The following is a 72,089-nucleotide window of genomic DNA, read 5'->3' on the forward strand; positions in this document are numbered from 1 at the left end:
GTAGTGTAGATCCAAGTGACTATACTATTTAAAATGGAGTATGATTATTCTTTTGAACTATGATTATTTGTGTAGATAATAGAATTTGATGTATCATTTCCAATCAAGGTGACGATTATTAGAGTTGATTTAAAATATACATGTTGAAAAAGTATCACATCAAATAGTATTAAAAGGGAATGTGAGTCCAATGTTATATTATGGACTTTAGTTATTCATTATAAAATACACTAGTAAAAAATATTTTAATCTTGTATTTTGTATATTTTTTTCTATTTTTTATTATATCCTTTGTTCGGTTGTTGTGAGAAATAGTTAAAAATTTATTTTGAAGAATATGAACGTAATGAGGTCTTGGAGTAGTTAAGTATAGTCTATGTGATTAATTTTTATATAGTATTTTTTTTTGTTATTAGACACTCCACGTAGTTTTTCTTCAATATAAAATTTCCACATTATATTTTATTATTATTGTTGTGCTCCTTTAATTATTATACAACCACAAGTCCACCATGTGAGAACAGCTTCAACTTGCTAGTGAGGGACCATGCCCTATAATAAGCAAGGAAGTCTTACAATTCAATCACTAAGGAAAAAAGGTGAGATTCACATCGACCACTAAGATAATTGAGATCTATGGCTAATGTATGAAAACTTATCAAGAATTGGACAAGAGCCACAAAACAATTGAATGAGTGGAATTAATCAATTAGAATTATTCACAAAAATAAGTCAAAGTGTGATTAGAATTCAATTCAAAAGAAGTATTGTGAAAATGAAGTTTGAAAATCAGAGGCTTAAGGCCTAGGTTTCTAGTTTGAAAAGAAATGAAAATGTTTGCACAATAGTTTTCTGGTTTTGGGTTACAAATGCAAGTGGAGGTTGAAGGTTAAGCACAAAAAGGTGAGGGTTAGGGAACAAAGCCACAAGAATAGGAGTTGCTTTCTCAAGACCATAGAAATGATCCAAGGAAGTTCCTTTGGAATATGGCAACACAAAGCAGTAAGCAAGTAAAACATGGATCAGAGATAGCCAAAACAAAATGGAAACCAGATGCCAATCAATGGACTTATACCAGACTCACAAAACAAAAATGGATACCAGATGCCAATCAATGGACTTATACTAGTCTCACAAAACAAAGAAAACAAATGCAATAAGCAAGACGAAACAAGTTGCCAATAAATGGTCTTACACTCGACTCCTACCATATCACAGGAAACAACTGCCAATCAATGGACTTACAATTGACTCCTCAATGGACAAAACAAAATGTCACAAAGCATGAACAATGATCATGAAATGATATACAATTAATGAAAGCAAATGCACAAAGGCACACACAAACAATTATGCACAGATGAACAAACAAGCAACAAGCAGTCAATTATCACACACTATACACAACCAATAGGCTCAAGCAAGGTTGGGCTTTAGTCAAGGGGTCACATCAACCTCGACAAACAAGCCAACTGGAAATGGGTGTTTGAGCTCTTAACCCTAACATTGATTGTTAGGGTGAAGCAGATGAAATGGGAATGAGGGGTGTGCCTCGTAGCTCTTAACCCGGGCCTGGGTGAGCTTGAATCAATAGAATGTGTGGGAGTCCAGAATGAGGAACTCTATTCCACAATGACTGACTCTATGTACAAGATTTTTGGGTTTTTATTCAAAGTGCATCAACACATGGTGTGAGCAAAATGAATGACACAACTGAATAGCAGGGGATGGATTACACATCCCTTCTATCTGCCAATTTCCTCTTAAGAGGACTTAACCTGCTTGGCACAAAATTAAACAAACAAAAACATGGCCTCTTAAGGAGGGCTTCAGACAGGTGCCTGCCAATAACAGCAGGTCTTCCAGACTACATGAAGAGTAAGAATTTACCTAAGTGGTATGCCAACCACAAGCAAAGCAAAGTTCAAATGAACTTAAAGCAACTTAGGTACCTGTGTAAACAACTAAACAAATCAGTACAGGGTTCAGACAAACAGACAACAGTTAACAACAAACAGACAATCCCAATATACAACATGTAAGCCAAACAACTCAAGTGAGCTATCATCAAACTACAAAACAAACAAATGTTAGTAATCAACAGCAAATATCAACATTCAAATGATGAAGCAACATCAACCATGGAGATTAGGTGCTTGGTCTTGAAATTCAAAGCTCACATGTAAGTACAAACCACTAGGTCAAAGCCTAGGGTCAAAGGTGAAGAAAAAAATCAAAACAGGAGTTAATATTCAACAAAATGCAACTTCAAACACATATTAACATGTCCTAAAAAGGACCAAAACAAAATCACCAAGAAAAGGCATTTCATGTGCAAGGGAAGTCAAAGACAAGTTCAAAGCACATATTTGGACATTGAGAATGAAAATTCCAAATCAAAATAGAAATGATTCAAATAATTCTGGAAAAAATTATGAGCATACAAAACATCCAATACAATCATCATACCAAAAATCATAAACAGGGAAGCTCATTTGGTATGGAAATAAAATTGCACAAGTTGATCATCCAAATGTGTGACACCAATTGTCACACCTAAAGCACATGTGTCAAAAACAGTGAAGCCAACAGCAAAAAATGCCAAATAAAATCACATAAATCCACAAACATGTCAAGAAACATCATGCAAAATTTCAGAGCATTTGGATCAATGTTGAGCATTTCATGATAAGATGAATGGAGCAAGGTCACCAATGTACACATGTTCACATATTCTAACACAATTCAAAATCCAGCCATGCACAACTTCAGAATTTAACATCATAAAATAGAGGACATCTCAATGAACAAGTAGTAAAAAACCAGGGATTATTTGGAGCATTTTTCAATTTATTATGAATTTTTGAAGTTGAGAAAAAAATGTGAAATCAAATGAAGCATAGCATATGAAATTTGGAGGGAATGCATAATTGATGTATTAATTTGAAAATAGCTTGCGCCAGGAATCGAATTGTGTTATGTGCTGGAAATAGAAAAGGAATTCCAAAATGTCACCAACTGGAATCGAAGCGAGGGAGACCTAAAACCCAGAGTTCCAACTAAACACGCTGGCATGGCATGTGGCGGTCAAAGGCTATGTGGCAAGGGTCAGCGAATTGTGGACCAATCGTTCTGCTTGCAAGGCGCTTGCATGGATAAGTGGATAAGACAAAACCCTAGCCAACTGTGCAAGAACCAGGAGTGGACGCAAAATGGACGCTAGGCCGTCGCTAATGGCGGAAACAGCCATGGACGGAGGAAAACACCGTCTTCCTCACGAAGACGGTGATGAACAGTATGATGTTCAAATAAATTTTTGCAGAATTCAATAAAACCTATACCAAACGAACCGTTATTCCATGGAGATTACAGATCAAGCATTATCTAACATCAATTCATCATGAACAGAGAGAATCGATGGAAAACATTTTTGATGTCACAAACTTTAATCATATGTATCTCACTCAATAATGCACCAAATCATGTGAAATTTAGCTCAGATTCATCAGCACTCAAAGATCTATACTAACGTACACATAAAACAGCGAATTAAAAGGATCGAAAATGTGACCTCTTGAAGATCAACTTCTGGAAATGCACGATCCAAGGCCTTGTAAGCTGCAGCTCTACTCCAGAATACTTGCTATGATGTTTGATGAGGAAATTGAGGCTTGAAACTGTGTGGATCTAGCTCAATTCTGAATTTCCATCTTCACCTTCATGAACTTGCTACACTTGATTTCCACATGAATTCAACAATTCAAAGCTTGATCTGCACCAAATCAACACCAGAGAACAAGAATGTGGAAGAATATTGCAATGTTATGTGAAGAAAATTTGAATTATGCTTGAGAGAAAATTTTGGAGGGAGAGAGAATTTTGAGATCTAGATCTAGAATTGATGAAGCTGAAGTGAAATTCTGTTATGATTATGAATATATATGCTTCACTAATCACATACTAATTAAAATTAGGCATGGTTTAGTTGTGATTAATCAAGATAAGGTGTTATGACCAAAACTTGAAAATTGGAGGGTGCATGGCTATTTCCAACGTGAACAGTACCATGTGGCTGATTAATTTCACTCAAAATCATCTTCCAAACACAATGGCAATGGTAAAAAGTTCCCATGATGCACCATTTTTAAATTGACCATTTTCCCTCCAAAATTGACTTGAAATAGCAAATGATCATATGATGGAAATTCATGCAATGTGATGAATGGTTTGAAAATTTCATGTCATGAGAAGTATTTTGGAAAAAGAGGCACCAAATTTGGAGTTATGAATCAAAAGTTATGGCCATTTGAAGTTCCATGCACACTTGGCAATGATTTGACCATATCTCCTCAACCATTCATCAGATGCTCATGATCTTGGACTTTTTGGAAATGGGAGAAAGAGATCTTCAACTTTCATGTTGGAAAAAAATTCATTTGAAGCTTCTTTGATGTTGGAAAGTTGAGTTGAAGTTGGACCAAAAACTTTCCATTTTTGGAAAGTTGAAATTATGGGTCACTTTCCATTTTTGGAAACTTTTACTTTGACTTCAAATTCTTCAACATTGACATTTGATATGATGAATAAGCCTTGTTTGGACATGAATAAGATGAAGAAACTCAATTTCACACTTCAAAGTCCTCAGTTGACTTTTCAGTTGACTGCATTGGCCCTTAGATGACCTGAACATGTTCTTATGAACTTGGGCTTCAACCACTTGGGTAATTTGCTCCAAAATGAACCTATAGCTCACATAAGCTCCACATAATGATTACATGATCCATATCTCAATGGAAACTCATCTCTTGCACCAAAGGATTCATTTGAATTGCCTTGACCTGTTGACTGCTTAAGCTGCAAGTAACAAAGGTTAATGACATATTTTTGTACATTTTTGGTTAGTGATTAAAAGAAAAGCAATGATATACAAATGCAAGCAATGCTTGGTGATCAAGAACCACTCTCAAAAAGATATCCCACCCACAAAGGGAGCAAGGTGTCCAATGATCCTTGAGGCAATGCAATGAAATGATATGATGCCATGAGAGATTTTAGGGACAAAATTGGGGTCTTACAGTTATGCTAGTCACCGTAATTCTTACTTCATCCCAACTATTTACCTTATTTGTATTTTTTTTGTTAAGTAGACTAGTGATTATAATTCACCTTTTAAAGGTAAACAAGTGGGATGTCGCAGGTTTAAACCCTTTAATCCACATAAGATGTCCTTGCACAACTATCAACTGAGCTAGTTTAATATGACACGTTATTTGTACATATTAGTTGTTCATATATGTAACATTAGTTATATTTGTTTGTTGTCATTGGATACAACAATCACGACTAAAGTTTTTGACTCTCTCTCTCTCTAAGTGGTTCAAGGACCCAGTTGTTATTGGACTCTCTCTCTCTCTCTCTCTCTCTCTCTCTCTCTCTCTCTCTCTCTCTCTATATATATATATATATATATATATATATATATATATATATATATATATATATATATATATATATATATATATATATATATATATATATATATATAAGTGGTTCAAGGACGTTGTTTTGAAACCCATTAGGGTTTTATGGATTAACTCAATAATTAGTCCAGTGTGTATTCTATCATTTCCTAGAGCATTGTTTCTTCTTCTCTCTGAAACCATTACCATTAGGCATGGCAACAGGGCGGGGCGGGGACGGTTTTTGTATTCCCCAGACCCGATTCCCAGATAAATCCCCATCTGACGCCCCGATCCCCGATGGGGATGAATAATTGAATCCAAAATCCGTCCCAAATGGGTTCGGGGATCCCTGCCCCGCCCCCAAACCCAAAATTTGCCTCAAACCCAAAAATTTCCCCAAACCCAAAATTTGCCCCGAACCCAAAACCCGTCCCAATCCGAACAAATCTTAACTTATATTAGAAAAATAAAATACAATTTCAAAGAATTTTAAACATATATTTCGAATAATAAAATACAAACAAAAGTATTAATTCATTAGCCATACAATTAATATTTTAAATTAACAAACCCAAATAATCCAAAATATAAAAACTAAATAATAAAATACAAATTGATATTGCAAACTACCATCCAAACAAACACATAGTAAAAAATATTCTACATTCCAAAATACCAACAAAACAACCGCATAACTAAAAATACTCAACATCATTATCTATGAAAATTGCTAACAAAAATAGATAAGTGACCAACACCAATATTGTCTTCTTTCTTTCTCTAAATGTTATTCTCCATCTTCAAAGAGGGAATTTATACCACTAGTTAATATTTCACCTATACAAAAAATACAAATTAAAATACAAACATTAATAATAAATAATAATACAAGTCAAAACTTAGTTAGTCTTGTATTCTAATAACAAATTCGTTACTAACAAGTCAATTGGTTCGATGGATACTTCGCACTCCATACAAGAAATTAGTAATAAATAAATCGTTTCACACTTCATAATAAAAATTAAGAAATAGATGCAAGAAAAAACTCGTAATACATAAGTCACTTCACACTCCATATTAGAAATTAATAATAAATAAATCAAAGGAAATTGTTACCTTCTTCATCAGACTCTATTTCATCGAGTAAAGTAGTGTAGTCATTGCTTAACTTAGAACTCATATCACCTAAAAATATGAAACACAATACAATATAAATAGTATTAGTTAACAAATACAAAATTATACCGTTAAAGTCTAAACTTGACAAAATTAACATTGATATATATCATTTACAAGTCTTCTATTTAGAAGCAGTATCCAAGTCATACATTAGTTACCCATTGTCGTGCCGTGAAAAATACAGAGTCGCCACCGGATTTTACTTATTCCAAGGGAAAGGGAAAATAGCGATAAAAATCCAAATGAAATAATGGTCTCGCAACCAAGAGCGGATTCAGAAGTCGGTTATGCAAGGGGAAGGTATTAGCACCCCTCACATCCATGGTACTCCATGGGAACCACTTGCTCGTATCAATGCGTATGGATGTTGTTTATCTGTATGTTTCTTGCTATCGGGAATGAGACGAAAGAATGAGATGGGAGAGAAAATAATTTTTAAGTTAGTGTGCTCGCCAAGGATTTGAGCCCTTGTGCCTACGTATCCTCATACGTGCAATAAGGAAGTCAGAGCTTCGTAGTTCGGCTCACAAGCGGAACATTGGTTTAGTTATTTTTACTGAACAGTGTTGACATTCGCGTGCTACTGTTCACTTGCTTGAATACTTTGTCATGGGAGCGGGAAGTATTTGATTGAATCCTCTTAACTTGCTCAAAAGATTCTTGTTCATACAATTTTAAATAATAGTATTCAAGTAACTCCATTTTGTATCTAGGATCCAAAACACTAGCAATTCTCATTATATCACGGGTGACACTCCAATATTTATCAACTTTTTGCAACATCTTGTTATCCATTTCTTTGATCGATAAATTGGAAGAGTTAATCCAATCAGATATTGCCAATTTAATCTTACAAATCTCAGGAAAAAACATGTTGGCAGTGGGATACTTAGTGCCATAACTAACTTCAGTGATTTTGTTGAATAACTTCAATCTTTCACAAACATCTTTTGCAAATTTCCATTGTGAACTAGTTGGAACACAAGTGTATCGAGTGTCACGTAGCCTTAACCGACTAAATACATCCTCATACAAAATAGCAATGTAAAGCATTTTATAACTGGAATTCCATCTAGTTGAACAATCTAAACGTAAAGTTTTAGTGCGAGAAATTCTCAATTGTTTAGATCTCTCCTCAATTTTTTCTTTTCTTTTAAGAGTTAAAGTCCAATAAGCTACAATGCCCCGAATCTTTTCTATTCCACCTTTCACTACTTCTAAATCATCCTTTACTATCAAATTTAATATGTGTACGCAACAACGCATATGGAGTAAAGATACATCCCTCAACAAAGTACTTAAATGCAACTTCTCCTCAATTTTGTCCATCACATCATCATTTGTACTACAATTATCTAAAGTGATAATTGACAATTTTGTATCGATATTCTAGTCCATTAAACACTTAACTAAAGCAGGACAAAGTCTATCACTTGAATGAGGATCAGGAATATAAATGAACCTAACACATAATAAAATTCAAAATATGAAATAAATGAAGCTAACATATTATATTTATTTTTAAAGTAGACATAAAAAGTTGTAATTACCTCAAGATGCAACTCTGCAAATTCCAAGCTCCATCAATATAATATGCAGTAACAGTCATATACCCTTTTTTTATTACTTGAAGTCCACATATGTGAAGTAATCACCACTCTTGTTTGAAGACTATTTAATAACTTTGAAGTTATTATCTTCTCAAACTCGTACACTTTAAATATCTCCTTCCTAATAGTATTTCTACAAGGAACATGAAACAATGGTTGTAGAGAAGCAACAAATCATCGAAAACCAATATGATCTACAATTGAAAGTGGATACTCATGCATAATTATTGCACATGCAAGCTTTTTCCTTGATTTTTCAGCATTATAAGTACCAACTCCTAATTCTTGCTTTCCTTGCAAGCTCTTTGACATGATAAATTTGTGTCCCTTTGTAGTCTTGTTCTCATGAATTTTACTATGAATGCATGTCTCTATATGTTGAAGCAAGTGTTTTGTTCCATTGCTCGATTTTCCACCAAGGAGTTTCTTGCAATATTTACATTGAGCCTTATCCTCGCCATTAACTTTCACCTTAATAAAATGGTCCCAAGCCTTACTCCTAAGTTTTCCTTTCTTTGTTTCTGCCAATGCCTCTACATTATCACATGTATCCATTTTATCAGTTGTCTCATCATTAGGTATTCCAATTGTTTCCTTCGATGGTGTCAGGCCATTAAGCGAAGAGTTGAAACTTTCTTTCATACCGGGAGCTAGTTGGTGTGCACTATCTTGTTAAATAAGTGGATCAACATTACCAACACTTTCCATGTTTATCTCCTGTTGAGTTGTTCAAATTACAAAACCAATTAAATATAATGTATATCAACACTAACTCATTAAACAAACAATCTACTATATTAAACTACAACTTAAGCTTTTAGCTAAATAAAACCAATAATTAAACAAACAATCTACAGTAGAAAATGTCATATGATATTACTTTTGTGGTATAAAGCTAAATAAAAGTAATTACATAAAATCATTTGATATGTGGCTTGTGTCTGGTGTAGGGACTTCTGGTTATGGGGAGATGATTATATCATACACATATAGAAAGTAATGATATCCCAAATCTCAATAGTTATATACACTTACGACCTTGCATTACAGTATGAATAATTTTGCTGAACTACACTTCATATTGAAAATTCATACATATATTTCTAATCCATATTTAAGCTTTTAAACACTATATTAAAAAAATCAAGGAGAATATATTGCTTACAACAATCAAATTCTTCTACAACCACAATAAAGATTTAAGATTTAAAATTAAAAATAAGAAAATAAGAAGAATAAAACTTACAGCAAAAATAATATTGATGAGGATTTCAAGATGGTGAATTGGTGATGTCGATAATGGGTTCTAATTGAAACGTGAAAAGAAAAATTCAATGACACTGATAGTGAGATTTTTGGAATAGTGGAAGAGACATAACATAACTGAATTATTAAAGTTGTTTTTGGAATGTTAAAAGTCTTTTCTTTGATATAACTAACCATAAATGTAATGAGAAAGTGGAAAGGGTAAAAATATAATGTATGTGTTTTTAAAAATAAATATGATTTTCTTAAATAATAATAATATTAACAATAATAATAATAAACGGGGAGGCTTCGGGTGGGTACTACACTCCCCATTACCCGCACCGTCCCCATATGTTAAAATCGGGGAAAACTCAAATCCAGTCAAAGCGGATTTTCCCCGTCAAATTCAGGGTGGGTACCCGCGGCTATGGATTATATTGTCATGTCTAATTACCATAATCTCCTTTCAATATGTATTCACTTCCATATTGTTCACTTTTATCTTCTTCGCTAGATCAATGACATTGCTACTGCATGTGCTTTCTTCAAAGGGAAATAACATTCTCATAGGTGTGCCATTTCAAGTGGATCTCAAATATGTTTCCAAGCTGCATCTCCAAGTCATTATAAATGTGTTATTTGTCAATTTTTGTGATAAATGACGTGTGTGTGTGAAGTGCAAGTGCTCGGTTGTGTCAAGTAGTACAAAAAGATCAAACACACAGAGAGATGTATGATTATCAAATTTTTACTCTAACTTTGTATATCTAAAGCGATCACAAAAGTATTTGTTTGGTGCAGATTGAAATTGAAATTACCAAATAATAAAGATATGACATGAGTTTTATGGTTGTATATCTCGGCTCACCCACAATGATCATCCAATGTTTGATTACGAGATTATTTAAGACTTTTTTTATAGAGAAGTAGATAAAAGTGTGTGTCACCCACTTTCATGGCGTGCGCAATATATACATGGTTCTTGGTATGACTAAACAACTTTCTTAGTAGAAAGTGAATCGTCTTGTCACGGAGAGCGCCACACTAATCTAATGTGTAGAAAGATGCTATCAGACATCGATACATATCCTTTCGGACTATGAGCGTGTCTATGTTGTCTTTGCTTTCGCAACCGAGATATATATGTGAATTGGAACTCAAATTCTAAAATAAAAAGAGACTCAAGTTTCTCATAATACAATATGGATGAGACAAACAACAATCAAGAAATTATAAGACATTGCAAGTACATTGAAATGAAAATAAAGTAAAGCAATCAAAAGTTAATTGAATCACAACTTACAAATAAAGAAGGAAAAATTAATATAACAAAGTGCAGAATATTTACAAGAGCAAACTTAGACTAAGGCTTCAAAGTGGAAGCAAATAACTTAAAGAAAAGTAGCAATTATAATGGATGGTAAGTGATAAGTGATGCTTTTGCTTGAAGCTCAAAGTTCTATTTATGCTAAAAAAACAACCTTATTTGTCCAAGTTTATTAAGTGTTTTAAGAACAAAATAAAAGAATGAATGGTTATCCCAAGATACGTGGCTCGGGATCGATTATTCGAGGGTTTCCACCAGAATGCTAGATTCCAATGATCCTCTTCTTTTTGTTATTTGAAAAAAAAATATTGTGTTGATTTGGTTTTGAAAATGGTTTGAAATTAATGGGATTTCGAAAAATAATTTGATTTTGATCAAAAGTTCATTGTAAGAATGCCCAAAAGTAAGCCATGTGAATCGAGGATAGTAACATGATATCATATGTACAAACACACATTCTTAGTAATTAAATCGAAATAAATAAAATTGAAGCATGCACGACTTAAAATCGTGATACGATGATGCGAATCAAAGTCACATAACGCAAGGACATGCAAGACAAATATTGAAGTGGAAGAAAAACCATAGGTAATGTGCTCAAAGTCGGCTTGTGCATATTGACAACGACAGAAACGTCGTTTTCAAATGGTCAAAACACGGTGAAATACAACCAATGTATCAATAAAATAATTGGTGGAATAACGACATGGGAAATTTCGAATCCATATATTAAAATCCAATTTTTAGAAATGAAAAAATTCAAAGGAAACGGGATAAAAATCCACAAGTATCCCATTGTTTTGAACATTAAAATGGCGTATTTACAATTGCCGTAATCGGAATAAAATAAATGGAAAAAATAAAAATAAAAATAAAATTGCAAATGTGATGTCACAAATGATAAATATGTGTCACAAAAATTAGAAAGAAAAATAATTTGGATGGTTAAAAAAATGCAAAAAGAAATAAAAAAACAAAGGTTAAAAATGAAAAAAATAGAAAAAGTGGTAGTAAGGGTTTAAACCCAGGACATGGGGGCAAGAGGCAAGAAGCTTCAACCACTCCTCCATGTACCTTACGTTTTCAAGTAAATGCAAACATGAATATATATATATATATATATATATATATATATATATAAAATAAAACTTGAATAATGGAAAAGAATGTAATATAAATGAAATAAACAAGAAATGGGGGACCGAGGTCTCAACCACTCCAACATGACCCTATTTTTGTCCTAATATGTGAAGGATGAATATATATAATAAAAACACAATAAAGATGAAGAAAAAATAAATTTTATCTCTCATTAACACTATTTTTTCCTCCTCTTTCTGCAAGTAAACATGCTCAACATCTAAATCAAAACAAAGAGATAAGACCCAAAATAAACCATAAAAAACAAACAATAATAAAACTTTAAAGAACAGAGAAGAAAAATGAAAGCAACATGAATCTACCGAAAGAAAGAGAGCGTTGGATTTCGTCAATGACTGTGGCGGAAACAAGGTGGCTGGCCGGAGCTCGCTTCGCCGGCAGTTGTGTGTTTTATTGTGTTGTCGAAAGTATGGAGATGGAGGAGTTTCTTTTCGTTTTTTACTGGGTTGTGGTAACATGAATCAACAAATATATGGTTAAGTGAGATGAGATGAGGTTTATATGGTTAAGTGGTGAACATATTGTGTAAGTTAGCTTGTTGTTTTGGAAAAAGAAGATGATTTTGTTTGTTTATAAAAGAAAGAAAGAAGAATCGGTGGTTTAAGAACGGTGGTGGAGATATGGTTGGCTTTTTTGTAGTGGAGAGAAAGAATCTCACTTCCTTTTCACGTTTAAGCTTTTTCCTCGTGATTATTTTCTTCTACCTTTCTTTAAAAATCATAAGAGGGAGATTGACATGATTGATTTGTATGTGTTTGGTTATGAATTGTGTAGTATTGCGAAAATAGGAAGGAGAGAATGAGACCTTGAAGTGTGGTTATGTGATATGGTCTTGTTTGTGAGGTGATTTTTGATGGAGGAAGAACAGGGAGAATTTTTTTGTAGTTTGTTTTTTTAGGATGAAAAATAACGTATGAAGAACACAAGGGGTCTTTTTTGTCTCCGTTTTTTTCACTTTTTTGTTTTCAATGTTGTTGGTTTTTGAGTATGTTTTTTTAAATTGAGAGAAAGTAAAGTGATACGTTCATGAAGGCGCCACAAATCCATTTGATTGGCCTCTTTTTCTTACAATGCAATATTTAACTTATATACTAGTGTGCTAGGGTTTTCTATTTTTTTCTAATATACCTAAAATGCTCTTCTGGTGCTTTACTAATGCACAACTGATTAAAAATAACTTGAATTAAAAAAAATCAATTTATTATAAATAAACAAAGTTTAATCGAAACTAAAATGTAAAAAATTCTATTTAATCATTACGAATATGTTGACAAAAAAACAACAATAAACAAACTCAAAATGAATAAAAGATGCGCGCAAAGGTACTCAAAAAAAATAAACTGAATGTATCAAAATGATCAACACGAAATAAACTTCTCAAAAATATATAGATTTTGATCAAATTTTGAAATAAAAAAAAATGATCGGTTAAAAGGCTCAGGCTGATCAAAAAGCGACTGAAAAGTAGTCGAAAAAATAAAACGAGCACGTCAGGTTAAACTACGTGAACCGTAGGTTAATAAATTGACTCCTGCAAGCTTGATTTTTAAATTTTTTGCCTGCTGATTTCTCCTACATTTGAGAATCAGTTCAACCGGCCTTTCTGTAAATTCAAAATTTTATCCTGGTTGACATTTTAGGCCTTATGCAATATGATATGCATGCTATGATGTATAAATGATGCATATGTCAATATAATTGTATTGATTTATTGAATGAAGGGCAAAATTGGGGTATGACAACATTGAAACCATGTTTTCTAGGTTTCAAATTCTTTTGTCTGGTCTTTAAGTGTTGAACAAGAGCTACACAATCTTTGACCAAGTCAAGAAGATTCTTAGGAGTCTTCCTATCAAATTCAGACCCAAGGTAACAACTATCCAGGAGGTTAAAAACTCAAACACATTAAGTCTTGAAAGTCTTATCAGAAATCTCCAAAGTCATGAGATGGATCTCAATGGAGATGAACCTATCAAGAAGTAAAGTCCCTTACTTTGAAATCTTCTGTAAAATCTATAAAGGCTCCCAAAATCTGGAAATGTGAAGTAGCTTCTCAATCAAAAGCTTCTGAAGAGGAATCAAATAATGAGGAGATGACCTTTATCATTAAAAGATTTCAATACTTGGCCAAGATGAAGAACAAATTCTCTGGTAGAAGTGGTGGCTTCATAGGATAAAGTTTAAGAGATAATAAGGATGATCATAAGGGATGCTTCAACTGCGAGAAGTCTTGTCACTTTATTGTTGAATGTCCAGAGTTGTGAAAGGACAAGGCAAAGCAGGGAAGCTTCCAAAAGAACAGCTTCAAAAACAGATTCAAGAAAAGTTTCATGGCTACATGGGATGAACTTGACAAAGAAGAAGATTATGAAAAGATGAAGAGCAATCCAGTCTTTCTTTGATGACTATTACATCTTCTGAAGTAGAATCTGACTCAAAATTTTGGTTCAGAATATGAGGAAAATGAGGTATTTTCTAAATTATCTCGTTTTAATTTGATTACCTGTATTCAAGATCTTATGAGTAGGTGTAAGGAAAAGGCCAGACACATGAAAACATTAACAAAGCAATATGATATTTTGAAAGAGGAATTAAAATATGTTCAAAACAAGAATGAGTCCTCTTCTCCTATAAATCCACAACAAAATGGAGTTGTAGAGAGGAAGAATAGATCTTAAGATAAATGGCCAGAATAATAATTCATGAAAATAATTTACCATAGTACTTATGGGAAGAAGCTGTAAACACTGATTGTTATGTTTAGAATAGGATCTACATCAAGCCCATTCTGAATAAAACTGTATATGAGATATTCAAAGGAAGAAGACCCAACATTTCTTATTTTCAACAGTTTGGGTGTACATGTTACATCTTAAACAATAAAGTCTATCAGAAGAAATTTGATCCCAAAGCTCAAAAGGGTATCTTTTTTGGATACTATAAACGCTCAAAGGCATACATAGTGTATAAATCTGAAATCAGAATGGTTAAAGAGTCTATATATAAAATTTGATGACAAAGGGCTTGACAGTAAAATGTCAGAGCTAGTTTAAAAATATTCAGAGTTTCATATATCAGAAGTCTCTCCAAAAGCTGGTGGATCAGAAGCTATAGCTCATTCAGAAGCTGTATGTTCAGAGGTTAGAGCTTCAGAAGCTAGATGTTCAAAAATTGGTGGTTCATAATCAATCCTTACTTCTGAAACGCGTCTAGAGGAAGCAGGTACTAAAGAAGCTCCCTGTGACTCTCAAGAAGTTGCACAATCCAGAAAATCCTTCAAATACAACTCTTCTCATATATAAGAGTTAATAATTGGAAATAATGATAGTCCTCTAAGAACAAGATCTGTATTTAGAAAGGAGAATTCAATGTTGGGACTTATCTCCATGATAGAACCAGTTTCTGTTGATGAAGCCTTATCAGATGATGGATGGATTATAGCCATGCAAGAAGAACTGAACCAGTTTCAAAGGAATGATGTGTGGGATATGGTTCCCATATCTTATTAGAAGAACATCATTAGAACAAAATGGATGTTCAGAAACAAGCTAAATGAGCAAGAGAGGTGGTAATAAACAAAGCTAGATTGGTAGCTCAAGGCTAGAATCAACAAGAAGGTATAAATTTCTCTGAAACCTTTGCACCGGTTGCAATGTTAGAGGTAATTAAGCTTCTTCTATCTTATGATATTAATAATGATATTATTTTATATCAAATATATGTTAAGAGTGCCTTCTTAAATGGAGTCATTTGTGAAGAAGTATATATCAAACAACATCCCGGGTTTGAGGACTTAGTCTATCCAGATTATGTTTTTAAACTTAAGAAATCTATTTATGGATTTGAACAAGCTCCAAGAGCTAGGTATAAGAGACTAAGTAATTTCTTGTTAGAAAATGGCTTTAAAAAGGATCAAGTTAACACTAAATTATTCAGAAAGACTCTAAATAAAAAATCTTGATTGTCCAAGTTTATATTGAGAACATAATTTTTGGTCCAACTAATGCATCTCTTTGCAAAGAATTTTCTGAGACTATGTAGGATGAATTTGAGATGAGCATGATGGGGGAATTGAAGTTCTTCCTTGGAATTAAGATCAACCAAAGCAAAGATGGAGTCTATGCTCATCAGTCAAAATATACTTAGGAACTTCTGAAAAAGCTAAAGCTTGAAGACTGTAAATTTATGAACCCTCTTATGCATCCAACACGCAATCTGAACAAAGAAGAAGAAAGCTCTAAAGTATGTCAGAAGTTGTATAGAGGTATGATTGGCTTCTTACTCTCCTTAACAGCTTTTAGGCTAGATATTTTGTTCAATGTGTGTATGTGTGCAAGATTCCAATCAGATCTTAGGGAGACTCATTTAATTGTTGTTAAGAGGATCTTTAGGTATCTAAAGGGAACAACTAATCTAGGGTTGCTTTATAAAAAAATCCCTAGATTACAAGTTGGTTGGATTCTATTATGCTGATTTTGCTAGGGATAAAGTTGAAAGGAAATCCACTAGTGGAAATTGTCTATCCATAAGTGAAAACCTAATATATTGGGCTAGTAAAACACAAGAAACTAAATGCTACACACAACTCCTCTAGATGAAATATCAGTTAGAAGATTATCAGATTTGTGGAAACAATATTCCCATTTTCTGTAATAATATTGTTCCCATCTGTTTAACTAAAAATCCAGTTCAACATTTTAGAACCAAGCACAATGAGATAAAACATCATTTTATTAGAGATTATGTTCAGAAAGGTTTAATAGATATACAGTGATATAGATCATCAATTGGATAATATATTTACCAAACCTCTTACAATAGAAAGATTTGATTTCATTAAAAATAATTTGAGTATTCGTTTTGTGGAAGATTAGTTCTTGCTTCTGAATGGAGGATCAAAAACTGATATGATTACAAGCTACTATGATTAGAAGCTCTTAACCAGCTTCTGATTTATGAAATCCTCTAGAGCATCTCAGCCTCTGATACTCAAAACTTGATTGGTTGTTTTTGATAGCATATAAGTAGTTTTTATGTTAAGTCTATTTCTTATGTTGTCCATTTATGTGCCACAAACCTGAAAATAACTTTTTGTCTTTGTCCTATATTTGTTAAGTTTTCAGTTTGTGCTAATTTTGCTCATACTCAAAGATATATCAATTGGGACTTAGTATTTTATTTATGGTAAAACAAAATCATGTCATGATTCTCCCTTAGTCAAAACTTTGTTTTTCAATTGTTTTCAAAATTCTGGTTGAAATGGTTGAAAATTGCTATGAGATCTCAATATCAGTGGTTAAATCAAAGGTTGTTAGTGGCTAACAAGCATTACTATAAGAAAGTATGAGAAAGGGTTTCCTTTAATTTATTGATTAAAGGAAATGAGTACAAGATTCAGAATTACTTTCTGAAGACAACAGATGCATGATGAAAAGTTACAACCTTCAGACTTGGTCAACATCATCATCATAAGTTTTGAGGACATCAATATAGCCATGATCATCATCTGAGTTGTATTCAAATTATTCATCAGGCTCCTTCTCCTTTTTGGGGTTCTTCATTGTTGTCTCTGAAGTGCTCCCTATCTTAGAATCCTAGCAGATGTGCTTGAACCATAAACTTCCATGTCTTTATGAGCTTTTGCAACTTTAGTAGATCTAATTTTCTTTTCCTTCTCTTGCTTCTTCATGAGCTTGTTGATCTCCTTAGCAAAGTGTCTCCTCAAATTCTTATCCTGATTTAGCTTGCTCATATTTCTTGAAAAGAGGAGTTTGGAAGAAGAGGAATGTGATCTTGTTGATAATGCAAATATGCTCTTTATAGACTGTTTGGGGTAAAAAGTAGTCAATATTGATCTCTGTGAACACATGGACATAGGAAAGAGAATTTGGTCTTGGTCTTCATGCATATCTTCCCAGTTCTGAGCTCTACTTATCTGTGCTCAGTTGTCAGAATTGTGATTTGGCCACCTTATAAATTGAAGATGTTTTTAAACAACCATACTAGCCTAATCTTTTTCTATATATATATATATATATATATATATATATATATATATATATATATATATATATATATATATATATATATATATATATATATATATATATATATATATATATATATATATATATATATATATATATATATATATATATATATATATATATATATATATATATATATATATATATATATATATGACTAAAGGGAAGTAATGACTGACTTTAACTCATGTTTATTCATAACTATTTTCTCCCATACATTATTTGTATTCAGTCTCTTTTCTTTTCTTATCTTTTTGTTGATGATGAAAGGGGGAGAAAGTTAAGGGGTATTTAAGCACCTGAGTTTGATGATTATTACATTGTTTCTTAATTTATGAAGATTAATGTTATTGTGCTTCAAAGATAAATTTAACTAACATGTATAAGACTTAGGGAGAGCTTACAAACTTCACCCTTATGACTATAAGACTCAGGGGGAGCTTACAAACCTCTGATCCTGAAGTCAACAAGTTAATTAAATTAACAACCATTATTCTTAAATACCTATGTTTGCCATCATCAAAAATGGAGAGATTGTTGTAACAAAATTGGTTGATACCATATCCCTTGGGTTTTAATGATGACAAAGTATTTAAAGAACAATTGTGTATTCTAACATTTGTTCAAGTATGCATGATTATATGATTAAAAACAGATGAAGAAAAGCTTGAGGAATGTGCATTTGAAGATCGGACTCTGGCTTTGAATATTACTTCTGAAGACTCTACCTCTGTTGGAGATCCACACTCTGAAGAAGTCAACTCTGAAGAAAGTCATCCTTTGGTGACCCAGACTCTGAAGCTTCAGAAGCCAAGAAATGGACTCTGATGTGATCAGCCTCTAAAGACTGAAGTCTGAAGGAAATCAACCTCTGAAGTAGAGTCTCTTCAATCGAGGCAACTCTAACAGGCTTAGGAACCTTTTTGATCACGTGAAGACTTAAGGAAAAATCTTCTCTTAGTTGTCTAAGATTCAACGGACAATTCCTCTTGTATAAAGGTGTTTGGTTGATGTGTCTAATCAAGTACAAAGTTTATCCATCCTTTTGGTGAAAGTCTCCAACGTCTCTTTTCTCCCTCTCTATAAGAAGCATATGGGATGAAGACGAAGACTACCAAACTTCAATACAACACACTATTATAGACTCTGAAACTTGACAATCAAAGAGAAGTTACTCTGTAAAAGTTGTTAGACTTAGAACATATTGACTCTTGTATATTTTATAAGTTCTTAAGTCTTCGAGTCTTTCTAAGTTGTATTATGTCTACACCTCTGATTGTATATCAAATGTAGTATTTACCAAATCTCTTAACAGTTTGTTATAGAGTCAGAAATATCTTGCTTTAGTGATTGAGCATTTGACGTCTTTAGCTTGTGTGCTAGAGCAAGGAAGTCTCAGACTTGTGTGTTTGGTCAAGGAAGTCTTGAGCTTGAGTGCTTGAGCAAGGAAGTCGCAAACTTGTCTGTTTGAGAAAGGAAGTCTTATACTTATGTGTGTAAGCAAAAAGTTCTCTTGCTTGTGTGCTTGAGCATTTGCAATCAGTTTGGTTATAGTGGAAATCCCTTGGAAGATCAAGGGGATTAGACTACTCTCAAGTTATGAGAGGAACCAGGATAACTGCTTGTGTCTCTTGCTTTAATTTATTTGCTTTTATACTTAAATATTTCGTTGTTGTCAACTATGTCCTCTAAGTCAGATTCTGGTTCAGAATCTGACATGGCCCTTCATAATCTATTCAAGCCTTTCTGAGTCAGACTCTGAACTAAGGGTTCATAATCTGCTTGAAAGTCATCATAAGAAGAAGTAGAAAAAGATTAAAGAATAAAAATCCAACATAAATCAACCCCCCCCTTATTGTATTTTTCCCACCTTCCGAATTTACTCATAATATTGACACTAAACGCCAAGTATGGCCGCGTATTACATAGGTAATGCAATGAGTCAATCAACCTTCTATACTGAGTTGGATTAATGTCTTTCTTTGACAAATGTAGCCTCGGTTCATCCGGAGTAATGGCAGCATTATAATGCTCCATTTTAAACTTCTTCAAAATCTCAAACGCATTCCTCCTTTGGTGCATGAGCAGTCCCTTTTTGGAATTATGGAACTCAATTCCAAAAAAGTATGTCATAAGGCCAAGGTCGTTCATCTCAAACTCTTTCATAAGTTCACTCTTGAACTTAGAAATGCATTATTCTTCGTTGCCCGTAATTAACAAATCATTTATGTATAGACAAAGTATTATCACCCCTTCACTTGTATCCGTCTTTGCATACACCATGTTCGGATACACACATCTTGAAGCCAATCTCCTTTAAGAAACCATATATCCTCTTTTTCCGAGCTCCTGGAGCTTGTTTCAAACCGTACAATACTTTCTTCAACTTGCAGAACTTTGACTCTTGGTTTCTCACAACAAAACCAGGGGGTTGTTCAACATAAACTTCTTCTTCAGGCGGTACGTTCAAAAACGCAAATTTAACATATGTTTGCTAGATGGAGAAGTTGTTGTTATTCGTAATACCAACAACTAACCTAATGGTTTCAATCCTAGCAACCTATGCAAATACCTCTTCAAAGTTTATGTATTCTCTTTGAAAGAATCCATTTGCAACTAATAGAGCCTTATGCTTGATTGTTTCACCCTTGGGATTTGCCTTCACTTTGAACACTCATATTACACCAATTGGCCTCTTCTTGTCTGGAAGATCAACCAACTCCTAAGTTTTGTTCTTCTCAATGGATTTCATCTCCTCCTTCATAGCACAAATCCATTTTGGATCACTCAAGGCCTCTTTCGTCTTAACGGGTTCAGATTCGGCCATAAGTGCAAAATGGACGAAACCACCATCATCATTGACTTTAATGTCTCGGAACAGCTCACAATATTTTAGTCTTGGAGGAAAACCTATTTTCTTTGTTTATCTTATTACACTCTCTTCAATTCGGGCTTCGACCAAGGTTGTTTATGCACTTTCCAGCTCTGCGGAAACTGATTTGACATTGTTGTAACTAGTTACAGCTTTCCAGTAACTAGTTAGAGGCAACTGTAGCTGCCTAATCTCATAAAAATGACATATCGGTTGATCACAATCCTTCTGTTTGTTGCGTCATACAACTTGTAACCATCGGTATAGTGATACCCTACAAGTATCATCAACTTTCCCTTATCACCCAACTTCTTTCTAAGCTGCCCTGAAACATGTTGATACGCTACGGAACCGAAAACTCTCAAGTGATTCAGGTTCGGTTTAAATCCAGACCATACTTCCTTCAATGTTATCTTCTCAAGATTCTTTTCCGGACACATATTCAACAAATTAGCAGGTGTGGATACCGTTTCTCCCCATAACTCTTTCGGGAAGTTCTTCCCCTTTAACATGTTTCTCACCATATTCATGATCGATCGATTCTTTCTTCCAGCAACATCGTTTTGTTGTGGTGTATAAGGTGGTCTAACCCCATATATTATTCCTTCTTTATCACAAAACCTCTTAAAGTCTTTTGAGACATATTCGCCTCCACCATCCGTTTTGAGCACTTTGAGCTTGTGACCACTTTTCCTCTCAACCATGTATTTGAACTTCTTAAACACTTAGAATACCCCATCCTTTCTCTTGATTAGGTATGTTCACGACTTTCTACTATGATCATTAATGAATGTGACAAAATATCTATTATTACCAATCGAGTCAACTTGCATCAGTCCACACACATCCGAATACACCACCTCAAGGTGATACTTGGTTCTACAACATGAATCATTGCTGAATTTACCCTTATGTTGCTTTACTTGCACACATTCTTCATAAATTGCAGCCGATATGTTGATCAATGGCAGCCTCGTTACCATCATGTTCTTTTGCAAGGCATTGAGATCTCTAAAGTTGAGACGCACAAGCCTATAGTTCCATATCCACTCTTATTGACTAGCCGATGTAGCAAGACACATATGCTCCATAACCTTCAACTCAACCTTGAAAGTTCTATTGGCATCCATCGGAGCTTTTAGGACCAAACCCTCATTTGCATCCATCATGTGTAGCCTCTTATTTTCTAGGTGAATCTTGTAACCCTTCTCAAGCAATTGGTCAATACTTAGAAGGTTACACTTGATTCCTGAAATGTATAACACATATTTGATCAAGAAATGTCCATCATCCCTTATCATGATCAAAACATCATTGATCTCATTGACCGCTGGAGTGGTATCATCAGTGAACTTCACTTTGTTCGTCATGGAACGATTGATTATAACAAACCAATCCTTCCTTCCTATCATATGAGTAGAACATCCGGAATCTAAATACCATTGATTGTTGCTTTGAACCTCTTCTTTCAAAGTCACCATTACTTTTTCTTCTGCCTGTAAACAGTTATAGCTTTTACGTAACCGGTTACAACATGGTTTTGCAGCGTTTCTAAAACTATTGTTGTTGTTGTCCCGCAACTTGTTGCTGTTGTAGTCCCCCTCTATGATCATGACCACGAGTGTGTCTTATTTATCAAACTATTGTCTTGCAACCTTGGCTTCATCCAATTGAGGTTTCTTCTTGTTCGCATTGTACTCTCTTGCAAAATGGACAAACTTTTTACAAACAAAGCATTGCATCATACTCTTGTATATCCCTCTTCTTTCACCTCTAAAGTTTCCTTGACCATCATTTTTACTACAGCTGCTCTCATCCTTTTGACAAGTCGAATTCTTGGAACTTTGGAATTCTCTTCCACCAAAATTCTGAAAATGCCCTCTACACTTCATGGGTCATTTTCCTTTCGATCTCTTGTCCTTCTCATTGAAACGAGCTTGCAAAGCAATCTTCGCCTTTTCCTTATCACAATTCCTATCCTCCATTATTTTCTCATGTTCCTCAAGAGAGATTTGTATATCATCTTTGCTCATCTTCGCAAGATCCTTCGATCCCTCAATTGCTACGACCATATTATCAAACCTTGACGTTAAAGAACGCAAGACTTTTGCGACAACATACTGCTCTATGACCGTTTCTCCACATGTTTTTACTTGGTTCATCAACCAAGTAATTATCGTTGTGAAATTGTTGATGGTCTCCTTCTCCTCCATTTGAATCAACTCAATTTGACATTTGTGAGTTTGTAACCTAACCACTTTCACTTTGTCAGCCCCTGCGTATGCCTTTTCTAAGATTTACCATGCTTGCTTCGATGATTCACAATCACCAACTTTCTCAAAGTTATCATCATCCACACACTGATGGATCAAAAATAACGTATTGGAATCTTTCTTCTTTTCTTCCTTATGTGTAGCTCATCGTGCATCTGTGACACATTCGGTAAGAGGATTCACATCATTCTTGATCACTTCAAGAACATCTTGGTAGCCAAACAACACCTTCATTTGTTTACACCATTTGTCGTAGTTCATCGCATCAAGGATGAGTAAGTTTGCAGGGATTCTTTTATTGGAGATTGAATTCATATTGCACAGTAGATGTTTGGTGGATCTAACCAGACTCTTAATGTCAAATGTTAGAACTTGAAATCACTCGATCAGTAATTGAGGGTGAGAATTTTCATTTTAACATTGGTACATAATAATTCCAATATATATATATATATATATATATATATATATATATATATATATATATATATATATATATATATATATATATATAAAATGAATTAGAATACAAGTAACTACCTAACATAACTGAAAATCTGAAAACTAACTATTGTAATCGGTTAGACAAAATCTGTAATCGATTACAACTTTTTTAACAAAACTAAAATATAACAGTGATAATCGATTACTGCGAATGTATAATCGGTTACACCCCCAAGTCAACTTTTTATTTTTAACCCAAAAATAAATTTTGCTCAGCTGTAATCAATTATACCCTCGTGATAATCGGTAACCGCATTTAAATTATTGTTTTTCACTTGGTAAAGCCCTTCTTCAAACCACAAACCTACGATTTTCCTCGTGGACGTATGCCTCTAAAAAAAAACTTGTGGGAATACTCAATAAACTGATAGTTGCTTACAAATTTAGTAAATTATCATCCGACATCAAAATTATTGATGGTAATTTATCTTGAGGAGGCATATCAACGCTTAGGTGTATACTCCCTCCATATCAGTTTATAAGTAAAAAAACACTCATTTTTCTTGTTACAAATTATAAGAAAAAAAAATCATCAATTTTATTTCATTTAACCATTTTCTAAAAAGTTCATCTTTTCTAAAGTAAAATTAAATGTAAAGTGCATTTAATTTGATTTTTCTCTTCTTTTTCCATAAAAACAACCAATCAAAATTGTTTTTACCTCTTCTCAAAATATATTTCAAAAAAGACATCAGATTTTATATTTTTTTTAATAAGTGAGAAATATTGAAGTTTTTCTTACAAATTCGTACTGAATAGTATATTAAGTTTCCATATCTCTAACATTAATTGCATTCATTTATTATTATTGCATTAATGGACTATAGTTTAATTACCTCCTTGTAAATCAAGCAAACATTATTGTGTTATATTTAGGATTATACCCGGGTTGTGGCGGAACTGTTCAAATTTAAATTTTAAGTTGTGTTCTTTATTCCATTTGTGTGTTTTGTTTTGTTTTTTTTTCAAAACTGAATCGAATTTATAATTTGATTTAAATTAAATTCACATAGAATAACAAATATTTTGTTAATTTTTTTATCTTAAAAATATTATTAAACAATTGAATACAATAATAAAATAATAAATCATTAATGTCATACGAATGAAGTGAGTCAATAGATTCAATACCCAAACTTAAATATTTTTTATCAAAGTTATATTGATATTTACTTTTCCTGAATAAATATCATACATATTAAGAATGAAAATAAATCGAGTTTAACTATACGTTACATTAATAGGTTTGAGTTGTTTAAAAATTTCGAAGTCAAATTAGATAAACTAAATTTTTATAAGATCTAGTTCTTCTTAATTTTTTTTTGTCTATTATAAGGTCCAATTGTAATCTATTATGCAACATACATTTTCTTAGATGTAACATAATATTTCAAGAATCTAACTTATATAAACACTATTTTACAGGAAAATCTTAAGTTTATAAAAATATCATGAATAGATTTCAATTATTGAAAATAGGGTCATGCTATTTTTTGTCAATACATTTCAATAGATTTCAATTACAGGAAAATCTTAAGTTTATAACCACTCATTAAGAATTTCAAATAAATAAAATATGTTATACTCAGTATTCAATGAAATAAATAAAATATATTATACTCACTTTATTGAATCCTCGTAATATTTTTTTAAAAAGATGATTATGTATGTTTTCAATGCATTTAATATACATATATTTAAAAAAAATACGTATTTTTAATCTTTTAAATGATGATCAATTTACCATTTTTATTTTCCTTAAAAATATTATTATTTGACACTATAAAAATGCAGATACTGGACATTCACCCCGATTCAAGTTGTAACTCATTTTATTATATTAAAAAATATATAAAAAATACAGTTAATTTGTTATGATAAAAAGAAAAATTATGAGTTACTCAACAAAACTAGTAATACATAATAATAAATAATATAATAAAATAATAAGTTTTAATATTTTTTTATATTGTAATGCCTTGTAATTAAAATTTTATTGTCTCTTTTCAAAATGACATAATACACACCTAAGGATCAATTGCTTTAGCCTTCGTGGGAAAGTGTCACATTTGTAAGATAATGAAAATCGTGTTTTTCTCATTGATCTGAATATAATATATATACATCAATGTGTAACATTTGGTCAACTATCTAATTATGATACAACATAATTATAGGAAACTAATTATGACTAATTATAACAAAACATTATATTCTATCACCCCCCCCCCCCCCCCGGCAGTCGAAGCGGGAGGTTCACGGATGCTTAGACTGGTCCGAAAATCATCAAAGAGAATGCGAGGAAGTCCTTTGGTGAAGATGTCTGCGATCTGATGTCTTGAGGGAACATGAAGGGCGCGTGCCTGGCCACGAGCTACCTTTTCCCGAATAAAATGAATGTTTATCTCAATATGCTTAGTGCACTGATGCTGCACAGGATTATCAGATAGATAGATGGCACTAACATTGTCACAATACACCAAAGTGGCCTAAGGAATATGAAAATTGAGTTCCAGGAGAAGATTGTGAATCCAACACGATTCGGAGACAACATTGGCAACCCCCCTATATTCGGCTTCAGCACTGGAACGAGAGAGAGTTGACTGCCTTTTGGAAGACCAAGAAATAAGGTTGTCACCTAGAAAAACACAGTACCCAGATGTAGAACGTCTTGTGTCAGGACATCCACCCCAATCAGCGTCAGTGTAGGAGATAAGCTTTGTAATGGGAGATGGGGATAAGTGTAGTCCAAAATGTAAGGTGCTCTGAACATAGCGCAAAATGCGCTTAAGAGCAAGCATGTGTTCCGTGCGAGGGCATGCATGTGAAGACAAACTTGTTGAACAGCATATGATATATCATGTCGAGTGAATGTGAGATACTATAGGGCCCTTGCAAGACTCCGATACAAGGAGGGATCCTCATAAGAAGTGTCGGAGGAGGTGCTGAGTTTGTGCTTGGTGTCAACAGGAGTGGCTGATGGTTTACAGGACGCCATGTTATCACGTTCAATGATCTCTGATGCATAAGTGCTTTGAATGAGAAATATGTCATCAGGATGACGAGATACTGCAATACCCAGAAAGTAACTCAGAGGGCCCAAATCCTTCATTGCAACTCAGATGATAAGAGTGACATAATTGATTGGCGGAGGACTTGAGTGGAGGTGATGAGGAGGATGTCGTCTACATACAGCAGAATGTAGGCCATGTCTAAACCTTGTCGATATATGAAGAGGGAGTGGTCTGATGTGCTATGGCGAAAGTCAATGGTGGCGACATAGTCAGCAAAACGTTGGTACCATGTCATAGGCGCTTGCTTGAGACCATACAATGACTTCTTCAACCGACATACATAATCTGGATGACGGAGGTCGCAGAAACCCAATGACTGATGCATGTAAACAGTCTCATGAAGATCACCATGTAAAAAGGCATTTTGGACATCCAATTAATGAATGGGCCAGGATTTGGAGAGAGCAATGGTAAGCAATGTTTGAATGGTAGCGGGTTTCACCACGGGGCTAAAAGTCTCATCATAATCCACACCTGCAACCTGTGACCTGCCATCACCTACAAGACGAGCCTTATAACGCTCAAAGGAGCCATCAGAACTTTTCTTATGCCTAAAAATCCACATACATCGAATAAGATTAGCATCATAAGGACGAGGAACTAAATCCCACATCTTATTTCGAATAAGAGCATCAAATTCATATTGCATTGCGGATTTCCAATTCAGGTCTGATAAGGCTAGTTTGGGGTTTTTAGGTATGGGAGAGATGTTGTGGTAGAGTGAGAGATCGATAAGTTAAATATCGTGCGGGGTTTGACAATGTCTTTCATGCTTCGGGTAGTGATGGTTTGTATAGGTGGAGGTGGATGCGGTTGAATTGATGGTGGTGATGGAGAGTTTATTATAATGGGTGTGTTGATTGAAGAGGTAGGAGATTATGATTGTTGGTTTATTGAGGGTAGTGGTTGATCAATTGGGATTGTGGGTATTGGTTGGTTATGTGCAACAGGTGGTGAAATTTGATTTTGCCACTGATGTATAAGGTAGGGGTGAAGGTCATCATCTAGGAATTGATAAGAGTGAGGTGAAGGGGAGTGTATCTTGATGAAGGAAAATTGAGTTTCATCAAAGATAACATGCCTCAAAATTATTAATTTTCTATTAGACAAATAAAAACACTTATAACCTCTATGATTCGGCGGATAACCCAAGAAGACACACGGAGTAGAGCGGGGTTGTAACTTATGAATGGTAGATGACGGGAATAATGGATAACATAGACAACCAAAGACTCTAAGATGTGTGTAGGTGGGATCACGATGATACATGAGTTGTGTTGGTGACTGATCATGAAGTGTTTTACAGGGAATAATATTTAACAGGTAAGTTGCCATGTGGAGAGCATGAAGCCAAAACGAGGGGGAACAGAAGAATGAGATAGCATAGTGCGTATCATATTATTAATGGTTCTTATTTTGCGTTCCGCTTTCCCATTTTGTGAGGATGTGTGGGGGTAAGTTGCCATGTGGAGAGCATGATGCCAAAATGAAAAACTAGACCATGATCAGTGCAATATTTTTGAAAAAGCTCATTATTATATTCACCGTCATTGTCACATTGAAATGTTTTGACTTTTTGCAAAAAAAAATGAGTTTGAATGAGTTGAGTAAGTGACTTGAATGTTTCAAACACATGAGACTTTCTGCTAATAGGAAAAGTCCACAAGAAGTTTGTAAAATCATCTAAGAATAAGACATAATATTTATGACCAGCAGAACTTAAAATTGGAGACGTCCATAAATCACTATGTAAAATGTCAAAAGGCATCAAAGTCGTAGTTTGAGAATCAAAAAATGAAAATTTAACTTGTTTGCCTAAAACACAATAGTCACAAACGACAGAAGAATTAAAAGGTTCACAACATATGAACTTATTTTTGCGAAGGGAATTCAAAACAGACATGCCAGGATGACCAAGACGACTATGCCAAAGACTGGATGTGAGACCGACAAAACTAGGAGGAGTGGTAACTGGATAAAGATCTCCACAACTGTCACATCTAAGAAGGGTGATCCCCTTCTGAAAATTAGAGACAGTAAAACCAAAAGGATCAAAGGAAACAGAAACATTGTTGTCAGTGGTGAGTCGTCTCACAGAAATTAAATTTTTAATAATTTTTGGGGCATGCAGGACATGGTTAAGGTGAAGGGGTTGGTGAGATGTGGTTATTTGTGTGTGCCTGGTGCCGTGAATTGGAATTCCATGGCCACTGCCTACAATGAATTTCTGATTTGAATTACTTACTGGAAAATAAGACGAGAGATTACCTTGTGATGCGGTTGTGTGAGATGTTGCGTCCGTGTCCATGTACCACTGATTGTCAGGAGTGTGGAGTGATATGGTGTGCATTGCGGTCTCAATGTCTATCGGTATTTGAGATGAGGTAGAGGTTGCATACACCTGAGGACGTTGTCCTAGAATGTTTGGCTACTTAGGAGGACCGGCAGGACGTGTCCACTGAGAGGTGGGATACGGACACGGTCGCATAGTCCATGGTGGTGGAGTCCGACCCCATGGTTGCCAAGTTGGGTACTATTGTTGTTGTTGCCAAGGAGGAGCGGACCAAGGTGAGGGAGCGTTGGGAGCTCCAGACTGAGGTGCACTGCGGTTACCACGTCCCCCTCCGCGGCCCTGTTTTCCATGGGAGCAAGAACGGTTGTCGGGGCGGCGGTTGCCACGCTGAGAGGTGTCTTCAGTAGGTTTCGGCTGAGTGGTGTCCATAGCAGCATGAGAGTTTGTGTTTGTCATCTTAGTCATACCGGCTTCTTTCAAAGTGAGCATGGAACGAGCCTAATAGAATGCCGGAAGAGGGTTGCTCTGGCGAATCAAAGTAGCAACACTACGATAAGCTTCTGGGAGACCAGAGATCAGCTGAAGGACCAGACGATGATTGTTGACAGGGGAGCCGACATTTCTCAACTAAGCAGAAAGCATCTTAAGACGCTGACAGTAAGCTGAGACATTGGGAAAATCCTCCATACGAGTGTTAGAAAACTCTTGTTCAAGAGTGACAACTCGAGCATTTTGGTTGTCCTGAAAAATATCTTCCAAGTGATTATATGCTTCCATTGCAGTGGAGTTGGATTCTAGGATAGTGGTCAGTAAATCGGTAGAAATAGTAGAATAAATTCACTGAAGAACAGTGGCATCAAGAGTGGACCATTTTTCATGGTTGGCGTCGGTAATGGCTGGTGGCTCTTTTCCAATAGATGGAACGATGTGATGCAGGACTCGATGTGAGCGAGCATGGATGCAGAAAAGCTCGGCCCATGTACCATATTGATCTTTTTCTATCTCAAGAATAATATGAATGTGGTTCCTAATATTGGAGACGGCAAGTGCGGGATGAAACTCCGATATGGAACCTCGAAACGGGGTGTTCTTGGATTGACCGAAATCACCAGTATCGACGGCAAATTTGTGGGTATCAGTGTCACTGTGTTCTGAATGGTCTGATTCAGACATGGTTGCAGGTGCGACGGCGGCGGCGCGAACAGAGGCGTAAGGCGAGAGAATATGGTGGTTCTCGTGTTCGGCGGCGGCGGTACAAAGTACGGTAGTCCTGTTGCGGCGGCAGACTTCAAGGAGGGGGAAGAAGCATGCGGCGGCGGACTGAATGAGGGAGAAGAAACGCGTTTCTGCGTTTGCTTTTTCTTTTTTTTTTAGAGAGGGATCGGTTAGGATTAATACCATGTAAGATAATGGAAACCGTGTCCTTCTCATTGATCTGAATAGAATATATATACATCAATGTGTAACATTTGATCAACTATCTAATTATGATACAACATAATTATAGGAAACTAATTATTACTAATTGTAACAAAAGATTCTATTCTATCAACATTAAGATTGAGACACTTTTCTATTTCAAATTTTTACTTAACACTTAACTTTTTTCAAATTCAGACTTACATTTAAAAAAACATAAGACAAGAATATTAAAACTAAAACAAATGAATTAAATTAAAATATATAGTATACAACAAAATATATACAGCAAAACACAATAAATAAATAAAACAGATAGGCAGGGATGCCACGGCCTGTGTTCAAGGAAAAAAATTAATGTAAAGTGAAATTATGGAATGAATATCTTCCACAGTATCAATGTTGGTTGAGCCAGTTTTCTTTATTCTTATATCAATCCCCTCCCCTGCTCTTTACTTCATCGGGGTTTTCGGGAAAGATGCCTTGGTTAGTATTTGTGTCAGTTTGGTATGCAAATATCCATCATGGAACATGTTGGGACGATGGACTTGCATCCATAACCCTGTCGAAAAGTAGTGACACGCCAAAACAGAAAATCCTTGATGTAATGCAATGCCTATGATTAACAATCGTGAGCTTCTTGATCCATCAAAATTATCCGCTGCTTACCACTATCTGAGCGGACGAGGATATCTACCTTATATCCAATCTATGCTTAGACAACAAAATTTAACAGAGCTTCAGAGTAACAAAACAAAAGAATCAGGCAAAGGAAATGAACTAAATGACAGGTAACTACCTCTGCTGTACTGTCGGGAGAAAACCACCTCAATAGCACACCAAGATGCACTACACCAGGAATCAGCTTGAAAAGTAAAGGGGTCGTGACCTGCATAAATGAATTCATAAATTATTCGGGGATTATTTATTATTATTATTATTCAATAATGTAGTTGTGCTTGAAAAGGGTGTAAACAAAAAATAGAAACCCATTTTTCAAAAGCAGACAAGCCGATGCATATGCACTGCCGGAAAATAAACTATACAAGAACTTAAGGCCTCCCAGTCCACCAACTTATCTTTCAGCAAAGAGTTAGAAACTCACAAGATAGAGAATTGTTTAAATTACTTAATCCTAACGTGCAATATAAATAACAAAGCAAAAGTCGGAACTCCACTGATAAAAATAAACAAATTTCGTTCTTGATCATTCATAGTGGATCAAAGACTAAGATGAAAGATATAAACTGTTAATTCAAATATGAACAATTTCTCACCAGACTAAGAGCTGTGGTCCCCAGAAGCAGCAGATATAGTTTACCCTGTAATTAATCAAATATCAGAATCGATAAAGGCTCGTTATACTTTCAAATTTAAGCTTAACCTTCAATTTATATCATCCCAATTCACAGGTATGGCCGGAACCTGGAACTGAGTTGGACTGGGCTAGCTTAGCTCAGCAAAAACAAAAAGAACCAATTCTTACAAAATCCCATTCTGTCACTAACCTCAACTAGATGAAGATTTGAAGCACGACTGAGAAGAACAAAAGCAAATTCTCCTATCTGTGCCATGGACATCCCCACCTAGAAATATATGGATTCAGGTACGTCAATCATTAAAAGAATATAATAAACAACACTATAACCTTCTAAATTCAAATTATGAAATAACACTTACAAGTACTGAAGTCTTGTTATTGTAACCAAATCCTTTTACAACTGAAGCAATTATGATTGTTTTAATTACAATCACCAAAATTACCGATGCTACCAAAATATCAACATGGTTCCAGAGAAAATGTACATGAATCAGCATTCCAATGCTGGCAAGGAAAAGAGCAGCAAAAAGATTGCAAATAGGTTCAATCTACAAAAAAAATGTGAACAACTGTCATTTTTTTCCATAAACATATCTTGTTATCAAATTAAGCACTTTAATTAAGAATACAGAACAATTGAACCGTGGTATGCCCTGAATAATCCTAAGGTACCAGCTTGTGCAGAAGGAAATTCTAAATATATGCCTTAAATCTTTTGTTAATAGAGAAAAAAGTTTAGATTTTTATAACACTACTTATGAAGAATTCAGAAGGAATGACTAGTGGAAGTGCATGGGTGGCAACTAAGTTCATCCAGAACACTAAAAATTTTGCATTTTCACTCATTACCAGTCCTTCAAAAATGGTGGATAATAAAACACAGAATCCAATGCACTTTATGCAACCAATATTTAGAATTTCTATGCATTTATCTGAATAGATACAAGTTACACCAATGCATGTCAACATTCAACAATCAATTGATATTTGTGTTTTATGTTCGCACCACATGCAATTTCCAATTCCGGTATAAAAACTCACTTGTTCTAGTGTATGTTGAGACAGATCAGTGGTTGCAATCATCACTCCAGCAGCAAAGGAACCTAGCTCTAGACTTAATCCCAGCTTATCGCTACACTGAAAATATACAAATGCAATTAGTTAAAAAAAAGTAGTGCTTGACAAGTAACAGTAAGGTAATCAAGCAGCAGAACAAACATATACTATTTGGAGACAATTATGAGATACATACATGTGTAACTCATGCCAAAGAAATGGTGCAAAAGGCATTTTAAACATAAAAATAGAAAAACAAAGCACGGCAAGCTTGCACACACACAGGAGTACGTAAGTTAGAGCTGAGACCCTTTGAAAATAAGGTGAAGTACAGCAAAGGAACAATATATGTACATCTTTTCTGCTTTGTAAGAACATATGAAAAGTAAAGCATTACAAAGAGAAATACAGAAATTCAGGCATGTGAAAAATAAGGAAGAGGACAAACCCAGGCTACAAGCAAGCAGAATGCAACAGCCGCCAGCTGATAGAGTTCATTTGTCTGCACAGACATGGTTTTTATTCAACCATCAAAAACAGTCTGACAAATATGAATTGCCTTAAGATGGAAACAACTAAACCAATCTACAAATTTCCAATTAAAATAATTCTTCCATGGGTGGGATTTCTCATTAAAGAGGGGTAATGATACTAACCTGTGATGATAGGCTTATCATCAGTTTAAGAAACCACGGAAGGCAAGTGCGAGACAATATTGAAAGAATAGAGAGAAATGCAATCAATGTCACCAACCTGGATTAGGAAAGGAGTATCAGTATCAACTATCATATTGCATATTAGATAAAAACTCTACAGTATATGGCTATATGCTCAGTAAAATCTTCAAATGAACGCAAATGGACAAGAGGTGCATTTGAGTATCTCAGCTAACCACTGCTGAGCTGAAAAATATTCTGCCTAGAATGCAATTCGATGCATTAGAGTTTAGCATAACCAAAGTAATTGAAGTGGTTGTGGAGTCATGGGTGGAGTCTGGAGGATCATCACATTGGGCCAAGAACAACCAGAAAAGTGAGTTGAATACCACATTTTAATCCAAAACATTAAGGCATTATATATATGGGCCATCTCACTTACATGTTGCTCAACAACCACTTTTTCATTCAATATAGAACTTCTAACTCATACTTGACATACTAACAATCTTTCCATCAAGTGTGACACCACATATTAACCCAAAACTACTAAGGCGTGACACCACATATGGGTCATTCCACTTATATGTTGCTCAACATCCACTTCTGAGACTTGTAACTCACGTTTGAAATATTAAGAGTGGCAACAAGCAAAGTAGTGTCATTGAACACTAGTTATTATGAATTTATAATGAAATGTAAAGCATCTTCGTGTCATTTACTACCTATCATGATGCTGCAGTAGTACGTGTGTCTCTATGTTCTTTTAAAGAGTGTCAATTTTGAGTCATTTTGGTCCACGTGTTATTTCACCTTTTTTTCTTTTCTATTGCAACACAAACACCAAGAACTATACTTTCAAACATATAAATTAAGTATAGATTTTATGAAAAACTTTAATAATCCCATTTCTTAACAAAAAATGCATGAACTTGTCTGATTTTTCTTTGGGGAAGTGACCAAGTGAGAATGAGAAGAATAAACTATGAGAAAGTATTCATGGAAATAATATCAGTACAAGCCAAAGACTTGTGAGATTCTAGACTAACAGCTTTGTCATTGATATAACTCCTTGAAAAACACCTGAGGTTCCACCCAAAACTGGAAGCAATGCAAAGAGCAATCCAACAGTGCAATCCTTGAAGAAAAAATTAAAAACTCACAAGTCTTAATAGAGCATTTGTTGAAGTTTATTGTCCATAATCCATATTGCAAAAAAATAATGAACAAAGAATGATTACCTGTAAAATAAGGGTCCCAATTGTGACTTGTCCATGAAGGGCATTAGTAGTGTTCTTTTCCATCAAAAACTTCAAAACCTGAACAAGAAAAAGTGAAAAATAGAAAAGCTATTATTGGCACAGAAGTTCAATAGACGGTGTATGTGCTTTAAAATGAAACAGAATCAGATTGCTTCTGTCTTCATGTCATACCACTGCTGTTGAAGACATGGAAAGGAAAGCACCAACAAAAATCCCTTCTGAAGCTTTACCACCACATAACTGCAAAATTGCATACAATCAGAACTGCAGCATTCAGAGCATCATATGGAAAAGTCCACTAATGCAAAAGATATTTAAAATAAAACACTGCCTCCATAAATATCCATTAAAACTGCAATACACTTGACAATCAAATTATATAGGACATACTAGATTAAGAAAAAGAAACAAAATGGCTGCATGTCTTTTCCTTTGATTAAGTTACTATATTTATCATACTACTACCATTTAAGCTTCAAATTAAAGAAATTAGTACATATTTAATTTAATACTACTTTTCCTCGATCTATGTAACTTTCAAATTTTATTCTACTTAAAGTTAGATATTTGTAACAAATTAGTCATTTAAGTTTCTTTTGTAACAAGTTAGTTCCTTTAGTCCGTAAATGTTTATGCCGTTAGCCTTTTAACCACATTCTATTACAAAATAAAGCTCAAGTGTCTGTTAAAACCCTGATATGGCAAGAACGTTGCGTTTAATGCATCCTAGGTGTATAACTTAGTGTTCTGAAGTTAGGGTTCATCAAATATAGAGTTCATTTGTAACAGAGATGAAAAACTTAGGAAAATCCTAAGAGGAAAAGTCTAGGGTTTGCATTTACTCATGGTTAAACTGCTGATATTATTTTGGAGCCTGTGGCGAAAACCTATTTGCAATCTAAGGTTCGTTAATGTTGGTTTCTACTTATAACATTGTTTTAGATGCCCGTGGCTGTTAAAAGACTAACAACATAAACACTTACATGTTAAAAGGACTGACGTTGTACAAAAAATACTCAATAGACTATTTTGTTACAGACATCTAACTAAAATGACGGCATGATGTATTTGGTCTTCATTATATATTGGCATCAAATGTCATGGGTCTTGTAAAGTAAAGAGGAGAATATATCTATAGAAAGATCACTGGATCAGAAATCCAGAAAGAAAATTGAGAAAAATGAGAGCAGGAACTGAAAAACGATACTGCATTATACAGTGAAACTGTTTCCACTACAAGTACATCATAGCGGTTTCTTTTAAGTTTGTCATACTTGGGACCCTCAAATGGAATCCAGTTTTTTTAAAATCTACTGAATGAAGCACAAACCTTCATTCAATCAGGTCTTCTAATTAAAAGTTAAAAAGATGAAACTTATTCTTTGGATAGTAAAATCAGTATTTCTTTGTACATTTAAAAAGGACAAAGGAGCCAGATCATGCAATAAATAGATGAGGTAGAAACTAAATCTTTCATACACGGCAATGGCATGAATGTCTGCAGAGGACATGACAACTACATGCATGTTTGGTTTATAGTTGGATCCAAAGCAACAGTTGAGTTTCTTTGGGGTATACACGATTGGAGCCAAACGTACATTTGGAACGGGAATTCAAACATACACTGCATAATCCAAAGATTTCTTGTTCGGCTTGTTTGTGATTTGCATTTCCAGTAAACTTTAAGTCATAAAACCAAATAAGAAGAATAACATACACAAGCTCAGAATTAGGGTGAATGGAAATTCTCAACATACCGATACAGTAAAACCACACATGCACATAAATAGAAAAATCTGAAGTAAGCCTCCAAGAACTGCAACAGACCGGACAACACGAAGCTGCAAGCAGAAAGTAAGGTGATCAAAGTTAAGTGCAGCATAAACCAAAATAAAAAAGAGAAGAAAACAGAAAATAAGCGAACCTTTGTCATGGAAAACTCCAGGCCCATTGCAAAGAGAATAAATATTACGCCAAATTGAGCCACTGTTTCCACCTACATGTTTGAACGGATTGCTAGGATAAATAAGCTGTTAGATCCTTCAGTTTTGTAACTGATATTAAATTATTAGAAGAGTTAAGTGGGAAATTATTAGAATAATTATATTATTAGTTAAGAGTGTTTAAGTTCAGAATAAATAGGGGAAGATATTGGGGAGTTGATCATCTTGGAATTGAATAGGAAAAGAGGCCATTTTGGCATTGGGAGGTGCAGACCCTCAAGTTTTGAGGTACTATTGCGTTATTCAAAGGGATTGTCCCTATATTCTTTTATATATCAATTGGTTTCTACCAACGGGTATCAGAGCATTTCTGATCCAGGAGAGGAAATATTTGATCTTGTTAATGAAGTGTTGAAAGAAGTTAGAGATTGGAGAAGAGAACTCAAAGAGTTACGACTAGAAATACCAATTTTTGAAGGACACCATCTTGCTGGATGGATTATCAAGGTAGAGAAATATTTTAATGCAGGAGGTGCATGTAAAGAAGAAGATCAAATACCAAAAGTTGCGCAATGGATGAGCGGTAGAGCCGTCACATGGTACCACTTATGGGTTTCGGCCAATCCAAGTGCCACTTGGCGAAACTTTAAAGAGGCCATTCTCAAGAAATTTTGGCCAGAAATTGATTTAGCAGAGAATCAAGCAACGCAAATGAGAGAAATGAGATTCAGCGACGAACCACCAAACCAAACCTAGTATTTTCCGGAGGTGGGAATTGAACTCGAGAATCACTTCCTACTTAACTCTCCCACCTTAACCACCAAACCAACCTTGTATTCCCTAACTATAACCTTTAATTATGGTGCTTTCTTTTGATTATGCTAGTTCTAATTTTCATTAAGGTTTAGCCGTTTATGACTACATATTGTATATACCATGTCCTTTTTCTAATTAGTAAGCAATCAAATTAGCATCCAAAGACAATTTTCAAGAACACAAATGCACAACCCCCACACAAAGTTTGCCTCATGGAACACAAGAGTATTGTCATTTGCTACCAAAGCTGCAACCTTGGATGTCCCCCACTCTAGGGAGAAAGTTCAAGCAATAACTTTTGACGAGGCTTCAAACCATCAATTGTACACCTTTAAAATAAAGCTTGAGAAGAGGTGGAAGAGTTGAAGTTACTAATATCTTAGACTATTCGTTATTTTGCCAGACACAAACACTGAAACACCAATGGAGTGACTCAAGCTCTAATGAATAAGACAAACAATGGGATAAAGAGGGTTTTCTAACATATGATGTTTGTGTTAGATTAATTATTTTAATAAATCAAATATGGATTGACATAATCAATTATTAATTAATTATATTATGGTCCATTGTCATTAAATACTAATTATCGATGAATTATTTGATTGGGTTTTGTGTCTGAATGGACCGTGATGGGTTGAACCATTCAGTTAAGTCCAATGAAAGATCCTGCCCTCAACCGTTTAGCTATTTAAGCGTTTCCCCATTAAACGATTAACCTACTCTTAAAGTCCTAGACGACAACAAGGATAGTAATCCTCTCATACTCACTCTCTCCGAATGCAATCTCACGAGTTCTAAAATGTACGCTCATAATTATCTTTTATTATAATATGCTATAATTTGTATCTATCGATTATCAATATAATTATTTTAAATCCTTCGGTTTGAACTTCCTTGTTGAGAAGGTGGAAACTATATAGGTTTGGGTTTCTAGAGCTGAGAAATAGCATCTATTCCTAAAGTTTAGGGGTCCTAACAGTAACAACTACTATATTTGGATATGTAAAGTTAGAAAGAATATTGAGTACAAGTAATATGCTGTTAGTCATGTTAATCAAGAAGGTGAACATGTAATATTGGTTGATGGGACTGACTAAGTTTCATAATGGATAGAGTGTAATTTACCCTACCCCATTAGGAGTCAGAGCGAAGTATAGGAAAAAACTTTCAAGAAATGTGGCTAAGTGTTAGATTTCCTTTCAGAGATAAAAAGATTACAAAAATGAAATCCAACTGAGTTGAATACATAAAAAAGAAAGCAAGAATTTGTTTTAGATAAAAGATTACAAGAGAAATTGATTGCTGTATCCAGATACCTGCACCATTTCATTGATGAAGTTAAAGCCTCCAGGTCCAACAATGGAGCCAGCTAAAAGATATCCAGTAATGACCTGCCATATAATACTTTCAGATAATTCTACATCTACAAGAGGTTCAACAGAAGCTATATGAAATAAATAGATTCTAAGATTACATTTTTCAATAATGAAGCTTAGAAAAAGAATATTCATACCGGTTGTCCAGCAAAAGCAAATGCAACACCGCCACAAGTTGCCGAAACAATAGCCACTACCAAGTCTGAAATCAATCTATAAGGCAACAATGAAAGAAATTCTATTTGTCATTTTTATTTAACCCATCTTATGATTAAAACATTACAAGCTATAGAAGAGTACCGTAAATCTAGTTGTAGCACCGGATACTTGGATTTAAAGTTAGAAATGATAAATACATTGTCCTGAAAGATGCACAATTTACAGATTTGAAATTTACAAAACTTAACTGAGTATCGGCAAAAAAAAGGTACCAACCAAATATTGAGTTGTATCACCTTTCGATCTATTAATATTGGGGTGTCCTCGCCTCTATCGAATACATGATGGAGTTGAAATGACCTAGAAGTTTAGAAAAACAGATTCAAATAGTATATTAAAAAAATGTATCAAATGCTCAGACAACCTATTTAAGTTGTAGACAGATGTCAAAATAACTACTTTTCATCTTTAGTGTCATTCTTGTTCGGCGTGACTCTGGCCACAGTCTCCAGAACAGCCTGATCCACAGACAAGTCAAGAGGATTAACTCAGCATAATACCACCCCAAAGAAAATTATGTAATGCAATGTACAAGTATTATGGATGCATATTCATAGAAGAACATAACCCGATTTCCAACTAACTAAAAGCTTTAAAGTAGAAAGTTCCAATAAGGTGAAGTAAATGAAATGATACATTTCTTTAAAAAAATAAGTTGCCTCATTTATGCCTTTAAAGTGTATAATCTCTCATTAATACCTAAAGGATTAGCTTCTAATTATAAAAGAGCTACTTTATTCAAATAAGTTATTGTTCTTCATTTACAAAAAAAAAAAAGTCCTTATAAGCTTGTTACAATAAATAGAAATTAAATTAGAGAGATTCTTAATAACTTGAGATGTTTCAATTTATACGAAAACCTATGAATCATAAACACCTCTAAGAGTTGGTGTGTCGCGGTGTCTGACATGCGTTGTGTCCGACACTTGTATGACATGTGTCGGAAAAGTCAGTCAAATGTCGGAAAAGTCAATCAAGTCTTGAAAAAGTCAAATAAGTGTCACCAAAAAAAATGATTTTTTTCTTTACTTCGAAACTATTTGAATCAATGTCTGACACTCGTATGACACTCATACAACATGTGTCGGACAATTTAGACAAGTGTTTCGAAAGAAATTTGTTATTTTCTCACATTCTTTTTGGTCAAATCTCAAAAAGGTTAAACATGTATTAAAACAAAGGCATCAATGAAGAATTAAAGGCATTAATTTTTATTAGAATATTTTTAACTTTTTTAATAACAGATGTATAAATGAAGTTCGAATTTTATCATATATGTTATGGTGTCGGTATCCTATGATTTTTATATTACGTCCGAGTGTCTGTGTCAGAGTGTGTGCTTCATAGTGGAAAATTATTATAAAAGCTAATGTTATTGCAAGATTATTTCTTAAAATCATTTGTACAGAAATTGATCATACTGAAAATCGAAATGGTATGCCATTGCCATCATGGATCAGTTCAAATCAAAGACTAACCTGTTGTTCTGCTACACTGTTATTGAAACCTCCGGAATCAGGCACTGTTAATAAAGCTGAACATTAAAAACAGATTTCGAAATTCTTGAACTGAACTTCACTACAACGTATAAATAAAAATCATATTCACTAAAACCAAAACCGCGAGCATTAAACAGAATGAATCGAGATCTTACGAAGCTGAAATAGTTCGAATTGGAATCTAGAATGAAGGTAAAGAGAATTATTATTACCTTCGTTTTGATCATCGTTGTCGGTGAATTCGTGCTGAAGTGCTCGATCAATGATATCAGCGAAGGAGCCTTGTCGAGGAGTGGAGAGGGAGACATTGGAGTCCGTGGAGTTGGCGAGTTCGAAATCTAACCGATCGGAGAGAGTAGGACGGATGGCGAGAGAGGAATGAGGAAGAGAGTGGAAAATGAGAAGAAAAACTGGAATCATCAACAGGAAGTGGTTGAGGTGAGAGAGTGAGAGTGATCTTGGTTTTGACATTGCCACGCCGTCGGAGGATAACGGTTAGCGGTGACAGTTCGCCGGCGAGAGAGATGGGGCCGGTGAGGTGTAGTAGTGAGTCAGGTGATGTGGTGAGGGGTCAAGTTGAAGTCGTTCATTAATTACTATCATTTGTACTTGTCATTATTGCTATTATTTTAATTCAATAAGACTTCTTGTCGTTATGACTACTCTGCCCTTGTCGCCCATTTTTCCGGTCATTTTTATTTTATTTTATTTTTATGGAACCATGGTTAGTTAGATGTAGCAAATTCTCTCATTAATCAGAATTTTTCTCTTTATTTCTTTTTATATAAAATACATGAATAAATCAAAACTAACTTGTATTTGGTATGGATGTGTTAGACCTAAAGATGATAATTTGATTTATTTTTAATGGATATTATTATTCATAATAGATATGATAAAAATACACAAAAATAAGTATGAATACGAATTCGAGTAATTATCTACAAAAATAAATAGGTATGGATGCTTACTATTCACTTATACTTATACGATATACTAGTATATTTATGTACTTTAATTTATATTATTATATAAAAATATATGTCTATCAAATTTAAAAAGTATATCAATGTTAATCCATTATATATTTTATATAAATGTTTGTTTATTTTAACAATAAATTTTTTGAAATTTTTTTTGATGTTTAAAAAAATATAATATATTATAATTTATTTATTTATTTTTAACAGGAATGCGCATAATACGAGTATGAGTACTAGGACACGAGTACGAGTGATAACTTTGGCCTCCAACTAGATATGGACTCGGATACGAGAATTTTTCAAATCGTGCATATGGAAATGGATATTATAGTACCTTATCCAAACACTACACATTGTCATCCCTAATTAGATCATTTTCTAACAAAATCGAACGATATAGTTTTGTTTGTAATTTATATTTTACAATTTAAGCAAAACGACATTATCTTACAAAACCTTACAAATTATTATATTTTTTTAACTTTTTTTAGAGAACTCAACAAATATACTATAGGTATGTTTTATCATATTTCTTTATAAAATATTTATTTTAATTTTTATATTAATATAAAAGAAAATATTATTTATTTATAAATATTATTATTTTATTTGAAATGAAATTATTACTTATTTATTTTATTTTTATTTTTAATTGTTGTCATTTATAAGATTAAAAGAAAATTTTAATTTATCTTAATTTTGTATCCCCTGATATATAAAATATTTTAAATTTATTTAAGAATACAATTTTGCTTATTTTTTTAAATATAAGATAAATTTATAATACATAATTTATATTTACGCATCATCAAATTATAAATTTATTTTGACAACTATAAATATATTTTATGATAACGTATAAATAATTAAACACAAAAGTATGTTGTCTTTTATATGTGTATGTATGGGCTCAATAAAAAATTTATAAAAAATTAAATCAATCGAATCGCATTAGTTTGATTTGATTTTGTTCAATTTTATTTTTAAAAGTCAACCGAACTAAACTGAACCGAATATTTTTTTCTCTTACGATTCAGATGCCTTTCAGCACCGCGAACACCTCTATTTATATATATTGTTTGACATTTTTGAAATTATAGTGGGGGCATGTAACACCACAATACAACTATAGTCATGAAATCATCTTGGACTATAAAAGACAAAACCATTACATGGGACCCATAATTTACAATCATAATTATTGACAACAACCAATAGTAATTTGCAATTGATTTGTTTCTCAAATTACAGAATGACAAACAAATCAATTGAAAATTAGTACTTGTGAGGACAAAATACAACACAGTGTTAAATGAAACATATAATATCAGAGTGAATTTCAGTGATAAATCCAAAACACAAAGTAGTGGATAACAGCTATTCATGGATGATTCAATGATGAATTATGGTGAAGATACTGGAGGATGGAACACTCAACCAGAGGAAGAGGAAAATGATGACTTTTTTGTCCAAGGGATAAAGAGCATGGTAAAAAGGCATTAATTATTTTTTCAAAAAAACAGACAGCAGGACATCAAAAGGAGATGGTAAGCATGAGGCGGCTAGAACTATATAGGTAGGTGTATGATAAACGGAGACATGTTGTTTCCTCAAAATAAGTGCAATACGGAAAAGGAGACCCAGGTGGCAACTTACAGAAGAAGAAAAAAGATCAAATAAAACATAAGGCCCAAATGTTTTTGCACGAGAAGCCCCATAGTGAGGGAAATAGAAGAATATATAGAGGTCTAAAAATGGGGGAAAAGAAATTGGTCCAAAGTAGAAAGTGTGTTGCATCTGATAATGAATTGAGAAAAACCCCAATATTCGTAGAGAAAGATAGAACGAAGGAAGATCAAAAGGATAAGAAGAGCGGGGAAAAACAAGAGGTGGGTGAAAAATCATACTATTTAGTTCTTATACCAACCAAAAACATAAAGCAGAAGAATTTGGTGTCAAAAGCCAAAAGCAGTAATCAACCTTCAACGTCAAAGGAATCTTTAACATAATTCTCTGGGAGATCTAATCTTTGTTGTGAATCAACAACAGATTCAGATGTATTGCAGGGGAACATGAAATTTTGGGGAGGCATTGACAAAAGGGTGGCAGAAATGGTATGAAACACAATCATTGAATTATGTATTTCTGGGAGGAAAGATATGAAAACTATGTTGAGACAATCAGGGGAATGGAGTTAAGGGATCGATAGGGAAAGTTGGAAAGGGAGGAAAAAATAAAAACAAATCCAATTAATATACTATCCTTTAATATACGAGGATGTGGGAGCTCTTTGAAAATAAGAAAACTAAATCTGATCATACAAAAAGGAAAGGTGGATATGGTGTTTATATAGGAAAGAAAAAAATGAAGAAGGAGTTTGCAACGAGCCTGCGGGGAAGCAAGGATATGGAATGGTCGGCTAAAGACTTTAAAGGAGTATCACAAGGAATGATAACAATATGGAGAAAGGGTCTACTATCACCATTGTTCAACATTAAAAAGGAAGGAGTCACAGGGCTATGTGTGGAATTCAAAGGTCATGTATGCTTTTTATTAACATTTATTCTTCTTGACACATAGAGAAAAAAAGAATATTGTGGGATGAATTGTTGAATATGGAATCTAGTTGGGGTAGAGTTGTGGTGTGTAGGTGGGGATTTCAGCATAATTAGGGAGAAAAAAGAAAGGATTGGAAAGTCAAAATTATACAGAGATGAGAGAGAGAGAGAGAGAGAGAGAGAGAGAGATATTTTGGGGGAGGTGTGGTTGAGTTCAATGAGTTTATTGAGAGCATAAAGTTTATGGAGAACACATTTGAAAATGCTAAGTGTCAAGAGTCTCAAACATAACTTCTACATATGAACTATGTCGACTAAGATGGTTCGACTACCTTGTCATATGATATGGGATATAGTGTATTTTAAACCCATGAAGCCTAGTTTAGAAGAGTCTCGGGAACAGATCCATAATATTAAGATTACTTTGTCTTCAAAACATGTCCAGAATCTTGAAAAGGTTTGCACTAATCAACACTTCGACGTGGAGATGAGGTGTAAAGGTGTCTAATTCGATGTGTTCATGTGATTGTTGGGGACTTCGAATATTCTTTATTCCAATGATTAGGTGATTTAAAGGTATTCTGAAGCCATAATAAGAGTCGAACAAAGAATCTTAACAAAGGAAGTTAAGGGGTTCAAAGGCAGTTATCAGCATGATGGATGGTTTGCAACAGATTCAACATTAAAAACGTGTGGAAGAAAATTAGAAGGATGAAGTCCACGTAAGGGGATATGTGTCAAGTTCTATGAAGATAATTGTTTTCGATGGTTAATATTGTATTAGTATAATAGTTGATCTCATTGTTGTGATCAGAGATTGCAAATTTCATTTATTCTTTATAGAACTAAAGTATTCAAGTCACAGAGAGAATCAGATTGTGAGAAAATGTATGTCTACGTCATTTCTTTAAATTCTTTAAGTATTTTCAATTGAAGCATTTACTTTTATGATATTTATTATGCTTTTTGTCTATTTTCTTCTTCCAAAGCAATCCTACATTTTTTTTCAATTAGCGTTTATGTTCAGTTTGTCAATATTCAAACATCTATGGTCCAATCACATACACTTTTTGTTGTACTTTTTTGCACAAATTATCCTTATGATTTTTTCGAGTTTAATTAATTCAGTGAACTAAAACTTACGATTGTTTACTAGAAATACCAGTAAACAGAAGTACAATGACAACATAATGGAAAGAAGAAAGTTTTCTTCAAGTGAATTTTAGAGAAATTTACAACATAAGGAAAGTTTGCTTTGACAAAAATGAAGGAAAAATTGGTTGAAAGATGGGGATCAAAATTTGAGGTACTTTCATTCTGTCGCCAAAGAAAGAAGAAGAAGAAACTCAATAGTGTCAATTCGAACAAGACAGTGGGGAAATATAAGAGGTTGAAGGTGTGAAAAAGGATGTGGCTAGAGTCTTTGAGAGTAGACTTATGGAACCAATTAAAGTCAAACATGTGTTAGAGGGGTTGGATTTTTGAAATTTTTCAGAAGAAGAGATGACAAGGTTAGAAGCAGATTTTACAAGAGAATAAGAAAGAATGGCAGTGTGAAATTTTGAAAGGGAGAAGAGCCCATGGCCATATGGGCTAAACTTCAAATTCATTCAGGAATGCTAGAGTTTTTTGGAAGAGTAAATAGTAAAGTTTGTCAAAGAATTTCATAAGAATGTTACCCCACCTAAAGCTATCACAACCTCATTTGTTGCTTTAGTACCCAAGAACAATAATTCTCAAGGACTAGGTGAGTATAGACCTATATACCTAGTTGGTTGCTGTCATACGGTGAACTGACTTTATGTGTTTTGCTTTGTAAAGCAAATGTCGCGGATAGCAAGAGTCGCCACCGACTTTTCTTTTATCCAATAAGGAAAGGTGGAAAAGAACAGGAAAGACCTCAATAGATTTTGGGTTCGGGAGGTACATTATACAAAGGGAAGGTATTAGCACCCTTTGTATCCATGGTTATCCATGGGCTCTTAATTGCTGGATCACTTATATTTTTGTCTGAAAAGTGTTGGTGAATTGTTTAGAAGATGTTTTGAAAAAGAGAATTTAACTTTGTAATGATTCTCGTATGAATGTATACAAAGTGGTTATCTCGTTTAGTTTTGAAAGTTATTTAGAAAAATATAACTTGACAATGATTCTAGTACGAATGTATGCCAAGTGGTGATTTTCTAATGGAGGTTTTGAAAAGTGTGAGGTGTGAAAAGTAGTTTTAAATTGTGAATAAGCAATTAAGAGTTATACCTATCCGAGGTCTTTCCGGGCATTTCTTATCCTTATGAGGGTAAAACTGTCCTTACTATTGAGAAGTAAGTAGTTTTATCCTTTGGATGTAAAAGGGTCATTATAGGGTCATCGATAGGTCATTGAAGGCAACAGTTGTAAGGATACCTTAGCATTCGAAGGGACGATCATCATTTAACCGTAGGCTACACCGAAGGGTCATCGAGGGACAAAATCGTATTTTCGAAGGCAACATCCGAGGGACCATGATTTATTTTATGATGATTTAACCGAAGGGTCTTTGCTAAGTGTATCCCCATATTCGCGGGACATGACCGTAATACCGAAATCGTGGGGTAACAAAGAGAGGTCCAAGATCACTTACTTAAATGCAATGTGTTGTAATTACTTAGGTAGCCGTAATCAATTAGATAATTAGGTCCATATTAAAATCAATACATTAAGATCAATTAAGCCATTAGGGTGGATCTTCGCCATGGAATGAATACATAAAAATCAATTGAGTAATTCAGGGTGAATCTCCATAAGGGTCTCCCACACATAAAGTGGGATACCTAACCGGCCGTTTCCTCGGGAATATGTAAATCTTTGCACAATTCAACACACGAGTTAGAGCATCAAAGTAAAGTACAATTGAAAATTGCACTACAACACAACAGTCATAATCTCAGGCCAAATGATGCAGAATTATAATAAGTCTTGGTTAGATAGACATAAGGCATAATAAAAAAGAAACAAAGCAGCCACTGTCCCGTTCGCCTCTGCTTCGCCTGGCGAAGACTCAGCGAATGCTCGCTACAGGCTCGCTTAGCGATGTGTTAGCGAGCGGCCACGGGTTTGGAGTTTGACAGCAGCATGGCCCCCGAAAACCTGAACTTGTATGGCACTTGATTACAGGAATAACATGGACAAACATTCATGATATTCAAGCATATTTAAATTCGCATATGAAATCAAACTACATATTCGAAACTTCAATCATGATGCTTTATGTATATAGAGATTACCGATTAAAAGCATAAAACAATAGGGATGCGCAAACCTGCTTGCAACTAAGCTGCTATGTTGAAGAGACGGATCGCTTTTGGCATCAGATGGAGTTGGGCGGCGGTAGCTTCGGAGCGGAGGAGCGGCCTTCAGGGTTTCTTCACTCGGAATTCTCTAAAGTAGCCTCCAGGGTTTCTGTGCCAGGGTTTCCGTCTGTCCTCCTCTGTTTTTCCCCCCTTTCTTTCGTGACTGCAGCTGTGGTATTTATAATGCTCTTGTGGTGACCTAATGGGCTCAGAGTGAAGCCCGAAAATTCTGATGTTCGCACGCTTCGTTAGGCGAGCGTTGTAGCGAAGGTTCGCTAGGCGAAGGATTTGCTCGCCTAGCGAGCAGGCAATTTGTGACCTAATGGGCTTAGAGTGAAGTCCAACAATTCTGGTATTCGCAAGCTTCGCTAGGCGAAGGAGTTGCTCGCCTAGCGAGCAAGTTAGTTTGGGCCTTTTCTGAATTGGGCCTGTTGTGAGCTGGGCTTTTGTTCCTTTAAGGTCAGTGCCTTGCAGAATAAGTCGGAGTGCCTTGAAAAATGCCTTGTAATATCAACGGGCAAATTTTGGGGTATGACAGCTGCCCCTGTTCAATATTCTTGAACCGAGAGAGTTAGGATGACATGTACGCCATTCGTGGTCTGGAGGTGGAAGATTATTGAACACTAGAATGCCCCAAAAATTTGCACTTGTCCATTAGTTTTGATGGAGATGGGCTTAACGATGCCATTCGGGAAGTTTGATGATGAGAGCTTCAGATTGTGTCGTACGTTAGACGATATCTGAAGACATGGGTGTCATACCGGGTCCTACGATAGACCGTATAGTGAGCCATCCATTATGCTGTCGACTTCGCTGGGGAGTCAGAGTGTGTTACACGCTGCTGGGGATAAGGGATCAGAATGGATCATATGCTAGACCGTATCTGAATACCAGAGTGAGTTGTTCATCAGGCGGATGACTTTGCCGAGGATGAAAAATCAGAATGGAAGATCTCCATTAAGCGGGTGACTTCACTGGGGATGGAAGATCAGACCGGATCGTACGCTAGATCGTATCTGAGTAGCAGAAGGAGCCATCCGTTAGGCTGTGTCTGGAGAAATAAAGGTCAGAATGGATCGTACACTAGATCGTCTCTGAGCGGCAGGAGCCGTCCGTTAGACTGAATCTGATGATGAAAGGGGGTACTCATATGCTAGATTACGCTTCAGAAATATACCGTACACTAGGTATCATCTGAGGAGATGAAGGTCTAACTGGGTCGTACATTAGACTGTCTCTGAGCAGAATGAGTCGTCCGTTAGGCTGAATCTGATGATGAAAGGGGTAGTCATATGCTAGACTACGCTTCAGAAATATACCGTACACTAGGTAGCATCTGAGGAGATGAAGGTCTAACTGGGTCGTACATTAGACTGTCTCTGAGCAGAATGAGCCGTCCGTGAGGCTGAATCTGATGATGAAAGGGGTAGTCGTACGCTAGACTACACTTCAGAAATGTACCGTACGCTAGGTAGCATCTGAGGAGATGAAGGTCTAACTGGGTCGTACATTAGACTGTCTCTGAGCAGAATGAGTCGTCCGTTAGGCTGAATCTGATGATGAAAGGGGTAGTCGTACGCTAGACTACACTTCAGAAATGTACCGAACACTAGGTAGCATCTGAGGAGATGAAGGTCTAACTGGGTCGTACATTAGACTGTCTCTGAGCAGAATGAGTCGTCCGTTAGGCTGAATCTGATGATGAAAGGGGTAGTCGTACGCTAGACTACATTTCAGAAATGTATCATACGCTAGGTAGCATCTGAGGAGATGAAGGTCTAACTGGGTCGTACATTAGACTGTCTCTGAGCAGAATGAGCCGTCCATTAGGCAGAATCTGATGATGAAAGGGGTAGTCGTACGCTAGACTACACTTCAGAAATGTACCGTACGCTAGGTAGCATCTGAGGAGATGAAGGTCTAACTGGGTCGTACATTAGACTGTCTCTGAGCAGAATGAGCCGTCCGTTAGGCTGAATCTGATGATGAAAGGGGTAGTCGTACGCTAGACTACACTTCAGAAATGTACCGTACGCTAGGTAGCATCTGAGGAGATGAAGGTCTAACTGGGTCGTACATTAGACTGTCTCTGAGCAGAATGAGTCGTCCGTTAGGCTGAATCTGATGATGAAAGGGGTAGTCGTACGCTAGACTACACTTCAGAAGTGTACCGTACGCTAGGTAGCATCTGAGGAGATGAAGGTCTAACTGGGTCGTACATTAGACTGTCTCTGAGCAGAATGAGCCGTCCGTTAGGCTGAATCTGATGATGAAAGGGGTAGTCGTACGCTAGACTACACTTCAGAAATGTACCGTACGCTAGGTAGCATTGGAGGACTTGAAGGTCCAAACGGGTCGTACGCTAGACCGTCTCTGGAGTTGTTGAATGAGTTGTATGTTGAGCTGAATCAGAATGAACCGTACGCTAGGCTATATCTGATAGTATTTGTATATGTTGTATTTGCAATGAATATCTGGGGTGAGCTTAGAGATGCCATCGTTAGGGGGATGTCGGAATGAATGTTGACATGGAGTATATCTGAAGGATGTAGTTGAATCCTGAGTGTAATTGATAAAGATGTCCGTATGAATAGATCTTTGTTTTGACTGTATCAGGAGGATAATTAACCTGAAAAATAAAGTCAGTTTCATGCAATGTCATGATGCATATGTTGTATGCATGCGTGTGCTGTGTAATGATGTAATGAGTGTATTATGCGTCTGAAATAAATGTGAACATGGTATGCATGTATATGTTATGCAATGATGTAATGAATGCACTATGCGTCTAAAACGTTCTTCCAGGAGACTCTACTGGGGAAATAAATCTCAGTCTGCTGGTCGGGGATATTTGTATTGATGACCCTTTCTTAGCTGAGGATACTTGATTTCTGTCTGATGGCGGAAAACACTCAACAGAGCCCGGCTGGGGATGGAAGAGATGACCAGTCTGTCTGGCGATGCCAACCTCTTCTGGGAAATAGCTGGTTTTCGTTGGGGAATAGAATTAGCAACGGATTCATTGGGAAGCGTGATTAAACCTTCTCCTCGATCCTGAAGTCGTGTAGTAATTGCCATTGCTATTCTAGGCATGCATTTTTGGTACACATCGATCATATTCCGATGCACATATCAATTCAAATTAAATCAATGGACGTTTATGCAAGCAAAACAGAAGAAGTAAAAACGAAATCATCTTTTTGGAAACAAAATTGTATTGATTTGAAAGAGGGCCTATAAATAGGCAATTTGAGTACAAGGAGACAGAAATCCTAGTAAGAGGAAATTGTCAGGAAAACAGAGAGAAAGCTATGCAGAGAAAGTCCTATCGATTCTAATTCCACTACTGTCATTATGTCTTCAAGCCTCTCATCTCCTGCTGTCGGATAGAAGTGATTGGCTTGTTCAGTCCCTTTGACTTGGGTGAAGCTGACTGAGAACGGGACATGGTCATACGCTTTTAATCCCTAATTTTTGCCTGGACCGCCTTTTCAGGTTTTCATTCCACCAGGATACCCTTTTTTGCCCAAGCCGCCTTTTCAGGTTTTCGACTTGCCGGGTGTACGTCTTTATACGTTTATCCCTAATTTTTGCCCGAACCCTTTTGGTTCGCCGGGATGCCCTTACTTTTGCCTAGGTACGTCGACCTAGCGGGTCTCTTTTACGCGTAGTATTTTTTAACTATGTCCACGTTCACAAGATGCGGGAAGTCTTCGCCTTCCATTGTAGCAAGTATCATGGCTCCACCAGAGAATACTTTCTTAACCACAAATGGCCCTTCGTATGTGGGAGTCCGTTTGCCCCTGGGATCACCTTGTGGTAGAATGATACGCTTGATGACTAAGTCGCCGATTTGAGACACCTGTCTCTTGACCTTTTTGTTGAATGCCTGGGTCATACGCTTCTGATATATCTGTCCATGACAAACAGCCGCGAGTCTCTTTTCATCAATCAAATTTATCTGATCGAGTCGAGTCTGAATCCATTCATCCTCATCTAAGTCTGTCTCTTTCATGATTCTTAGAGAGGGAATCTGAACTTCCACCGATAAGACGGCTTCCATTCCGTAGACTAAAGAGAAGGGAGTTGCCCCTGTCGAAGTGCGTACTGAAGTGCGATAACCATGAAGAGCAAATGGTAACACTTCATGCCAGTCTTTATACGTTACTGTCATCTTTTGTATGAGCTTCTGGACATTGTTAGCAGCCTCCACGGTGCCGTTCATCCTTGGCCGGTACGGAGAAGAGTTATGGTTTTTTTTATTTTGAACTGCGTGCAGAGTTCAGTTTAGTACCATTATCAGTGATAACTCTTTCAGGAGACAACAGGTTTCTCGAATAGGCATTTGATAGAATCCATCTTAGAAGTCAATAAAGTGGTATGCTTCAACATATACTGTCTTAGTCGGCGAGCAGCCCAAGCCAAAGCACAACAAGCTTTCTCGAGCTATGAGTATCTTGTTTCACAGTCGGTACCTTTTGCTAAGGCAGTATATGGCATGCTCTTTTCGACCAGACTCGTCATGTTGCCCCAACACACACCTCATTGAATTTTCTAACACGGTCAAATACATGATTAGAGGTCTTCCTTCAGCTGGTAGCATCAGAATTGGAGGTTCTTGGAGATACTTCTTGATTTTGTCAAAAGCTTCTTGACATTCACCATCTCTTGATTGTTCTCAGTAATTTGAAGATGGGTTTGCAAGTAGCAGTCAAATGGGAGATAAATCGGGCACTGTAATTCAAGTGCCCCAAGAGGCTTCTGACTTCTTTCTGGTCCACTCTAGTACTCAGATCGACAGTTTCAATTGACTCCTCATGCGGCTGTACAGTCTTTTCTTTCTTGCAGTAACAGTCTGGCAAGTTCTCAGGTACTTCACAAACTCCCTCACTTCCATCCTCGGCTTGGTAGATCGGATTTTCAAAGTCATAATGAACAGTAGTAGAACTATTATCAACAGGATCCAGAGTGGATATGGATACGCAATTTGTTACGTGAGTGTGTGCAAGAAAACATAGCTTGTTTGAAAAATGGCAGGAAAGATAAAGAGCGCAATATTTGAATGCAAAAAGTCCATTGATTTATTAAATATGAATATGCTTATGAAAATGACAAGATATTTAACCAAATTTGATACACTAAATAAGCAATAACAATTATTCCTGACTGAAGGAAATCGGGATAGTGTCTTCAGCCTTCCAATTATTGAGTCTGTCACCAATTGTTGGGAAAATCCAGCTATCCAGGTTGCGATCGCTATCAGCATCTTCCACAGCATTGACAGTCTCGTCATGGTTAGGCAGAGGAGCAATGGTGGCATCAGGAGTCTCCGGAGGATCCAATTCAAATTCTCCGGCGTCGATCATATCCTGAACTTTATTCTTCAACGACCAACAATCGTTTGTATTATGCCCGGGGCTATCGGAGTGATACGCACACCTGGCGTTGGGACTATAACTAGGAGAAGTAGTGTTGGGTTTTGCAGGAGGATCTCTGAGGGTAATTAAATTTGCTTTTAGCATACCCTGCAGTGCTTGTGCTAAAGTCATATTGATCTTCGTAAACTGCCTTCTTCCCGGGTTAATGTGCCTCACAGATTTCTTGTCTTTTTTCTTCTCGAGCAAGAGAGCCTTCAGTTCTTCCTGCCCCTTGGATAAGTTCAAGATCATCTCCTGGAGTTGAGCATTCTGAGCATGGAGATCTTTGACAGTTTGCCCGAGGTCCATTTTTCTGCTTGCATGAAAACCGTGAGAACATTGATCCCTTTAGAACACCCGTTATGCAATGATATGTCATGCTATGCAATGTATGCAATGTTTTCAAGGACTTTTGGAATTTAACTTTGCGTAAACCACCAAAAAAGGAAACTTTTGTTTTTCTCTCTCTTCTTTTTTTTTTTTTTTTTTTTTTTTTTTTTTTTTTTTTTACGAAACAGGGCAAAGTTAAATTCCTAAGTCCTCGAAATGGTTAGTACAATGCCATGATGTTATGATGTTATAATGTTAAATAAGTAACAAGCACAAACAAGTCACACAACAATCATTCCTAGGTTTTAAGGCTTGCATGAGTTCCATAGGCAAGTACCCTCCCCACTGAAGTTTGGTTGGTTCAACCTGTCCTAGAATAGTAACCGGGTTCTAGAAGGATCTCAAATCATTGACCTTCCTTTAAGTCCACTTCAGTGCAACACCAAGTGGTTGACCGAAACTTCCCTAAAGTCCAATCTCAAAGAGTGTAGTATCGAGTCTCAACCAACCCCAGTCGGAACCGAAGTCAGTTATCTCACTACTTTCTAATGGCTAGGATGAGTCAATTAGGGTTTTAAAGGTCTGGTTAATGTTTTGATGACACCACGCGGAAGCCAAATTTTTTCTCAAGTAAACATGAGGAACATCAGGACATCCAAAGTGTCACATTAACCATAGCCATCACTTTGACCATTCCAGTATACGCCGGATAGTCGCGATGATCTTTTGCTACTTACCTAAGGTACACTAGATCCGGGTGTAGGATCTTTCACTCAAGCATAAAATACCCAAGCAATCCCTTAAAAGTAAATCAAACAATTTGAATAAGTGATCTTGTTTTTTAAGGTAACCTCTCTTTTTAGGGATCCCCAGCAGAGTCGCCAGTTCTGTCATACGGTGAACTGACTTTATGTGTTTTGCTTTGTAAAGCAAATGTCGCGGATAGCAAGAGTCGCCACCGACTTTTCTTTTATCCAATAAGGAAAGGTGGAAAAGAACAGGAAAGACCTCAATAGATTTTGGGTTCGGGAGGTACATTATACAAAGGGAAGGTATTAGCACCCTTTGTATCCATGGTTATCCATGGGCTCTTAATTGCTGGATCACTTATATTTTTGTCTGAAAAGTGTTGGTGAATTGTTTAGAAGATGTTTTGAAAAAGAGAATTTAACTTTGTAATGATTCTCGTATGAATGTATACAAAGTGGTTATCTCGTTTAGTTTTGAAAGTTATTTAGAAAAATATAACTTGACAATGATTCTAGTACGAATGTATGCCAAGTGGTGATTTTCTAATGGAGGTTTTGAAAAGTGTGAGGTGTGAAAAGTAGTTTTAAATTGTGAATAAGCAATTAAGAGTTATACCTATCCGAGGTCTTTCCGGGCATTTCTTATCCTTATGAGGGTAAAACTGTCCTTACTATTGAGAAGTAAGTAGTTTTATCCTTTGGATGTAAAAGGGTCATTGTAGGGTCATCGATAGGTCATTGAAGGCAACAGTTGTAAGGATACCTTAGCATTCGAAGGGACGATCATCATTTAACCGTAGGCTACACCGAAGGGTCATTGAGGGACAAAATCGTATTTTCGAAGGCAACATCCGAGGGACCATGATTTATTTACGCATCATCAAATTATAAATTTATTTTGACAACTATAAATATATTTTATGATAACGTATAAATAATTAAACACAAAAGTATGTTGTCTTTTATATGTGTATGTATGGGCTCAATAAAAAATTTATAAAAAATTAAATCAATCGAATCGCATTAGTTTGATTTGATTTTGTTCAATTTTATTTTTAAAAGTCAACCGAACTAAACTGAACCGAATATTTTTTTCTCTTACGATTCAGATGCCTTTCAGCACCGCGAACACCTCTATTTATATATATTGTTTGACATTTTTGAAATTATAGTGGGGGCATGTAACACCACAATACAACTATAGTCATGAAATCATCTTGGACTATAAAAGACAAAACCATTACATGGGACCCATAATTTACAATCATAATTATTGACAACAACCAATAGTAATTTGCAATTGATTTGTTTCTCAAATTACAGAATGACAAACAAATCAATTGAAAATTAGTACTTGTGAGGACAAAATACAACACAGTGTTAAATGAAACATATAATATCAGAGTGAATTTCAGTGATAAATCCAAAACACAAAGTAGTGGATAACAGCTATTCATGGATGATTCAATGATGAATTATGGTGAAGATACTGGAGGATGGAACACTCAACCAGAGGAAGAGGAAAATGATGACTTTTTTGTCCAAGGGATAAAGAGCATGGTAAAAAGGCATTAATTATTTTTTCAAAAAAACAGACAGCAGGACATCAAAAGGAGATGGTAAGCATGAGGCGGCTAGAACTATATAGGTAGGTGTATGATAAACGGAGACATGTTGTTTCCTCAAAATAAGTGCAATACGGAAAAGGAGACCCAGGTGGCAACTTACAGAAGAAGAAAAAAGATCAAATAAAACATAAGGCCCAAATGTTTTTGCACGAGAAGCCCCATAGTGAGGGAAATAGAAGAATATATAGAGGTCTAAAAATGGGGGAAAAGAAATTGGTCCAAAGTAGAAAGTGTGTTGCATCTGATAATGAATTGAGAAAAACCCCAATATTCGTAGAGAAAGATAGAACGAAGGAAGATCAAAAGGATAAGAAGAGCGGGGAAAAACAAGAGGTGGGTGAAAAATCATACTATTTAGTTCTTATACCAACCAAAAACATAAAGCAGAAGAATTTGGTGTCAAAAGCCAAAAGCAGTAATCAACCTTCAACGTCAAAGGAATCTTTAACATAATTCTCTGGGAGATCTAATCTTTGTTGTGAATCAACAACAGATTCAGATGTATTGCAGGGGAACATGAAATTTTGGGGAGGCATTGACAAAAGGGTGGCAGAAATGGTATGAAACACAATCATTGAATTATGTATTTCTGGGAGGAAAGATATGAAAACTATGTTGAGACAATCAGGGGAATGGAGTTAAGGGATCGATAGGGAAAGTTGGAAAGGGAGGAAAAAATAAAAACAAATCCAATTAATATACTATCCTTTAATATACGAGGATGTGGGAGCTCTTTGAAAATAAGAAAACTAAATCTGATCATACAAAAAGGAAAGGTGGATATGGTGTTTATATAGGAAAGAAAAAAATGAAGAAGGAGTTTGCAACGAGCCTGCGGGGAAGCAAGGATATGGAATGGTCGGCTAAAGACTTTAAAGGAGTGTCACAAGGAATGATAACAATATGGAGAAAGGGTCTACTATCACCATTGTTCAACATTAAAAAGGAAGGAGTCACAGGGCTATGTGTGGAATTCAAAGGTCATGTATGCTTTTTATTAACATTTATTCTTCTTGACACATAGAGAAAAAAAGAATATTGTGGGATGAATTGTTGAATATGGAATCTAGTTGGGGTAGAGTTGTGGTGTGTAGGTGGGGATTTCAGCATAATTAGGGAGAAAAAAGAAAGGATTGGAAAGTCAAAATTATACAGAGATGAGAGAGAGAGAGAGAGAGAGAGATATTTTGGGGGAGGTGTGGTTGAGTTCAATGAGTTTATTGAGAGCATAAAGTTTATGGAGAACACATTTGAAAATGCTAAGTGTCAAGAGTCTCAAACATAACTTCTACATATGAACTATGTCGACTAAGATGGTTCGACTACCTTGTCATATGATATGGGATATAGTGTATTTTAAACCCATGAAGCCTAGTTTAGAAGAGTCTCGGGAACAGATCTGTCATACCCCAAAATTTGTCCATTGGTGTTACAAAGCATTTTCCAAGACCCTCTGACTTGTTCTGCAAGGCACTGATGCCAAATGGACAAGAGCCCAGCTCACTACAGGCCCAATCCACAGGCGGCCCAAAGTAGCTTGCTCGCTAGGCGAGCAGATCCTTCGCCTAGCGAATATCTCAGCATGCCACTCGCCCAGCGAAGCGTCAGGTCCAGAAAAAGCCCAAACCTAATTTGCTCGCTAGGCGAGTAATTCCTTCGTCTGGCGAAGCTTGCGAAAATTGGAAATTTTGGACCTCATTTCAAGCCCATTAGGTCACCATTGCCACTACTATAAATACATGCTCTTCTGCCACGAAAAGGACAACCGAGAGAGAGACGAAAAAACGGAGAACTAACACGGAAAAACAGAGGAAGACGGACGGAAACCCTGGCACGGAAACCCTGGAGGCTACTTTAGAGAGTTCCGAGTGAAGAAACCCTGAAGGCCGCTTCCCCGCCCCGAAGCTACCGCCGCCCAACTCAATCCGGCTCGCCAATTCAAGGTTGCAATTCGATTGCAAACAGGTTTGCATTACTATTATCGTGTTATTTTCTTAATTTGCATGTGATACCACTTTATGTTCTTAACTTGCATGTGATAATATAATTGAATTCATAAACATATTTGAGGTTTTGCATGTGAATTTAAGTGTGCCTGGATATTGTGAATGCTGAACCATATAATTATGTGTTGGATGCCATAAGCCATGTCGCAGGTTGAAGTCATACTGTTCTGAAATTCAAAGCCCGCAGCCGCTCGCTAGCACATCGCTAAGCGAGCACGCAGCGAGTGTTCGCTAGACCTTCGCTAGGCGAAGCAGAGGCGAACAAGGGCAGCCGCCAATATTTTATTTGTTATGCGTAACCTGATCTATTCTATGTTAATTATGCACTGTTTTGCCTGACATTCATGCTGCTGTATTTTCTTTTGCGGTGTAATCTTCGATTACACCCCGATTTGGTATTCTAACCCGTTTGCTGAATTTTGCCAAGGTTCACATGTCCCAGGAAAAGATTGCCGTTAGGTCTTCCACTTTATTTGTGGGATACCCTTGTGGAGGCTCACCCTAAATTGCTTAATTAATTTTAATGTGTTAATTTTAATAATTAATTTTAATAATTAATTTTAATGTATTAATTTTAATGTATTATTTTTAATGTATTGATTTTAATGTGGAGATTCATCATAATCACCTAATTAACTTTAAAATGCGGCCTTTAAATATGTGATCTTGGACCTCTTTTGCCTTATGATATTACGGTATAACGGTCATGTCCCGCGAATGTAGGGATACACTTAGCAAAGACCCTTCGGTTAAATCATCATAAAATAAATCATGGTCCCTCGGATGTTGCCTTCGAAATTACGATTTTGTCCCTCGATGACCCTTCGGTGTAGCCTACGGTTAAATGATGATCGTCCCTTCGAATGCTAAGGTATCCTTACAACTGTTGCCTTCAATGACCTATCGATGACCCTACGGTGACCCTTAAACATCCAAATGGTAAGATTACTTACTTCTCAATAGTAAGGACAGTTTTACCCTCATAAGGATAGGAAATGCCCATAACGACCTCAGGAAGGTATAACTCTCAATTACTGGATCATAACCTAAAACATTTTCCACCCCTCACACTTTACACTTTACAAATCCTAGAAAATCACCACTTGGTACACATTCATACTAGAATCATTACCGAGTTATATTTTTCCAAACCATTTTCAAAATCAAATGAGATAAATACTTTGTATACATTCATACGAGAATCATTACAAAGTTAAACTCTCTTTCAAACATTTTTTAAGCAATTCACCGACACTTTTCAGACAAAAATATAAGTGATCCAGTAATTAAGAGCCCATGGATAACCATGGATACAAAGGGTGCTAACACCTTCCCTTTGTATAATGTACCTCCCGAACCCAAAATCTATTGAGGTCTTTCCTGTTCTTTTCCACCTTTCCTTATTGGATAAAAGAAAAGTCGGTGGCGACTCTTGCTATCCGCGACATTGCGATAAAAAGCAAAACACACCAAGTCAGTTCACCGTGTGACAGAACTGGCGACTCTGCTGGGGAATACTTGATAAAGAGAGGTTACCTTAAAAAAAAAACAAGATCACTTATTTAAAACTGTCTGATTTACTTTCAAGGGATTGCTTGGGTATTTTTGAGTGAAAGATCCTACACCCGGATCTAGTGCACCTTAGGTAAGTAGCAATAGATCATCGCGACTATCCGGCGTATACTGGAATGGTTAAAATGATGGCTACGGTTAATGTGACACTTTGGTTGTCCTGATGTTCCTCATGTTACTTGAGGAAAAATTTGGCTTCCGCGTGGTGTCATCGAAGCATTAACCAGACCTTTAGAACCCTAATTGACTCATCCTAGCCATTAGAAAGTAGTGAGATAACTGACTTCGGTTCCGACTGGGGTCGGTTGAGACTCGATACTACACTCTTTGAGATTGGACTTTAGGGAAGCTTCGGTCAACCACTTGGTGTTGCACTGAAGTGGACTTAAAGAAAGGTCGATGATTTGAGATCCTTCTAGAACCCGGTTACTATTCTAGGACAGGTTGAACCAACCAAACTTCAGTGGGGATACCTATGGAACTCATGCAAGCCTTAAAACCTAGGAATGATGGTTGTGTGACTTGCTTGTGCTTGTTATTTATTTAACCTCATAACATCATAACATCATAACATCATGACATCATAACATTGTACTAACCATTTCAAGGACTTAGGGATTTAACTTTGCTCTGTTTTGTATGAAAAAAAAAACAAAAAAAAAACAAAAAAAAACAAAAAAAAAAAGTTTCCCTTTTCGGTAGTTTATGCAAAGTTAAATTCCAAAAGGCCTTGAAAACATTTCATGCATTGCATAGCATAACATAGCATAACAGGTACTCTAAAGGGATCAGTGTTCTCACGGTTTTCCTCCACACAGAAAAATGGACCTCGAACAAACTGTCAAGGATCTCCATGCTCAGAATGCTCAACTCCAGGAGATGATCTTGAACTTATCCAGGGGGCAGGAGGAACTGAAAGCTCTCTTGCTCGAGAAAAAGAAAGACAAGAAAGCTGTGAGTTACATTAACCCGGGAAGAAGGCTTAAAGGACAGGCTGCGGGAATCAAAATCAGAATTCCGAAGGATCAAGAAGAGGAAACAGAGACAGATTCAGAAGATGAGAATGTTGATCCTTTCAACCCTGAGGATGACGATGAAGATTACGAGAATGAACAGTACTCTCCAAAAGATGGCAAGTACAAGTTGCTGGAAGAACGCATGCTAGCTATGGAAGGTCAGAAGGCGCCCGGTCTGGATTTTGAAAGTTTGGGTCTAGTCTCCGATGTGATCATTCCTCGCAAATTCAAGGTCCCCGCTTTCACTCAGTATGATGGGACATCTTGTCCTCAGATGCATCTGAGAGCTTACGTGAGAAAGATTCAGCCGTATACCACTAATAAGAAGCTCTGGATCCATTTCTTCCAAGAGAGTCTGTCTGGCACACAATTGGAGTGGTATTATCAGCTCGAGAGCTCTGACATCCACACATGGACTGATTTAGCAACTGCTTTCTATAAACAGTACCAGTATAATTCTGAACTAGCGCCTACTCGGCTACAGTTGCAGAATATGACTATGGGATCTAAAGAAAGTTTCAAAGAATATGCTCAAAAGTGGAGAGATTTGGCTGGCAGAGTCAAACCCCCTATGACTGATCGAGAATTAGTGGACATGTTCATGAGCACACTGACTGGCCCATTCTACAGCCATCTATTGAGGAGTTCCTCATTGGGTTTCACTGAACTTATATTAACAGGTGAACATGTTGAAAGTGGCATTCGAAGTGGGAAGATACAGGCGACTATCTTTGATCCTCCGGAGACTCCTAATGGCATCACTGCCCCTCTGCCTAATCATGACGAGACTGTCAATGCTGTGGAAGATACTGATAACGATTATGACTTGGATAGCTGGATTTTCCCAACAATTGGTGACGGACCCAATAATTGGAAGGCTGAAGACACTATCCCGATTTCCTTTAGTCAGGAGTAATTGTTATTGCTATTTTTGTGTTTCAAAGCATTGTGTCTATACCCGGGGCATAATAGCTAATTTTTCAAGGGTTTTGTCATTTCATAAGCATATTCATATTCAATAAATCAATGGACTTTTTGCATTCAAATATTGCGCTCTTTATCTTTCCTGTCATTTTTCAAACAAGCTATGTTTTCTTGCACACACTCACGTAACAATTTGCCGATCCATATCCACTCTGGATCCTGTTGGTAATGACTCTGCTACTGTTCGTTATGACTTTGAAAATCCGATCTACCAAGCCGAGGATGGAAGTGAGGAAGATTGTGAAGTCCCTGGGGAACTTGCCCGACTACTGCAAGAAGAAAAGACCATACAGCCGCAAGAGGAATCAATTGAAATTACAAATCTGGGTACTGAAATAGACAAGAAAGAAGTCAGAGGTTTCTTGGGGCACTCGAATTACATTGCCCGATTCATTCCACACTTGACTGCTACCTGCAAACCCATCTTCAAATTACTAAAATCAAGGGATGGTATGGAATGATGAATGACAAAATCAAGAAACATCTCCAAGAACCTCCAGTTCCGATGCCACCAGTTGAAGGAAGACCTTTAATCACGTATTTGACCGTGTTAGAAAATTCAATAGGGTGTCCTGGGGCAACATGACGAGTCTGGTCGAAAAGAGCATGTCATACACTGCCTTAGCAAAAGGTACCGACTGTGAAACAAGATACTCACAGCTCGAGAAAGCTTGCTGCGCTTTGGCTTGGGCTGCTCGCCGACTAAGACAGTATATGTTGAATCATACCACTTTATTGACTTCTAAGATGGTTTCTATCAAATATCTATTTGAGAAACCTGTTGTTCCCTGAAAGAGTAATCACTGATAATGGTACTAAACTGAACTCGGCATGCAGTTCAAAATAAAACACCATAACTCTTCTCCGTACCGGCCAAAGACGAACGGCGCCGTGGAGGCTGCTAACAATATCAAGAATATAACAGTAACATACAAAGACTGGCATGAGATGTTACCTTTTGCTCTTCATGGTTACCGCACTTCGACAGGGGCAACTCCGTTCTCTTTAGTCTATGGAAGAGAAGCCATCTTGCTAGTGGAAGTTCAGATTCCCTCTCTAAGAATCATGAAAGGGGCGGGCTTAGATTAAGAGGAACGGATTCAGACTCGACTCGATCAGATAAATTTGATTGAAGAGACTCGCGGCTGTTTGTCATAGTCAGATATATCAGAAACGCATGACCCAGGCATTTAACAAAAGAGTCAAGAGACAGGTGTATCAAATTGGCGACTTGGTAATAAAGCGTATCATTCTACCACAAGGTGATCCCAGGGGCAAATGGACTCCCACATACGAAGGGTCACTTGTAGTTAAGAAGGTATTCTCTGGTGGAGCCATGATGCTCGCTACAATGGACGGCGAAGAGTCCCCGCATCCTGTGAACGCTGACATAGTTAAAAAATACTACGCATAAAAGAGACCCGCTAGGTCGACGTACCTTGGCAAAAGTAAGGGCATCCCGGCGAACCAAAAGGGTTCGGGCAAAAATTAGGGATAAACATATAAAGACGTACACCCGGCAAGTCGAAAACCTGAAAAGGCGGCTTGAGCAAAAAAGGGTATCCCGGTGGACTGAAAACCTGAAAAGGCGGTCCAGGCAAAAATTAGGGATTAAAGCGTATGACTATGCCCCGTTCTCTGTCTGCTTCAACCAAGTTCAAGAGACTGAACAAGCCAATCACTTCTATCCGACAGCAGGAGATCAGATGCTTGAAGACATAATGACAGTGGTGGAATTGGAATCGATAGGACTTTTTCTGCATAGCTTTCTCTTTGTTTGCCTGACAATTTCCTCTTACTAGGATTTCTGTCTCCTTGTACTCAAATTGCCTATTTATAGGCCCTCTTTCAAAATTAATACAATTTCATTTCCAAAAAGATGCTTTCGTTTTACTTTCTCTGTTTTGTTTGCGTAAACGTCCATTGATTTAACTTGAATTGATATATGCATTTGAATATGATCAATGTTTATCAAAATACATGCATAAAATAACAATAGCAATTACTACTAGACTTCAGGATCGAGGAGAAGGGCTAATCATGCTTTCCAATGAATCCGTTGCTAATCCTATTCCCCAACAAGAACCAGCTATTTCCCAGCAAAGGTCGACATCATCAGACATACTGGTCATCTCTTCTACCCTCAGCCAGGCTCGGTTAAATATCCCTGCCATCAGATAAAAGTCAAATACCCCTAGCTAAGGAAGGGTCATCAATACAAATGTCTCCAACCAGAAGAATGAGACTTATTTTCCCAGTAGAGTCCCCTGGAAGAACGTTTCAGACACATAGTGCATTCATTACATCATTTCACATCACATACCTACATACAATTTTCGTTCCGCATCATATACATTACATCATTTCATAACATATACATGTATACAATGCTCTCATTTATTCCAGACGCATAATTCACTCATTACATCATTTCACAGCATACGCATGCATACAACATTTGCATCTCATGCATCATGACATGGCATGAAGCTAACTTTATTTTTCAGGTCAATTATCCTCCTGACATAGTCAAAACGAAGGTCCATTCAGACAGACATCTTTATCAATTACGTTCAAGATGCAACTATATCCCTCAGATACTGCCTAGCGTACGGTACATTCCGAGCTCATCCCAGACATTCATTGCCAATACAACATATACAAATACTAGCAGATATAACCTAGCATACGGTCCACCCTGATTCATCTCAACACATGACTCCTTCAACTCAGATACGATCTAGCGTACGATCCATTCTGACCTTCATTAACTCAAATACAGTCTAATGTACGACCAAGTTAGACCGTCAAGTCCTCGGACAACTCAGATAAGGTTTAATGTACGACCAAGTTAGACCTTTATCTCCTCAGATGCTACCTTCGGACAGGTACATTTCTGAATGGTAGTCTAGTATACGGCTACTCCCTTGCTCAGGTGCTACCTTCGGACAGGTACATTCCTGAATGGTAGTCTGGTATACGGCTACTTCCCTTGCTCAGGTGCTACCTTCGGACAGGTACATTCCTGAATGGTAGTCTGGTATACGGCTACTTCCCTTGCTCAGGTGCTACCTTCGGACAGGTACATTCCTGAATGGTAGTCTGGTATACGGCTACTCCTCTTGCTCAGGTGCTACCTTCGGACAGGTACATTCCTGAATGGTAGTCTGGTATACGGCTACTCCCCTTGCTCAGGTGCTACCTTCGGACAGGTACATTCCTGAATGGTAGTCTGGTATACGGCTACTTCCCTTGCTCAGGTGCTACCTTCGGACAGGTACATTCCTGAATGGTAGTCTGGTATACGGCTACTTCCCTTGCTCAGGTGCTACCTTCGGACAGGTACATTCCTGAATGGTAGTCTGGTATACGGCTACTCCTCTTGCTCAGGTGCTACCTTCGGACAGGTACATTCCTGAATGGTAGTCTGGTATACGGCTACTCCCCTTGCTCAGGTGCTACCTTCGGACAGGTACATTCCTGAATGGTAGTCTGGTATACGGCTACTCCTCTTGCTCAGGTGCTACCTTCGGACAGGTACATTCCTGAATGGTAGTCTGGTATACGACTACTCCCTTGCTCAGGTGCTACCTTCGGACAGGTACATTCCTGAATGGTAGTCTGGTATACGGCTACTCCCTTGCTCAGGTGCTACCTTCGGACAGGTACATTCCTGAATGGTAGTCTGGTATACGGCTACTCCCTTGCTCAGGTGCTACCTTCGGACAGGTACATTCCTGAATGGTAGTCTGGTATACGGCTACTCCCTTTCTCAGGTGCTACCTTCGGACAGGTACATTCCTGAATGATAGTCTGGTATACGGCTACTCCCTTTCTCAGGTGCTACCTTCGGACAGGTACATTCCTGAATGATAGTTTAGTATACGGCTACTCCCTTTCTCAGGTGCTACCTTCGGACAGGTACATTCCTGAATGGTAGTCGAGTACACGGCTACTCCCTTTCTCAGGTGCTACCTTCGGACAGGTACATTCCTGACTGGTAGTCTAGTATACGACTACTCCCTTTTCAGCAGCTTCAGCCTAACGTACGGCTCATTCTGCAACTCAGATACGATCTAGCGTACGATCCATTCTGATCTTTCATCCCTAGCAAAGTCATCTGCCTAATGAACAGCTCACTCTGGTATTCAGACACGGTCTAACGTATGATCCATTCTGATCCCTCATCCCCAGCAGTATATAGCATACTCTGACTCCCCAGCGAAGTCGACAGCATAATGGATGACTCACGATACGGTCTGATGTAGGACCCGGTGTGACACCCTTGTCTCTAGATATCGTCTAACGTACGACGCAATCTGGAAGTTTCTTGGATGGCATCTTTAAGCCCATCTCCGTCAAGACTGATGGATAAGCGCAAATTTTCGGGGCATTCTGGTGTTCAATAATCTTTCACCTCCAGACCACGAACGGCATATGCCATTCTACTCTCTCGGTTCGAGAATATTGAACAGGGGCAGCTGTCATACCCCAAAATTTGCCCATTGGTGTTACAAAGCATTTTCCAAGACCCTCTGACTTGTTCTGCAAGGCACTGATGCCAAATGGACAAGAGCCCAGCTCACTACAGGCCCAATCCACAGGCGGCCCAAAGTAGCTTGCTCGCTAGGCGAGCAGATCCTTCGCCTAGCGAATATCTCAGCATGCCACTCGCCCAGCGAAGCGTCAGGTCCAGAAAAAGCCCAAACCTAATTTGCTCGCTAGGCGAGTAATTCCTTCGCCTGGCGAAGCTTGCGAAAATTGGAAATTTTGGACCTCATTTCAAGCCCATTAGGTCACCATTGCCACTACTATAAATACATGCTCTTCTGCCACGAAAAGGACAACCGAGAGAGAGACGAAAAACGGAGAACTAACACGGAAAAACAGAGGAAGACGGACGGAAACCCTGGCACGGAAACCCTGGAGGCTACTTTAGAGAGTTCCGAGTGAAGAAACCCTGAAGGCCGCTTCCCCGCCCCGAAGCTACCGCCGCCCAACTCAATCCGGCTCGCCAATTCAAGGTTGCAATTCGATTGCAAACAGGTTTGCATTACTATTATCGTGTTATTTTCTTAATTTGCATGTGATACCGCTTTATGTTCTTAACTTGCATGTGATAATATAATTGAATTCATAAACATATTTGAGGTTTTGCATGTGAATTTAAGTGTGCCTGGATATTGTGAATGCTGAACCATATAATTATGTGTTGGATGCCATAAGCCATGTCGCAGGTTGAAGTCATACTGTTCTGAAATTCAAAGCCCGCAGCCGCTCGCTAGCACATCGCTAAGCGAGCACGCAGCGAGTGTTCGCTAGACCTTCGCTAGGCGAAGCAGAGGCGAACAAGGGCAGCCGCCAATATTTTATTTGTTATGCGTAACCTGATCTATTCTATGTTAATTATGCACTGTTTTGCCTGACATTCATGCTGCTGTATTTTCTTTTGCGGTGTAATCTTCGATTACACCCCGATTTGGTATTCTAACCCGTTTGCTGAATTTTGCCAAGGTTCACATGTCCCAGGAAAAGATTGCCGTTAGGTCTTCCACTTTATTTGTGGGATACCCTTGTGGAGGCTCACCCTAAATTGCTTAATTAATTTTAATGTGTTAATTTTAATAATTAATTTTAATAATTAATTTTAATGTATTATTTTTAATGTATTGATTTTAATGTGGAGATTCATCATAATCACCTAATTAACTTTAAAATGCGGCCTTTAAATATGTGATCTTGGACCTCTTTTGCCTTATGATATTACGGTATAACGGTCATGTCCCGCGAATGTAGGGATACACTTAGCAAAGACCCTTCGGTTAAATCATCATAAAATAAATCATGGTCCCTCGGATGTTGCCTTCGAAATTACGATTTTGTCCCTCGATGACCCTTCGGTGTAGCCTACGGTTAAATGATGATCGTCCCTTCGAATGCTAAGGTATCCTTACAACTGTTGCCTTCAATGACCTATCGATGACCCTACGGTGACCCTTAAACATCCAAAGGGTAAGATTACTTACTTTTCAATAGTAAGGACAGTTTTACCCTCATAAGGATAGGAAATGCCCATAACGACCTCAGGAAGGTATAACTCTCAATTACTGGATCATAACCTAAAACATTTTCCACCCCTCACACTTTACACTTTACAAATCCTAGAAAATCACCACTTGGTACACATTCATACTAGAATCATTACCGAGTTATATTTTTCCAAACCATTTTCAAAATCAAATGAGATAAATACTTTGTATACATTCATACGAGAATCATTACAAAGTTAAACTCTCTTTCAAACATTTTTTAAGCAATTCACCGACACTTTTCAGACAAAAATATAAGTGATCCAGTAATTAAGAGCCCATGGATAACCATGGATACAAAGGGTGCTAACACCTTCCCTTTGTATAATGTACCTCCCGAACCCAAAATCTATTGAGGTCTTTCCTGTTCTTTTCCACCTTTCCTTATTGGATAAAAGAAAAGTCGGTGGCGACTCTTGCTATCCGCGACATTGCGATAAAAAGCAAAACACACCAAGTCAGTTCACCGTGTGACAAGATCCATAATATTAAGATTACTTTGTCTTCAAAACATGTCCAGAATCTTGAAAAGGTTTGCACTAATCAACACTTCGACGTGGAGATGAGGTGTAAAGGTGTCTAATTCGATGTGTTCATGTGATTGTTGGGGACTTCGAATATTCTTTATTCCAATGATTAGGTGATTTAAAGGTATTCTGAAGCCATAATAAGAGTCGAACAAAGAATCTTAACAAAGGAAGTTAAGGGGTTCAAAGGCAGTTATCAGCATGATGGATGGTTTGCAACAGATTCAACATTAAAAACGTGTGGAAGAAAATTAGAAGGATGAAGTCCACGTAAGGGGATATGTGTCAAGTTCTATGAAGATAATTGTTTTCGATGGTTAATATTGTATTAGTATAATAGTTGATCTCATTGTTGTGATCAGAGATTGCAAATTTCATTTATTCTTTATAGAACTAAAGTATTCAAGTCACAGAGAGAATCAGATTGTGAGAAAATGTATGTCTACGTCATTTCTTTAAATTCTTTAAGTATTTTCAATTGAAGCATTTACTTTTATGATATTTATTATGCTTTTTGTCTATTTTCTTCTTCCAAAGCAATCCTACATTTTTTTTCAATTAGCGTTTATGTTCAGTTTGTCAATATTCAAACATCTATGGTCCAATCACATACACTTTTTGTTGTACTTTTTTGCACAAATTATCCTTATGATTTTTTCGAGTTTAATTAATTCAGTGAACTAAAACTTACGATTGTTTACTAGAAATACCAGTAAACAGAAGTACAATGACAACATAATGGAAAGAAGAAAGTTTTCTTCAAGTGAATTTTAGAGAAATTTACAACATAAGGAAAGTTTGCTTTGACAAAAATGAAGGAAAAATTGGTTGAAAGATGGGGATCAAAATTTGAGGTACTTTCATTCTGTCGCCAAAGAAAGAAGAAGAAGAAACTCAATAGTGTCAATTCGAACAAGACAGTGGGGAAATATAAGAGGTTGAAGGTGTGAAAAAGGATGTGGCTAGAGTCTTTGAGAGTAGACTTATGGAACCAATTAAAGTCAAACATGTGTTAGAGGGGTTGGATTTTTGAAATTTTTCAGAAGAAGAGATGACAAGGTTAGAAGCAGATTTTACAAGAGAATAAGAAAGAATGGCAGTGTGAAATTTTGAAAGGGAGAAGAGCCCATGGCCATATGGGCTAAACTTCAAATTCATTCAGGAATGCTAGAGTTTTTTGGAAGAGTAAATAGTAAAGTTTGTCAAAGAATTTCATAAGAATGTTACCCCACCTAAAGCTATCACAACCTCATTTGTTGCTTTAGTACCCAAGAACAATAATTCTCAAGGACTAGGTGAGTATAGACCTATATACCTAGTTGGTTGCTGTCATACGGTGAACTGACTTTATGTGTTTTGCTTTGTAAAGCAAATGTCGCGGATAGCAAGAGTCGCCACCGACTTTTCTTTTATCCAATAAGGAAAGGTGGAAAAGAACAGGAAAGACCTCAATAGATTTTGGGTTCGGGAGGTACATTATACAAAGGGAAGGTATTAGCACCCTTTGTATCCATGGTTATCCATGGGCTCTTAATTGCTGGATCACTTATATTTTTGTCTGAAAAGTGTTGGTGAATTGTTTAGAAGATGTTTTGAAAAAGAGAATTTAACTTTGTAATGATTCTCGTATGAATGTATACAAAGTGGTTATCTCGTTTAGTTTTGAAAGTTATTTAGAAAAATATAACTTGACAATGATTCTAGTACGAATGTATGCCAAGTGGTGATTTTCTAATGGAGGTTTTGAAAAGTGTGAGGTGTGAAAAGTAGTTTTAAATTGTGAATAAGCAATTAAGAGTTATACCTATCCGAGGTCTTTCCGGGCATTTCTTATCCTTATGAGGGTAAAACTGTCCTTACTATTGAGAAGTAAGTAGTTTTATCCTTTGGATGTAAAAGGGTCATTATAGGGTCATCGATAGGTCATTGAAGGCAACAGTTGTAAGGATACCTTAGCATTCGAAGGGACGATCATCATTTAACCGTAGGCTACACCGAAGGGTCATCGAGGGACAAAATCGTATTTTCGAAGGCAACATCCGAGGGACCATGATTTATTTTATGATGATTTAACCGAAGGGTCTTTGCTAAGTGTATCCCCATATTCGCGGGACATGACCGTAATACCGAAATCGTGGGGTAACAAAGAGAGGTCCAAGATCACTTACTTAAATGCAATGTGTTGTAATTACTTAGGTAGCCGTAATCAATTAGATAATTAGGTCCATATTAAAATCAATACATTAAGATCAATTAAGCCATTAGGGTGGATCTTCGCCATGGAATGAATACATAAAAATCAATTGAGTAATTCAGGGTGAATCTCCATAAGGGTCTCCCACACATAAAGTGGGATACCTAACCGGCCGTTTCCTCGGGAATATGTAAATCTTTGCACAATTCAACACACGAGTTAGAGCATCAAAGTAAAGTACAATTGAAAATTGCACTACAACACAACAGTCATAATCTCAGGCCAAATGATGCAGAATTATAATAAGTCTTGGTTAGATAGACATAAGGCATAATAAAAAAGAAACAAAGCAGCCACTGTCCCGTTCGCCTCTGCTTCGCCTGGCGAAGACTCAGCGAATGCTCGCTACAGGCTCGCTTAGCGATGTGTTAGCGAGCGGCCACGGGTTTGGAGTTTGACAGCAGCATGGCCCCCGAAAACCTGAACTTGTATGGCACTTGATTACAGGAATAACATGGACAAACATTCATGATATTCAAGCATATTTAAATTCGCATATGAAATCAAACTACATATTCGAAACTTCAATCATGATGCTTTATGTATATAGAGATTACCGATTAAAAGCATAAAACAATAGGGATGCGCAAACCTGCTTGCAACTAAGCTGCTATGTTGAAGAGACGGATCGCTTTTGGCATCAGATGGAGTTGGGCGGCGGTAGCTTCGGAGCGGAGGAGCGGCCTTCAGGGTTTCTTCACTCGGAATTCTCTAAAGTAGCCTCCAGGGTTTCTGTGCCAGGGTTTCCGTCTGTCCTCCTCTGTTTTTCCCCCCTTTCTTTCGTGACTGCAGCTGTGGTATTTATAATGCTCTTGTGGTGACCTAATGGGCTCAGAGTGAAGCCCGAAAATTCTGATGTTCGCACGCTTCGTTAGGCGAGCGTTGTAGCGAAGGTTCGCTAGGCGAAGGATTTGCTCGCCTAGCGAGCAGGCAATTTGTGACCTAATGGGCTTAGAGTGAAGTCCAACAATTCTGGTATTCGCAAGCTTCGCTAGGCGAAGGAGTTGCTCGCCTAGCGAGCAAGTTAGTTTGGGCCTTTTCTGAATTGGGCCTGTTGTGAGCTGGGTTTTTGTTCCTTTAAGGTCAGTGCCTTGCAGAATAAGTCGGAGTGCCTTGAAAAATGCCTTGTAATATCAACGGGCAAATTTTGGGGTATGACAGTTGCCTATAAAAAAAGTTGGCCAAAATTTTAGCAGGTAGGATAAAGGAATAATGGAAGGGATAATTTCTCCATGTCAGGCTGCATTTGTCCAAAGCAAAAAAATCTTAGATGGGGTTATGATTCTAAATGAGATCATTGACATTGCAAAGAAGGAAAAGCTTGAATGTTTACTATTGAAAGTAGATTTTGAACAAGCTTATGATTGTGTGACTTTGAGATTTTTGAGAATAATGTTAAAGAAGTTAGGTTTTGGTGATAAATGGAGAAGTTGGATTGATGCTTGCATTTTCAAGAGCAACATGTCAGTGATTGTGAATGGGAGTCCAACAAGGGGTTTTAGATAAGGTGGTCCATTATCACCTTTTATCTTCACAATGGTAGTATAAGTCCTAATTGGATTTATCAATAAAGTTGATGAGTTAGGGAGTTCACAAGGTTCAAAGTAGACAATAGCATAAAATATAGAATGTCACAATTTGCATATGACACTATACTCTTGGGCAAAGAATGTTAACAGAATTTATGGACCATTAAATCTGTGTTGAGGGTGAAGGAGAATTGTCATCCAAGGCGCAACGGAGTTTAAAAATTTCTCCTTTAATGATCCTTACGAATGGGCATGGTCAGTGATAGAATCGTTACCTCTTGTGGTGATTCAAACCTTTGGTGCAGATCTCTGATAATGATCAAAACCTTTGATACAGATCTACAGAGTGATCACGAAAGTTGAACGATGACAACGTCTCTACTCAGTCCACACGAACGGATTCCTTCAATCTCAGTGCTAGCTGGTACGAATGAAGGCTTTGAGTGAGAGAGAGAGAGAGAAACGAAATTCCAACTCTTCACTTGAGTTGAGTCTCTG

At 36.5% G+C, this 72,089-nt stretch overlaps 1 protein-coding gene across 1 annotated transcript; it reads right to left on the reverse strand.

Moving 5' to 3' along the window:
* Nucleotides 1-30,699: 30,699 nt before the first annotated feature.
* LOC127092410 (K(+) efflux antiporter 6) lies at nucleotides 30,700-41,236 on the reverse strand. The gene is made up of 20 exons (XM_051031274.1): nucleotides 40,833-41,236; nucleotides 40,600-40,643; nucleotides 39,521-39,579; nucleotides 39,358-39,421; nucleotides 39,203-39,264; nucleotides 39,040-39,115; nucleotides 38,843-38,917; nucleotides 36,689-36,760; nucleotides 36,522-36,605; nucleotides 34,936-35,004; nucleotides 34,744-34,821; nucleotides 34,552-34,640; nucleotides 33,503-33,599; nucleotides 33,295-33,348; nucleotides 32,832-32,927; nucleotides 32,150-32,338; nucleotides 31,978-32,055; nucleotides 31,747-31,791; nucleotides 31,269-31,358; nucleotides 30,700-31,178 (listed from the first exon to the last, which is right to left on the reverse strand). Exons 1-20 carry the CDS (start codon nucleotides 41,089-41,091, stop codon nucleotides 31,092-31,094), a joined length of 1,767 nt encoding a protein of 588 aa, XP_050887231.1. The 5' UTR covers nucleotides 41,092-41,236; the 3' UTR covers nucleotides 30,700-31,091.
* Between the last annotated feature and the right edge of the window lie 30,853 nt (nucleotides 41,237-72,089).

Source organism: Lathyrus oleraceus, chromosome 6 (genome assembly GCF_024323335.1).
Source record: "Lathyrus oleraceus cultivar Zhongwan6 chromosome 6, CAAS_Psat_ZW6_1.0, whole genome shotgun sequence".
Classification (NCBI taxonomy): Eukaryota; Viridiplantae; Streptophyta; class Magnoliopsida; order Fabales; family Fabaceae; genus Lathyrus; species Lathyrus oleraceus.

Excerpts from the sequence above, each read along its gene's own strand:
- LOC127092410 (XM_051031274.1), bottom strand. The coding sequence starts at position 41,091 with ATGTCAAAACCAAGATCACTCTCACTCTCTCACCTCAACCACTTCCTG. Across the intron at positions 39,580-40,599 it reads ACAGTGTAGCAGAACAACAG|GCTGTTCTGGAGACTGTGGC; the intron begins GTTAGTCTTTGA and ends TCTGTGGATCAG. Across the intron at positions 31,792-31,977 it reads CAAATCTTCATCTAGTTGAG|GGTAAACTATATCTGCTGCT; the intron begins GTTAGTGACAGA and ends GATTAATTACAG.